The 64,623-nt window shown below is 42.5% G+C and overlaps 1 protein-coding gene across 1 annotated transcript; it reads left to right on the forward strand.

The window, feature by feature from the left end:
• Positions 1 to 22,199: 22,199 nt before the first annotated feature.
• LOC126124764 (prostaglandin reductase 1-like) lies at positions 22,200 to 59,267 on the forward strand. The gene is made up of 3 exons (XM_049915111.1): positions 22,200 to 22,521; positions 57,642 to 57,986; positions 58,508 to 59,267. Exons 1-3 carry the CDS (start codon positions 22,321 to 22,323, stop codon positions 58,958 to 58,960), a joined length of 999 nt encoding a protein of 332 aa, XP_049771068.1. The 5' UTR covers positions 22,200 to 22,320; the 3' UTR covers positions 58,961 to 59,267.
• Positions 59,268 to 64,623: the final 5,356 nt, after the last annotated feature.

Consider the following 64,623-nt stretch of genomic DNA (forward strand, 5'->3'; position numbering starts at 1 on the left):
TGGAATGTTGTCTACTCCTGGGGCCTTGTTTCGACTCAGGTCTTTCAGTGCTCTGTCAAACTCTTCACGCAGTATCGCATCTCCCATTTCATCTTCATCTACATCCCCTTCCATTTCTATAATATTGTCCTCAAGTACATCGCCCTTGTATAGACCCTCTACATACTCCTTCCACCTTTCTGCTTTCCCTTCTTTGCTTGAAACTGGTTTTCCGTCTGAGCTCTTGATATTCATACAAGTGGCTCTCTTTTCTCCAAAGATCTCTTTAATTTTCCTGTAGGCAGTATCTATCTTACCCCTAGTGAGATAAACCTCTACATCCTTACATTTGTCCTCTAGCCATGCCTGCTTAGCTATTTTGCACTTCCTGCCGATCTCATTTTTGAGACGTTTGTATTCCTGTTTGCTTGCTTCATTTACTGCATTTTTATATTTTCTCCTTTCATCAATTAAATTCAATATTTCTTCTGTTACCCAAGGGTTTCTACTAGCCCTCGTCTTTTCACCTATTTGATCCTCTGCTGCCTTCACTATTTCATCCCTCAAAGCTACCCATTCTTCTTCTACTGTATTTCCTTCCCCCATTTCTGTCAATTGTGCCCTTATGGTCTCCCTCAAACCCCGTACAACCTCTGGTTTAATCAGTTTATCCAGGTCCCATCTCCTTAAATTCCCACCTTTTTGCAGTTTCTTTAGTTTTAGTCTACAGTTCATAACCAATAGATTGTGGTCAGAGTCCACATCTGCCCCTGGAAATGTCCTACAATTTAAAACCTGGTTCCTAAATCTCTGTCTTACCATTATATAATCTATCTGAAACCTGTCAGTATCTCCAGGCTTCTTCCATGTATACAACCGTCAGAGTCCACATCTGCCCCTGGAAATGTCCTACAATTTAAAACCTGGTTCCTAAATCTCTGTCTTACCATTATATAATCTATCTGAAACCTGTCAGTATCTCCAGGCTTCTTCCATTTATACAACTTTCTTTTGTGATTCTTGAGCCAAGTGTTAGCTATGATTAAGTTATGCTCTGTGCAAAATGTTACAAGGCGGCTTCCTCTTTCATTTCTTCCCCCCAATCCATATTCACCTACTACGTTTCCTTCTCTCCCTTTTCCTACTATCGAATTCCAGTCACCCATGACTATTAAATTTTCGTCTCCTTTCACTACATGAATAATTTCTTTCATCTCATCATACATTTCTTCGATTTCTTCGTCATCTGCAGAGCTAGTTGGCATATAGTCTTGTACTACTGTGGTAGGCGTGGGCTTCGTGTCTATCTTGGCCACAATAATGCGTTCACTATGTTGTTTGTAGTAGCTTACTCGAACTCCTATTTTTTATTCATTATTAAACCTACTCCTGCATTACCCCTATTTGATTTTGTATTTATAACCCTGTATTCACCTGACCAAAAGTCTTGTTCCTCCTGCCACCGAACTTCGCTAATTCCCACTATATCTAACTTTAACCTATCCATTTCCCTTTTTAAATTTTCTAATCTACCTGCTCGATTAAGGAATCTGACATTCCACGCTCCGATCCGTAGAACGCCAGTTTTCTTTCTCCTGATAACGAAGTCCTCCAGAGTAATCCCCGCCTGGAGATCCGAATGGGGGACTATTTTACCTCCGGAATATTTTACCCAAGAGGACGCCATCATCATTTATCCATACAGTAAAGCTGCATGCCCTCAGGAAAAATTACGGCCGTAGTTTCCCCTTGCTTTCAGCCGTTGGCAGTACCAGCACAGCAAGGCCGTTTTGGTTAGTGTTACAAGGCCAGATCAGTCAATCATCCAGACTGTTGCCCCTGCAACTACTGAAAAGGCTGCTGCCCCTCTTCAGGAACCATACGTTTGTCCGGCCCTTCAACGGATACCCCTGTGTTGTGGTTGCACCTACGGTACGGCTATCTGTATCGCTGAGGCACGCAAGCCTCCCCACCAATGGCAAGGTCTATAGTGCATGGGTGGGTGGGGGGTCTGACACGATATAGGTACAATATTAATTACGAACGGTTCCTTAACACACATCAAGGTCGTTAACCATTGTCTTGGGCATAAATATTGGGCTCCATGAAATTCCAAGAGAAGAATAATTCGCTCTAAGGTAAGAATAATTCTGTTTCACAATTTATGTAATCGATAATACAAAATAAATTACAGGAAGCTACAACTCGCTAGCCCAAGTTAGGAATCCACATGATATGAAAGGAGGAACCTGCATTGGATGGGAATTCAAGTTTAGAGTCTTCTGGCAAAAAAGCATTGCATTTGATAGATTCTGATCATTGAACATATCTCCATACATACAGGGGCTCGTTTTGCTCACAACAATTTGCGCTATCGAATGGGATTACTCTTCTACAAAAAGCCTTTGCTTTCGTTAACACTCGGTCGACACCAAAAACCAGTTTCTGGAAAATGGTTCTGAAACCACAACAAAAACAATAAATAGCAAACAGAAATACTACTAACAAATAGCTGAGAGCAAAGCCCCTAGGACCATGACTCAAGTCACATGAATCTGATAATACTACGAAAATTTCTTTATAATCAGCTGCTCTCATGAGTTGAATACTTCTTGAACTGGGGCACACTAATTATTGAGCTGGGTGGAAGTCACTTAAGCTAAAAAATAGAATTGCTGAAGGCACATAGACTTGAACCAGAGAAAAGTCCGATTCCAAATCTAAGCCGGCCGAAGTAGCCGTGCGGTTCTAGGCGCTACAGTCTGGAGCCGAGCGACCGCTACGGTCGCAGGTTCGAATCCTGCCTTGGGCTTGGATGTGTGTGATGTCCTTAGGTTAGTTAGGTTTAATTAGTTCTAAGTTCTAGGCGACTGATGACCTCAGAAGTTAAGTCGCATAGTGCTCAGAGCCATTTGAACCATTTTGAACCAAATCTACGCAAAAAAGTATTTCTGATCACGTAATTGAAGTAAGCGAGTGATTCCTAATCAAAATTTGATCTTTACAAAGCAGCTTAAACTTACTTCGTAACTACGTTCCGGAGAACAGTGATTCTCACGGAATGGCTGTTGGCACAAGAATGTCTCAGAAAACTGTCAACAGTCACCTGTTTTGGAGTCGGGCATGCTTTTTAGAATGATGGGGTAGTTTCCATTGCTAGGACTAGCCAATTGCACGAACTAAAAAGGTTAGCAAGACGTTATAACGGAAAAGAATATGAAAGGCGGCCATAACAGTCCTCTTTCATTAATACTCAGCCTCTGACGCTATTCACGTCCCTTATGTATCCTGCTAACAACACTACACAGGAGCAACACTAATAAAATCTAGTGGCTGTTCTACCTGTCACAGAGAACTGCAAGTCTAATCATTTACATACCTGCCGATGGTGCGTACGTGTAGGAAGTTACACTGGCATTCGACCATGTCTCCTTTGTGACTCATTTTTTTGTCGGGTAGTGTAGATCGCCAACCTTCCGCTAACCCGAGAGACAAGGTTAAAACGCCACCACTCTGATACAAGTGATCCCTACCCAACAGTAATCCATAATCCTACTGTACTCCGAAATTTTGTTACGGCATCTTAGCCAAGCAACGCTACATCTGCAGAATCTCTGACTTGACCTCCACGCACATGTATTCTCATTGGTTTAGCCCCCAGCAGCAGCTAATAGGAACATCGTATCTGTGGCCATATTTGGCGAATTTAGGTTCCGGTAAGTTCCCGGCAAGTCACGAGAAGCACATTGAATATCATGTGCAGTCAAAGCATTCCCGAGTGCCACATTACACGCGTTTTTGGTAAAAATCCGTCCATCCGCCCTCTGGCTGTCGATAAAACGAATTTTAGAGGTCCCGTGTAATTTGAAACGTCTTTTGAAAACTCCACTAAAACTCTGTTCCGCCTGAATGAGTGTAGCGGTCGGAGGTCAGTAGCAGGCTTCGGTTAAAGCATAATTGCCCTTTTTACACGTTATATAATTAGCGTGGCATAGTCAGAAGATAATCCGGTTCAGTCTGAAGTCGTTGTTACAGCAGATAAATGATAAACATAGCGGCCAATGTGTGGAGGTCGCGAAATGTTTTGGCGCCAAGCCACGCATTTGAACTTGACCTCATCTGCGTATGGTAAACATACACGCAGCAGAAAACTGACGCAGTGGAACATCATCCGTTTTTCATTTTGCTAGAATCTTTACAGAATCAATTGAATCATGTTGCGGAGGCGGCTGCACTAGAAATTCTGATGGACTCCAAGTCATAAATGTTTTACAGGGAGACGAGCAGAGAATATCTCTATTTATAAGCGATTATCAGAAAGTTCCCATTTCAGGACGTTGCTGCAGCGTATATGCAACGTATCGCGACTCCGATGTTGTTGTATAAGCATCGACGTGTAGGCAAGGGATTAGTATAGCATTAGTGTCTTTCCGACGTGTGTGCTGTAAATGCGGGAACGTGAACTATGCCGACGTTACCACCAAATGCGTTCAAAAAGGACTGTTATTCTTTTCTTGACAGCCGAAGGACAAACATCGGTGGACGTCTATTGGAGAATGAATAATGTGTATGGGGCAGCATGTATGCCGAAAACTCCCAAATATCTTTACAACACTATCGAAACACATCTTCTCTCCACACGTGGGTAGTGATCTAAGAGGAAACCGATTATTATATGGCTATCAGCTTCAAGTTCATTACTTCCTCATCACCTCATGAGATAGGTGAACGGAAACTGTTTGTGTTCGTTGCAAGAGCGTACTTGCTCAAGAAATTTAAGTACATATGGATGAACCACACAAGATTATAGTATTTATTTTATTAGCCAAGGTTTCTTCACATTTACCTATCTTGCACTTATATTTGTTTTTCCACCTTCCCTGATATGTCAACCCTCTTCAGTTGAGCTACCTATTGTGGTATTCAGTATTGCAGTATTTTCGGCTTTCGAGAGCTTCAGATGCGTCTCATCATTCCTCGGTACTTCAGAACTCCACTTCTTCCCGCATTGCTTATATTGCTTCTTTGGAATGATTTTCTTAAGCTTCAGTCTACTCTTCATTATTACTAAATTGGGATTTGAATCTATATCTGCTTCTTACAATCCAGTGTCTGATTTCGGAATCTCTGCACGACCATGATGTAATCCAGCTGGAATCTGTTCAGATCTTTTCCAAGCGTACTTCCTCCTCTTGTGATTTTTGAACGATTTACTCACTGTTACTTGTCGCAATTTACTGCAGAAATCGATTAGTGATTCTCCTCTCTCTTTCCTACTAATAAGCCCATATTCCCCCGTAATTCTATTTTTTTTGTCTTTTCTCACTCCAATCACCCATGATTGTTAGCGTTTCATCTCCCTTTACATACTGAATTAGAAGTTCAATATCCTCTAGCTCTTCATCTTTTGCTTGTGACATTGTGTAGTATTCATCACTAGTTCGACGTAAATTTTATGTAATTTCTGCTCGATTACCACGATCATCAGAGACATTAAATCGCTGATACAGACCCGTATCCGAGAGCTTGTTTTACTACTTGACCTTGTTCACGCACTCTCTTGACTAGACTTTCTGGCAAGCAGTGCGTAATTTTGGCTGCTCTCGTAATTGCGCATATTATTCTATACAGGATGCGGTGCTTAAATCCGGACAAATGAAACTTTTGTTTAGAAGCAAATTTTTTAAAACGAGATGCAAATGAAACTGAAAATCCTTTTAGATATAAATAGTGGTATCTTTCAAGAGGAACACTACTCGATGTAACCCCCTTCAGCCGCAATGACCACTTCCAGTCTTGTCCTGAAGCGATCTCATACGCTCTTTAAATGAGCGCTGTCCATATTCGTTAATGCTACTTCGATAGCTATGCGCAGAGATGCAACTTTAGGATGGCTCGTCTTACTGCCAACTCTTTCAACTACGCTCTAAACATAGTAGTCGAGGGGGTTCAAATCCGGGCTATCCAGGGGCAAGAACTCCTTTGACTAGAGCATGTCAACATTATCCGAGACCAGTTTTAGACTAAATGGCTCGTATGAGGAGGTCCTTCTCTGCCATCCCACGCATTATTCGCTCGCTGACATACAATAACGACGCCAGCTCCCCGGCGAATGCCCCGGGTCCTCCGAAATCAGCGCCTGAGTCTTTTCGATGACTGCCGCAGTTCATGACACGCGTTTTCTCGAATCAGGTTTCCTCGCCGGGTTAGCGGAACCTTCCCCAGACTTCTCCGAAGCATTATACTTGGCCACAATATCGTAAACAGTTGTTCTCGACTACCCGAAGAATCGAACTATTTCAGTGAGCGAACGCCCAGCTCAAAGACTTCCAATAATCGCTGTATTCGGTTTTACTCCGCAGTTGTCCGTACATCTCGGCCATTTTGAGGTTCAACTGTTTACTAGATACCTATGGCATTCAAGAACGCCAATCGCGACCTCTGGCGGAACTACGACGTGGCGGGAAATTCAAATTCAAATTTGTCTGGATTTAAGCGCTACGCCCTGTATCGATGGATGGACTGCCGACACATGGCTTTTTTTTCTGCAGTTCATGACACGCGTTTTCTCGAATCAGGTTTCCTCGCCGGGTTAGCGGAACCTTCCCCAGACTTCTCCGAAGCATTATACTTGGCCACAATATCGTAAACAGTTGTTCTCGACTACCCGAAGAATCGAACTATTTCAGTGAGCGAACGCCCAGCGCAAAGACTTCCAATAATCGCTGTATTCGGTTTTACTCCGCAGTTGTCCGTACATCTCGGCCATTTTGAGGTTCAACTGTTTACTAGATACCTATGGCATTCAAGAACGCCAATCGCGACCTCTGGCGGAACTACGACGTGGCGGGAAATTCAAATTCAAATTTGTCTGGATTTAAGCGCTACGCCCTGTATCGTTGGATGGACTGCCGACTCATGGCTTTTTTTTCTGTAACCACAGCACGACGAAGAATAATGATTACGAAATAACGTACAACTTAAAAATTTGTCGCTCATTTATAACGCATAATGTATAACCTATTTTCACTAATCTATTTTCTGTTTAAGTGTTTTACTAAGAGAAATGAAACACGTGGTGCTGATGCCTCACGCGGCTGCGAGAGAGATAAAGTACAGTCATTCTCGCATTGCAGCGTAAACGAGTAAGCTATTTAATTAAACCAAAACAGTAGGATAAACACTGTTGGTGTCTTCAGTCCGAAGACGCTACTCCATCCTGTGCAAGCCTCTTCATCTCCATATAACTACAGCAACCTACATCCTATTGAATACGCTTACCGTATCCATCTCTTGGTCTCCCTCTACTATTTTTACCACCCACACTTCCCTCTGACACTAAACTGGTGGTTCCTTGATATCTCAGAATGTGTCCTGTCAACAGATCCCTGTCAGCTTGTGCCACATATTTATTTTCTCCCCAATTCTGTGCAGCTCCTCCTCGTTAGTTACGTGATCTACCCACCTAATCTTCAGCATTCTTCTGTGGGGCCATATTTCAAAGGCTTTTATTCTCCTCTTGTCTAAACTGTTTATCGTCCGTGTTTCACTTCTGTACATGGCTACACTCTAGGCAAACACCTTCAGAAAAGACTTCCTAACACTTAAGTCTGTATTCGATGGTAACAAATCTATCTTCTAATAAACATTTTTCTCGCCATTGCCAGTCTACATTTGATATCATCTCTACCTCGGCCGTCGTCAGTTATTTTACAGCCCAAATAGCAAAACTCATATACTACTTAAAGTGCCTCGTTTCCTATTCCAATGCCCTCACCATCACCTGATTTAATTCAACTACACTCCATTATCATTGTTTTGCTTTTGCTGATGTTCATTTTACATATACCTTTCAAGACGCTGTCCATTCCGTTCAACTGCTCTTCCAAGTGCTTTGCTGTCTCTGACAGAATTATAATGTCTTCGGCAAACCTCAAAGTCTTTATTTCTTCTCCTCTGGCTTTAATTCCTACTCCAGATTTTTCTTTGGTTTCCTTTACTTCTTTCTCACTGTACAGACTGAATGTCATTGAGGATAGGCTACAAACCAGTCTCTCCCAACGACTCTTATGACTGCCGTCTGGGTGCTGTATAAGTTGCAAATAGCCTTTCGCTCCGTGTATTTTACCCCTGCTACCTTCAGGATTTCAAAGACAGTATTCCAGTCAACATTATCAAAATCTTTCTCTAGGACTACAGACGCTATAAACCCAGGTTTGCCTTTCTTTAACCTACCTTCTAAGATACGTTGTAGGGTCAGTAGTGCCTTGCGTGTTCCTACATTTCTCCAACATTTAAACTGATTTTCCCCAAGATCGGCTTCTACCAGTTTTTCCATTCTTCTGTAAAGAATTGGTGGTAGTTTTTTGCAACGATGACTTATTAAACTGATAGTTCGGTGATTTTCACACCTGCCAGCAACTGCTTTCTTTGAAATTGCAGTTATTACATTCTTCTTGAAGTCTGAGAGTATTTCGCTCGTCTCAAACATCTTGCACACCAGATGGAAAGTTTTGTCATGACTCGGTTTCCCAAGGCTATCAGTAGTTCTGACGGAATGCCTTCTTCTCCCGGGATCTTGTTTCGATTTAGGTCTTTCACTGCTCTGTCAAATTCTTCTCGCAATATCATATGTCTCATCTCATCTAAATTCTCTTCCATTTTTATAATATTGCCTTCATGTTCATCTCCCTTGTATGGACCCTCTATATATTCCTTCCACCTGAAATGTCTGTGCATGGGATGGACAAAGGATAGGAGACGTGGAAGAGCGAACCCAGGCTGAGAACTTCATTTTCCCTTAAGAAATTACAAATTTATTTTAAAATATGCCAACAATCAGAATGATGGTTTAAACCAAAATCTCCTCCTGTACTTGATATACACTGAAGCGCCAAAGAAACTGGCATAGACACGCGTATTGAAATACAGAGATATGTAAACAGGCAGAATACGGTACTGCGGTCGGCAACGCCTACATAAGACAACAAGTATCTGGTGCAGTTGTTGGATCGGTTACTGCTGCTACAATTGCAGGTTATCAAGATTTAAATGAGTTTGAACATCGTGTTATAGTCGGCGCACGACCGGTGGGACACAGCATCTCCAAGGTTGCGATGAAGTGGGGATTTTCCGTAAGACCATTTCAAGAGTGTACCGTGAAGATCCGGAATCCGGTAAAACATGAGATCTCCGACATCGCTGCTGCCGCGAAAACATCCTGCAAGAGCGGGACCAACGACGACTGAAGAGAATCGTTCAACGTGACAGGAAACATCCCCCAGGCTGTGGCTAAGCCATGTCTCCGCAGTATCCTTTCTTTCAGGGGTGCTAGTTCTGCAAGGTTCGCAGGAGAGCTTCTGTAAAGTTTGGAAGGTAGGAGACGAGATACTGGCAGAAGTAAAGCTGTGAGTACCGGGCGTGAGTCGTGCTACGGTAGCTCAGATGGTAGAGCACTTGCCCGCGAAAGGCAAAGGTCCCGAGTTCGAGTCTCGGTCGGGTACACAGTTTTAATCTGCCAGGAAGTTTCATATCAGAGCACACTCCGCTGCAGAGTGAATGTCTCATTCTGGAAACATCCCCCATGCTGTGGCTAAGCCATGTCTCCGCAGTATCCTTTCTTTCAGGAGTGCTAGTTCTGCAAGATTCGCAGGAGAGCTTCTGTAAAGTTTGGAAGGTAGGAGACGAGATACTGGCAGAAGTAAAGCTGTGAGTACCGGGCGTGAGTCGTGCTTCGGTAGCTCAGATGGAGCCGGCACGGTTGCTCAGCGTGTTCGGTCAGGGAGCCGGTTGGCCTCTGTAATAAAAAACTGAGTGGAAGAATCAACCACCGTACTTGAACAGGATGTCTTGCGACGTCCACAACGACCAAACACAACGATCAATAACGAAAAAAAAAAAGAAAAAGAAAAAAGAAAATGGTAGAGCACTTGCCCGCGAAAGGCAAAGGTCCCGAGTTCGAGTCTCGGTCGGGCACACAGTTTTAATCTGCCAGGAAGTTTCATATTAGCGCACACTCCGCTACAGAGTGAAAATCTCATTCAGGAGTACAACCCTTCTGCAAATTGCTGCAGATTTCAATGCTGGGCCATCAACAAGTGTCAGCGTGCGAACCATTCAACGAAACATCATCGATATGGCCTTTCGGTGCAGAAGGCCCACTCGCGTAACCTTGATGACTCCACAACACAAAGCTTTACGCCTCGCCTGGGCCCGTCAACAACGACATTGGACTGTTGATGACTGGGAACAGGTTTCCTGGTCGGACGATTCTTGTTTCAAATTGTATCGAGCGGGCGGACATTTACGCGTATGGAGACTACCTCATGAATCCGTGGACCCTGCATGTCAGTAGCGGACGGTTCAAGCTGGTGGAGGCTCTATAATGGCGTCGGGCATATGTAGTTGGAGTGATATGCGACCCTGATGCCTCTAGATACGACTCTGGCAGGTGACTCGTACGTAAGCATCCTGTCTGATCATCTGAAGCTACTCATGTCCATTGTGTATATCGACGGCCTTGGACAATTCCAGCAAGAAAATGCGACACCCCACGTGCCCAGGATTGCTACAGAGTGGCTCCAGGAACTCTCGTCTGAGTTTAAACACTTCCTCTGGCCACCAAATTCCCCAGACATTAACATTATTGAGCATATCTGGGATGCCTTGCAACGTGCTGTTCAGAAGAGATCTCCACCTTCTTAAACTCTTACAGATTTATGGGCAGCTCTGCAGGATTCATGGTGTCAACTCCCTCCAGCACTACTGACATAAGTCGAGTCCACGGCACGTCGTGTTGCGCCATTTCTGCGCGCTCGCGGGGGTCCTACACGATATTAGGCAAGGGTATCAGATTCTGTGGCTCTTCAGTGTATAATAAGGGACAGAGCTTTTAAATAAACAGCCTTCAAGACAAGAGAAATATCAATTTAAACCACAAGCTTTACAGGGCTATTACAAATGATTGAAGCGATTTCATAAATTCACTGTAGCTCCATTCATTGACATATGGTCACGACACGCTACAGATACGTAGAAAAACTCATAAAGTTTTGTTCGGCTGAAGCCGCACTTCGGGTTTCTGCCGTCAGAGCGCTCGAGAGCGCAGTGAGACAAAATGGCGACAGGAGCCGAGAAAGCGTATGTCGCGCTTGAAATGCACTCACATCAGTCAGTCATAACAGTGCAACCACACTTCAGGACGAAGTTCATCAAATATCCACCAACTGCTAACTCCATTCGGCGATGGTATGCGCAGTTTAAAGCTTCTGGATGCCTCTGTAAGGGGAAATCAACGGGTCGGCCTGCAGTGAGCGAAGAAACGGTTGAACGCGTGCGGGCAAGTTTCACGCGTAGCCCGTGGAAAATTGGCTCATGCCACAACTGGAGACCGACAGCGCCGACTTCATCTTTCAACAGGATGGTGCCCCACCGCACTTCCATCATGATGTTCGGCATTTCTTAAACAGGAGATTGGAAAACCGATGGATCGCTCGTGGTAGAGATCATGATCAGCAATTCATGTCATGGTCTCCACGCTCTCCCGACTTAACCCCATGCGATTTCTTTCTGTGGGGTTATGTGAAAGATTGAGTGTTTAAACCTCCTCTACCAAGAAACGTGCCAGAACTGCGAGCTCGCATCAACGATGCTTTCGAACTCGTTGATGGGAACATGCTGCGCCGAGTGTGGGAGGAACTTGATTATCGGCTTGATGTCTGCCGAATCACTAAAGGGGCACATATCGAACATTTGTGAATGCCTAAAAAAACTTTTTGAGTTTTTGTATGTGTGTGCAAAGCATTGTGAAAATATATCAAATAATAAAGTTATTGTAGAGCTGTGAAATCGCTTCAATCATTTGTAATAACCCTGTACTTACACAAGGAAATTTGAAAGAGAGAAAGAATAACTGAAATAACTACTGTTCACCACAATAAGTACGCCGAAGTCACCCTTACCCCCAGCGCCACTCTTAAAACTCTGCAGACAGGTTAAAGTCACCCAAAATCTTAAACGGTCCTAAGGGCTTAAATAAATCCCACACAAGTATAACAACAGAATTAAATAAAGGTTCCTAAATTAAATTCCAAAACAACCAAGAACAAGGACCAATCCTACGAGAAAGAGGGCAAATTTACAATTTTAAGTCTGGTAATTTTGCAAAGAGTTACAAGAAGTGTGTAACCAAGTTAGGCCAGCTGACTATCAAGGGCAGTGAACTGCGGATGGAATTTAAACGTTCAAAAACTTAAATACAGTAAATGTTCGTAAATTGAAGTACAGAAAGTAGATTCTTAGGTTCGTTACGTTAGGTCACAACACAGGGCCAACTCGAAAAACCACCCATCAAACAGAATATCCGGAGAACTTAGCTTGTTTAGCAGCTTCAGCTGGAATCAAAACTCCAGCCAATGGCCAATGGATTTGCCGTCCGGGTACTTGCACAGGCGTGCCAATTATAGTGTCACGTCTTAGAAGCCGAGGCTGTCAACAAACAGCATACAGATTACGACGCTAAAAGTCAGAAGCTCCGGCAATATGATGTTCAGGTCTTTCAAGACGTAATAAAGCCCTTACAGTAACATAAGGTTCGCTAAGCAATTATTAACTCTAAGTTAAATGAATGTCGTTAAACCTTTTTTGCCAGTCGGAGTGGCCGAGCGGTTTTAGGCGCTTCAGTTTGGAACCGCGCAACCGCTACGGCGCAGGTTCGAATCCTGCCTCGGGCATGGATGTGTGTGATGTTCTTAGGTTAGTTAGGTTTAAGTAGTTCTAAGTTCTAGTGGACTGATGACCTCAGAAGTTATGTCCCATAGTGCTCAGAGCCATTTGAACCAAACCTTTTAATTATAGCAGAATACTTTAAAGGCAAATTTACCACGTCAGTCAGTGGCCCATCTAAGTAAACGTTCATGTAACCCGAGACTATCTCGAAGGAACTGAAAATGTGGAAATTTTTGGTTAGGTATTATGGGACCAAACTGCTGAGGTCATCGGTTCCTAAGCTTACACACTACCTAATCTACCTTAAACTAACTTACGCTAAGGACAACACACACACCCGTGCTCGAGGGAGGACTCGAACCTCCGACGGGGAGGGGGGGGGGGGAGCCACGGGGGGTTCTGACAGACCAGTTGCCCCTACGACACTTCTTATACACGCATAAATAGAAATAACTAAGCAAATCAGGCGACGTTAGACTGCAAATGGGTTACAGTAATTGCAAGAAAACCTCATATTTCAAACTCCACAGGCGAGGTTCACTGAGGGAATAAACACAATTCTCGCCATAATTTCTTTAGTATTCCATACGCCATCATTCAGAGCACTATTCCGTCCGCCAACATCCAAATTGCACATGGCGAAAACATTACAAAAGGCAAATTGCTGGCGCACTCTCTCTCCAAAACCCGGAAATCAGCCCCAGGGAATGCTATCGTACATACGGCTCCGAATACAGAACCGAGCGAGGTGGCGCAGTGGCTAGCACACTGGGCTCGCATTCGGGAGGACGACGGTCCAATCCCGCGTCCGGCCATCCTGATTTGGGTTTTCCGTGATTTCCCTAAATCGCTCCATGCAAATGCCAGGATGGTTCCTTTGAAAGGGCACGGCCGACATCCTTCCCCGTCCTTCCCTAATGCGATGAGACCGATGAACTCGCTGTCTGGTCTCCTCCCCCAAACAAGCCCCAAACCAACCCCCGAATACAGAAAGAGGCCCCAAGGGCCACCGTGTCAGCGGACTGGCCCCTCAGCCCGGACCTGCTGCTGCTGCCTCGTACCGACACCAACTCGAAAACCGCAGCACGGGTCTCTGCTTTTCCTCACTCGCAAGCGGCGACAGACCGAGAGAATCAGCGCGGCACTCGCCTCTCCTACCGGGGCGCCAGTCAGTCGCTGGCTTCAAAGAGAGCTCAACATCGCTACGGCTCACCACCTTCCAGCTTTGCCTTCTTTGCTTAGGACTGGTTGCCATGTGAGCTCTTGATATTCATACAACTTGATGCAATTTTGTCATATGATGACATGTTGGAGACTGTGGCTGTTTTTGAAGACAAATGTTGATGGTGTTAGGACAGCAACCAGCCTACTTCACAGCAGTCACTTCAAGCCAAATCAGTGTGCCACTGAAACCAAACCTAAATATGCCACTTTCATACCAAATAGCAAACTTATTTAAAAAGAAGAAAAATATCAGAATCAGCTTTTCCACAAATAATAAATTACAACAAAAAGTAATCCATGATGTAAACACCTCCAAGAGTCCCTACCGTAAATCAGGAATATACAAACTCAAATGTGATACATGCCCAAAATTCTACATTGGACACACAGGCAGAAGTTTTGAAATTAGATACAAAGGACATACTGACGCTCTAAGACTTGGTAACCTGAACAAATCAGCATTTGCAGCCCATATTGCTGAAAAAAACCATTCAGTGGGAAACACTGAGGACAACTTAAAGATTTTGCATCTAACAGAAAAAGGAGCCACTGTGAATATATTAGAAGAATTAGAAATACACACACACAAAAACAGCACCCCAGACTATACCCTTAACGAACAAACAGAGTTGGCTAACACCCCTTTCCTGAAAAATTTCCAAAAATTACTTTCCAGCCTCCAAAGCAAATAATATTAATACACCTATCTGCAGATCAAGTAGAAAATTCTTATGTTACTATAATTCTCATGCTGCCAAATGTAATAAAATAATATACTATTTTACCTATACAGTTCTAAATATATATAAAAAACTTTATAATTAAATTAGCAATAACAGATATATATATATATATATATATATATATATATATATATATATGTGTGTGTGTGTGTGTGTGTGTGTGTGTAAACTCTTTGTATGTACCAAAACATGTGGTGCGTGGTTGGAATGATCTCAGCGACAAAACTAAAGTGTACAGTGAGAACTATTACGTGTGCAACAACGAGGATGCAGTGGAAATGCATTTACATCGATTGGATGAACATTATGGAAACAATCACTCGAAACCGACGTTTCACGTAAGTCACATGCAACGAAAATCTGCAACGCAACCATCTGTGTGTGGCGTGTTTATAATTATGTTTTATTTATATTTTAGGACAATTAATCTATAAAAACACACCAAATGTTAGAAAGAAAGCGTGTAAACCGTCTGATGATGAACCGCAACGATTCGAAACCGGTAACGGTTTCCTTTCAATAAAGGAACTCAAAGTAAATTTGTGGCTGGTTGCTGTCCTAACACCATCAACATTTGTATTCATACAACTGCTTCTCTTTTCTCCAAAGGCCTTTTTAATCTTCCTGTAGGCAGGTATCTGTCTTTTCCCTAGTGAAATATGCTTCTAAATCCTTACATAATATGTCCTCTAGCCAGCCCCATCTAGCCACTTTGCACTTACCGTTAATCTCATTTTTTAGACATTTGTATTCCCTTCCGCCTGCTTCCATTACTTCATTTTTATATTTTCTGGATGAGGAGGAGGAGGAGGAGATTAGTGTTTAACGTCCCGCCGACAATGAGGTCATTAGAGATGGAGCATGAGCTCGGATTACTGAAGAACGGAGAAGGAAAGCGGCGTGCTCTTTCGAAGCAACCAATTTGTCTTAAGGAATTAAGGGAAATCACGGAAAATCAAGATCAGGATGACCGGACACGGGTTTGAAAAGTCGTCCTCCCGAATATGTTTTATATTTTCTTCTTTCATCAATTAAATTCAATAGCTCCTGTTGTCGTGTCCTGACATAAGTGAGAGAGGGAAAAAGAAGTTGCTGGTCAGTCTGCGCTCCGGGGCGGTACAAAGCAGAATGCAGGACAATTCACAGTGAAGGCATTTAATTGTTTTCTCCTATCTGAGCCAACGCTAGTACAGGCATTTACTAGAAATGCAGGTGGTGAGACTCGATAGGGAACTCGTAGTGGAGACAGTCGGACAAACAGGGTTTTGAAATAGTTGTTTATTCCCGGCGGGACTAACTAATACACTGGAGGCTAGTACTAGGGTTAGAAAAAGCATGAATAACACTGTTACAACAGAAGCCAGTGCAGAAGTCCCGGGAGTGGATGTGGATGCTAGCCACAGTAGCAAACACTAGCAGCATCTTAAGGCAACAACTTAGTTGCAAAACAAAACATACTGAATGTGACACTGTTCACAGAGGAACTCCAAGTGAGAGAGAGCAGACCTACGCGGAGCTGGACCGAGGCTGGAGTCGACGGACGCCGATTCGGCGCCCAGATCGTCTGACTGAGAACTCTACCAAAATGCGAAATCTGGGGGTTTTAAAGAGTCGCGTGGGGGCACTGTTTTTCCCACTTAAAGCCACCCATCCAATCCCGTTGGTCTCTTGCAGGCGCCTGCCAGTCACGGTTTAGTTAGGTCCCCTCTACTGCTCCTAAGGCGGGGATGTTAATGCAGTTGCACTAACTAAGTCCGTATTTGGTATCAACATTCTTCAGCTGAAAGCTAAACGTAACTGCTCTGCCAAATAAGGCTTGCAACATTATTGTTATATGTCATTTAGCCCCGCCCCTCTGGCTCCCCGGAGTAGGGACTGCTGGGTCAATAGGTTTTGACGTTTTCGCTCTATTTCTAACCCTTGTGAGTCTACTGACGCTGCTGTTCTCAGGGCTGGTATCAAGCTGGCTTTATACACTAGTACGCGCCTGTTGGTTACAAAGTTCTAGGGTGACAACCTACTACAGCGTCTAGACGACATATGAAGTTAAATGTTAATTCCTTGAAGAGTAACTAGCGCCCTGGGACGGCGTCTGGGGGCAACTGCAATTTCGCAAGGCTCTCCCCTTAATGTTTACTTCATGTAACAATATCTCTCCTAGTTTCGTCTGCCCTCAGCATCGTCTCTGCTTCCGCGCCTTGGAACACCTGTCCTCCTTTCTCACAGCTTCAAGATAACACTACAGTAGCAGGGAGTAATCAATATATTACACTCTGTCATCCAAGGATTCTACTAGCTCTTGTCTTTTTACCTTTTTGATCCAATGCTGCCTTCACTGTTTCATCTCTTACCCATTCGTCTTCTGCTGTATTTCTTTTCGCTGTTCTTGCCAACTGTTGCCTTATCCTCCCTCTGAAACTCTCAACAACCTCTGGTTCCTACCTTATTGCAATTTCTTCAGATCTGCTCTACAGTTCATAACCAATAAATTGTGGTGATAGCCCACATCTGCCCCTGGAAATGTCGTACAACTTAAAATCTGGTTCCGAAATCTCTGTCGTACCAGCATATGTAAAACCCATCTGAAATCTTCCGGTGTCTCCAGGTCTCTTCCATGTAAATATTAAACTTAAAACTATTAACGCCATAGGTGGCATCCTTATAGGTGTAAGTTTTCCATCGATTCTAATGATGACTATCATACTGCTGTTCACACTAACTCATTTTTTGCTGTAACTTCCTATTCGTGTCGAATCCTACTCCCGTTTTACCATTTTCTGCTACTGCCATAATTATCCTATACTTGTCTGACCAGAAATCCTTATTTTCTTCCCACTTCATTTCATTGATCCCCTATTGTTACTTGACTTAGCCTCTGGATTTTCCATTTCAGATTTTGTGGCTTTCCTACCACATTCACACTTCCGACATTCCACACACGCTGATTATTCAATCTTTTACTCGTGGTCACCTCCCCCTTGGCAGTCCTCTGTCAGATATCTGACGGAGGAACCAATATTGATTATTTTAACAAATGGAGAGATAAGACGACACATGTAACGAAGGGCCACATGTCCTGTGGATAAACGTTATGTATGCAATGATTCCCATTGCCTTCTTCAGCTTGACGTTGTTAATCACTGCTAGTTCATCCCCCCCCCCCTTTTAAGTGCAGTTTCTCACCACAAGGACTAGTGGGTGTCTATGCCCCTGCCCTCTGTGACAAGGCCTTTGGCAGAACGAAATCCACTTATACCGGAATTCTCCGGCCGCCGTTGCTGTTGATTGTCGTTCACATTTTAGCAGTGGTTTGGATCAAACCCGGAACTTAGGCCGTTTTTATCTCTAGTCAAAGACACCTAGACCACGGTGACCACTTCTAACTGGAAGCAATTATCGCTTTGGGTAGAAAAATAGGAAAATTTGACAGCTCAGGCCACCGAGAGCCGTCCAACGTTCTCTAAAAAGAAATGTTCATTTTGTTGAATTCGAGTAGGTGTTGATTCAGCATCAAGCCCCGTGTGATTGCTCGTAAAATTCATTATTAGAAGAATATAGTGTTCGAAGTACTTTTGAAGCAGCGATTACTCCTCGTCATTACACATAAATAATGTGCTCAAACGAAGGGGAGATATTAATTTCGAACCAGAGTTCAGTTCTGTCAGTGGATTATGTTGTATAAAGAACAAGTTGTTTGTGTCAATAAAAAATGAAATACACGCTTCTGAAAATTAGTTCCCGGTCGCAACCTTGGTATACTCGGTTAGTGTTCCCTACTACCGTGATAAATTTGATAGTACAGGGTTGGGTCTTCCTTTATAACCGTATCTTGGTTATAGATACGTATCGTCGGTTTTCCAATCAGAATAGCAAGATCTTGTAGTAAAGACATTTTTTGTGGATTACAACACTGAGGCAACGTGTGGATGCTGCAATGCGTGTGTTTCCAGACAACTTAACAGTACGCGATTTTGTTCCTGTACTTCTACAAAAATGCATTAAAATGAAAAGTCCACCAATTAGTAAGTCCTTAAATATTTTGCGCAAATGAATCGGTCATGTTAGAAACAGTGCAACTCCATAAATGCATATTTTTCAGGAAACATAAAAAACCGCTTTTAAAAGAAAGTTCAACCCATATCAAAAGTTGCTTTGTCCTTTTTAAAGAGTATACTTAGGTGAGCTATTTAACATGCAATTTATCACTGAAACGTGGTATTTTAATCAACTTTCAAAAGCTATGAAACATATAAAAACTGATTTATACAGTAAAACTTAGACTAATGTGTGACATTAATAATATATTGCATTTAACATTAACGTTAATTTGAGGCATCTAACATTTTTTAAAATTAGGTAACAAAAATAATCTCTTAATGTTATGAGTTGCCAAATGCAAATGCAAAACTGACTGTCGAAAATTTCTGATATTATTCAGGAATATACTCGAGATCTTTTTCAAGTCAGCAAGTTTAGCTTCAGTGATTGACAGCTGCCTGTTGTATGCCCTTGTTTGCAGTTAACACATTTCGCTTCCCAGTACCGTGCAAGATGGTTGTATGTTCCGCTAGTGTGTTGATGAATGGTGATGAACTACTGCCCCTGGATGCCGAGATGAGTACTTGAAATACCTTAATGTTGCTGTATGGAATGTTGCATGCTTGTCTCTTGAAAGATGTTCGCTTTCTAGCGAATTTACTATCACTTATATAGAAGAGGCCACCACTCCTTGAAGTTAATTACAAATGGCTCTGAGCACTATGGGACGTTGCTTCTGAGGACATCAGTCCCCTAGAACTTAGAACTACTTAAACCTAACTAACCTAAGGACATCACACACATCCATGCCCGCGACAGGATTCGAACCTGCGCGGTTCCAGACTGTAGCGCCTAGAGCCGCACGGCCACATCAGCCGGCACGTAATTACATCTTCAACGCCTACCACAGTAACCGTGTGCTTCCCGGGGAGTCTTGAATTTTAATATTATTTCACATACTTCTTTCGGAAGATAAATTAGATCGTGGTTTGACAAAAGCCTCTTCACAACTCCAAAATCCTGGTCACTGGAGAGAAAAGAACGTCCTTTCTGGGGAAAGATGTGGTGGATTTTATCAAAACGCTGTGTTTTTACAAGAGCCATTAAAAATCTTACTATAGCGTGATTTCTGTTTTGGCCACTACATTGTCTATGTTATGCAGAAGAAAGAAGCTACCTGATTTGGTCCTTCGTTACCCTGGGTTTCATCATAGCGGTAAAAATTACAGAACCAGATTTTGCATTATGATTTTCAAATACATTGAGGGTTAACTATCGAAGATAAAACAACTCCTTGCCCCGTAATATTAGGCAGTGAGATATCCTGAAAGTAGTCAGATTTTATAACAGCCACATCCTCCCATTCTCTGCACAGAGTCTTTGAAGCTTGAAGAGTACTGTAAAAATTTTACCTCTTCTTTCGTGGATCATTAATCCTGCTTCAGCAACCTTCTTTGCCTTCTCGTTATGGAATGGAGACTTCGGTTCCCGTTCCAGAACTTCGCATATACGTACAGCAGGTATCTATCTGAGGCCTCCTAAAACTGAGGTGAAAATGCTTTGAAATATTTAGCATAGTACTAATATGTAATGTCTACGTCAGGATATTTTTCCTGAAACATCTGAAACCTGATTTTCACGTTTAACCTTGCATCAAGGTAATTTTTCACCTTGGAGGAGTAAGGGATCCGTTTCCTTGGAAACGACGCAATATGTTGATGAATGAGCATCTTAATTTCGGCAGACTTTGAATTTTCTGTGGGGTTTCTTCCTCTTAAATCAACTGGATAATTACCGGCTACGAACAGTTCTCTTAGGCGGCGGAGTCTGCTGTCACCCATAAGACCATGGAAAGTTATAAACGCCTTCTGGTAGACCTCCTTCCTGAGTATGATGAAGTGCTTAAAAGTGTGACTACGCATGATGGATCAGACATTTTTAGATCGATGAGGTCTTTGCAATAAAGTTGGCACTCAGCGCGGTGGTTGATGGGAGCGACTGTAAATGGCAAGTGCTTTCGCTGTCGTTCCCATCAGCTACCGCGCCGGGTGCCAACTTTGTTTGCGCGTACAATAGACCCTGCAGCGCTACAGGCGATGAGACCTTGTAAGCATGTACGCTATTGTCTTTGTTCTTTAAAATATTAATTCTAATAAAGATATATGATGAAATATATCAACATTAACAAAACAAGCTTTCATAAAGTGGCATTTCTCACCTGTTTTCTTTCCGGAATTGTTTCTTTCCTGCATAGTTATGTATTCACTTTGTTGAACACGTGCTCTTTTAATTACCTCACTCTTATGTTCAGCTTCATTCCTCCCATCCGTCTTTCGTTTTGTGGAGTTTTCCTTTATCACAGAACTTTAAAACAAAACTGCTGTCAACCTGCACCCTTGCGATCACGTAACATAACCAAGACCAAGAATGTTCTATTCTGTCTAGAAGACAACCAACTGTTCAATAATGACAAACCTTATTACGAGAATAAACAGATTACACAGCACTGCCAACAGATTCAACATTGCAGTCACGTTAAGATTAGAAACAACTTAAATGGCTTTGAGCACTATGGGACTTAACTTCTTAGGTCATCAGTCCCCTAGAACTTAGAACTACTTAAACCTAACTAACCTAAGGACACCACACACATCCATGCCCGAGGCAGGATTCGAACCTGCGACCGTAGTGGTCACGCGGTTCCAGACTGAAGCGCCTAGAACCGCTCGGCCACAACGGCCGGCAGAAGCAACTTACCACACATAAAAAACAGACACAGGTAGCTGGAAATTATGTCGTTTCTATACATAACGCTGCGGCTACCCTTAAAGAACACATGGACGTAAATAACTCATTTTACATAAAATGTGAGTTAAGTTATTTCTAAAATGATCAATTCAGATGCGTTTTTCGTATTTTCTGCTGTTCCAAGTCGCTAACCTGTAAGTGAAGAAGGTCCATCTGTGCGACTAGATATGTCTCCCAAGCGCGTTGCGTTTCTTTCATTTGTGAAGCATCCTCAGTGGTCCGTGACGGGTATTTTGTTTCTTGCTGTGTGCAAAGACTGGATACACGATAAAATACTTTGAAACGCGTTAGTATATTGCAGTGTTTAGCCTTCCGCTGTTAGTTTACCACGTTTCAGTTCCGCTTCCGGTTTTGTGAAGTCCTTTTTTAATATCTGTTCCGCAGTGGAATTATTTTTAGTTACCCTGTACAGCCAAAGATGTACTGTTGCGGCCATTCGCGTGTCCGTTTCACTATATCCACGGCTCGTTTTCAGTAGTTTCATCGGCGTTCTATCGCAGTTTCTCGTTTGGCTCATTACATTGTCATTCTATACGAGGGCACTCTTTCTGTTGGTGAGGGTGACAGTGACCCCGAGAGGAGGGAGCGGTGAGGGGGGGGGGGGAAGGGGGAGGGGTGTCATACCCGGGCCCAGGCAAGACCTGCCTCAACAAGCCCCTTGCTGATATGCTGCGCGCCCGTCGCAGTGCCGGCGCAGTATGGCAACAGCGGCGCTTACCTCCGGATCCCCCCGCAGTCACTAGCGAGCGCCGGGCCGGCAGCAAGTGTTTGTGCGCGCTAGAGTGCGGACCCGACAACGGATATGGTCAACGCTCGCAAGTTCGTTCTGGCGCGCCACTTTGAGGGCGAGCCGCAGCTCGACGACTTCCGACTGGAGGAGGAGGAACTGCCGCCTCTGGAAGATGGCCAGATACTCTGTGAGGCCGTCTACCTCAGCGTGGACCCGTATCAGAGGGTGTTCAAGGAAATGCACAAGCTGGGTGAACCCATGATTGGGTCTCAGGTACGTACGACAACTGCAACTCAGACTGAATTTCCGTACAGTTCACTGGGCCAATAATATAAGGTGTCCCGGAAGGAATGATCAATATTCAGGGCTATGTCGAGAAAGATCATTCGAAGCAAGGAAATCCTAATGTCTGAGAACTTCCTTGTTTTGTTCCATACTACCTGCTCCCAAAATATGGAAAACAAAGAGATTGCAGTACTGTAAAAGAGATTTGTTTCACAGTATCAAAATGAAAAAGTGATTGTGGCTGTTAAGATATGCCTTTTAGAGCCCATGTTTAATAGATTTTTTTTGCTTCGAATGATCGTTTCTGTCGTATCCCCGGGGACACTATGTACAGCGTGGCTGCGGATTTTAGCGCGTCTTGTTTATAGAACTCTGTCATGGTTGTTGTTTGAGTACAGCAAATATTAGACAGCCATTCAGAGGCCCTCACACGTTCAATAATATTGTCTCTCAATATACCGACCATCTGAGGAAGCGTATTGGCGTATTGTAATATCCGAAATATTGACGAGCGCCATTGATGACCCTCAAAATATTCTCAGTATTGTCAATATATTCTGAACGTGCGAGGTCAAGTGTTTGCAGTTTGACAATGTTCTCCATTCAGATGTTGACAGATCTTCGTGAACCAGCCACAAGGCGTTAGTGTTCGCTGTTTATATTTCCGATTTGCCTTTGTGCATATCATACATCAGATTGTTTTTCGAGTAGTCTTTTAAAACAAAACCATTCTGATAGGCGAATGCAAAGGTAATCGTTGTATATTCCACTTAAGTATGGTCAACGGAGGATTCCCTCTGACACTGCCTACTTTATTAATTTGAAAATATAGTAAAGGTTCTTGAATCATATAGCAATTTGAAAAAACGTATCCAGTCCGAAAAATACGTCATATATCTGCAATGACTTGTAAGAGGTCTGTGAAATGAAATGCGTCAGTTTCACCACATCAACACAGAACTTAAGAAAATTGCTTAACGCTAATTGCCTGAACATATCCCAGCCAGGCATATGTAATTACTTCACAGGTTTCCACGGAATTTTACTAACTGTGTTTGCTTATATTACAGAACTAAACGTCGAGGATTCGATTGACCCGCCTGTCGCCAGAAATCTCAAAGTTGCTCTTTATCTATCGTCGAATACGACCGCTTCTCTCATCAACATATTTTACTTTTTTTTTTTTAATCTCGTATCAACATTACTAACTCATCGTATGATGCAGGGCTCTTCGGACAGTAATTTGTGAAATCTTTCGAGTACGTGGTTCCTATTTGTCAGTAAACTAACATGCGACCAATTTTTCCTATTTTTCAACCACTCCAACCCATTTCCTTCTCTTCGTTGCTTTCTGTTGCTTGCAAGCAATAGGTAAAATAATTACAGCGCACGCTTTCTTTTGGGTTTTCGGGACCTCAACCTTGTAAAACCACGTTGTCAGCTGATAATTTTTGTCAGTACTATTGATGGTGTATCGTTGCTTCAGTATATTGAAGGTATGAGAAACTAGTATTGCCAATAAAATAATTTTGTGCAGGCCCCTTTAGTCGTTCGGACAGTACCGGTTTTAAGGCCCAAGCGACACAAGTCCGGCTTGGGGCGCCAAGCTGAGATGGTCGTCAGTGGCGCCAAAGTGCAAGATTTATATACAGAGCGTATCACAATTAAACTGCTAACTGCAGAAAGAGAACAAGTCCAATTTCACAAATTTTTCAGAAGAGATAAAAAACTGCTTTATTAAAAACAGTAAACCAAAATTATTGTATATTTCTCTAAAAGTATGTGGTTCTGTGGAAATTAGTTTATGTAATTTTTATCCAGTTCTGTTTTATCAACGACTTTATCCTTTTTTGCAGCTGGAAATGTTCTCTTTTTGCAATAAACAACGAGGTGTATTATTTTTGCTGACACTAAATTCTTGATGCTCAGGGCAAAATAAATCTTTTTTGTTTTGGAACACATTTGCCATAAGAATTATTAATATGGCAAGGATTTTTTTCTGTAATTTTGGCTACGGAGTATTGTAATCTGTAAATCCATCTGTTTTCGTGAGAACAACACTAAATTTTTCTGCGAGGAATGCAATACGTGATCTATCATCTCATTAACAGCGTAATATCGTTCCTTTTTTCTGCTAATAACAAAATCCGCAAATTGTGTACAGCAGGAAGGAAGGGAACGCGTGCAGGACGTGTTTTCTTTCTGCAGCAAGCGGTGAATCATACCTGTTGATAGACCGCTTTATCGATTGCGAACAAGTTCCGTATCTGCAGTAAACGATGCAACTACCCAATTGGTCTTCTTCAATGATGCAATGAAACTAATTTTGAAAAATTTTGGACGTGGTTCCGTTTTGCAGTTAAGGTTACAATTAGTAGCGCAAACTTACAAGAATGAAAATGCACGAGGACAAGGGCTCAGGGCGGGGGGCAGGCTTACCACGTAGATACGATCCGGTGTTGTAGAACCTGTGTTATTTCGAATTACTGTGCACTGTGCCTTCTGACATTCATGCATGTCCGAAGGAACAGAAACGGCTGCGACTACAACCGTTAAGAAACACATCAAATGTATTCGCAGTTGCAAATATGAACAACCATCAGTTGCATAATGGAATGACGGAAGTTTGGATTTCCCCCTCATCGCGAACGATTGCCTTACCGTTGTGCAATCCGAGCACGACTCACGGCAAGAACCAAACTTTATTATGTCGTCCACCATTTTGTCTGTACATATATGCATATATATACGTAATGGATGTAAGAATACAGGTTGTAGACATAATGGTTGATGACATGTGGAAGTTTGGGTTCTAGCCGTGCATCTGCTCGGATAGACAGCGATAAGACGGAAGTTTGGATTTGAGTCCTCTCCGGCACAAATTTTCATTGTTGTCATTCCATTATGTAGCTGATGGCTGTTCGTACAAGTACACATTTTTAGGTCTAACTCGAACATATTACCATATTCTTGTAGGTCCAACTCAGGAAAAAGTTTTGAAATGCATTGAAACATTCTACTGAAACATTAACTTCATTTATGCCGATACAGTTGTATTTTTCACTAGAAATGATTATTTTCCAAAATGGCGTGTGGTATGAAAATGTAGTATCTCCAACAACACACTCCAGATCACTGTTCTTCCCATCATTGGCTTCAAAGTTTTGGAGAAGCAGTAGCATTATAACGCCCATATGTTTAGCTGTTTTCACGTGTTTTTTAATATCATCCTTTCATTTATTTGTAACAGGAAATTCTGCGGTACATAGTGTGCAGTAGACACATTCATGGTTACCTAATTACACAATTTCATTAATTTGTATTCCTCTTGCATGTTAACGTTAAACTCACACTTTCTTTTGCGCATTGATAAAAGATAGACAAAAACTGAATAGAGATGAAATGATTAAAAACGTGTAAACGATTACTTCATACAAGAAAACACAATAAGAACACTGCTCCTGTTTTGTTGCCTCTAAATTATCAAGAGAAAAGTTGCGTAGAAATCGGTGGCCACGCCTCCCTATGGACGTCAGCGCTCTTTCCGTGGTCGGCCGGGAGAAGGTCTACCTAAGACAATGTTTAGAAATTCGATACAGGTATTAAGATTAAAAAAATCGAAAAAAGCTACCCCGCCAAACACAAAATATTTAAATCTTGATCATCTTTGCCGCCCCAGACACCTGGACTTTCCAGTCTAACCCCGGACGTAAGGTAAGTCTAGCCGGCGGGGAGGGGGCTCGAATGACAAGTCGTTTCTGTGGAAAGATGTCTCGAAAAGGCCCTGCGTTCATAGGGATGTTTACAAGGTGAACAACTTTGCTTCCGCCGTTTTTTCCCAAACATTTGAGGCTTTAATGAACCAAATTGGTTACACATGTATCATTCAAAGTATTGTCCATCGCCGGCTATTACTTTCTCCCATCTTTTGGGTAGTGTACGAATCCCTCGTCGAAAAAATTGTTCATCTTCAGAAGCGATCCACGTATTCATCCAATTTGTGACTTCGTCATGAGATCGGAAGTGTTGGTCAGCCAGGCCCTGCGCCATTGATCTAAACAGGTGATAATCAGAGGGAGCAATGTCTGGAGAATATGGCGGGCGGGGTAGGACTTCCCATTTTAACATTTCCAAGTACGTTTTGACCTCTTTTGCAACTTGGGATCGAGCGTTGTCGTGCTGCAAAATCACTTTATCGGGCCTCTCGCTATATTGCGGCCGTTTGTCTTTTACTGCTCTGCTCAAACGCATTAATTGCGTTCGAGAACGAGCACCTGTGATTTTTTTCACTTGATTTTAACACCTCATAATACACGACGCCGAGCTGGTCCCACCAGATGCAGAGCATGATCTTGAAGCCGTGAATATTCGGTTTGGTCATCGACTTGGAAGCATGGCCGGGATATCTCCATGATTTTTTGCGTTTAGCGTTATCGTAATGAACCCATTTTTCGTCCCCGGTCACAATGCGATGCAGAAATCCTTTTTCGCTTTTGCCTCTGAAGCAACTGTTCACAAACACACAAACGCCGTTCAACGTCCCTTGGTTTCAGCTCACATGGGACCCAAGTTCCTTCTTTCTGAATCATGCCCATAGCCATGAGACGTTTTGAAAGGGCTTGCTGTGTCACTCCCAGTAATCGTGCCAATTCTTCTCGAGTTTGACGCGAGTCTTCACTCGGCAATGTCTCCAATTCTGCATCTCCGAAAACATTTTCTCTTCCACCACTATGCCGGTCTACGACGTTAAAATCACCGTTCTTGAAGCGTTGAAACCACTCACGACACGTTCTTTGACTAATAGCGTCCTTACCATACGTACTTGGGAGCATTAGATGAGACTCAGCCGCTGTTTTCTTCATATTGAAACAAAACAGTAACACCTATCGCAAATGACGAGAATTAGACTCGTAAACTGACATTTTCAATCAAGAACAACTTTATGATGCAGACACCAATCGACCAATGTTTGAATGAGGTTATGTTGACCGAGGTCCAAGCTAACTGCCTGACGTCTGCGATCTGTGTTTCTTTCGATCGCTACTTACCGTTGTCGCCACCTATTGGTAAACGGCGGAAGCAAAGTTGTACACCTTGTATATATACTGTCTTTTCTATATATATTTGTACAAAGGTTTTTTTGAGCTTTGGAACGTCTAGAAAAGCAGTGACATTGTAAACGGAAATTTATTGAAGGAGAATGCATGCCATTCAAAAGTGGTGTGAACTAAATTTCAGCTTAGTAAGTGGTAGCAGCTATTTACATTTTCGTGCAGCTTTGCTTTGTTTTTTTCTAATCGGTTATTAAAACTGCCATCCTACCTGATTTCTCAGAACTGTGAGAATGTACGAAACTTAACTTAGTAGAAAAGACATTATTCGCTGCACGCAACCGCGCATTTACATTCGATTGATGATTGTAAATGGCACACTGTGTAAGTAACTGTCCATACTGAAACTCCATCACAAAAAGCAGTTACACAGATACAACACGCAACTGAATATTCATAGGTAAAAACTATTGCACAGTACCCTGTACTACAGTCGACTTAAACGACTAAAAGTCTGCAGACACAGTGAGCAGGTCCTTTTTCTTCTTCTTTTTCTTTGTTCCAGCCTGCATTGGAACGTGATGGCGCGTTTTTTTCATCGTAAGTAACCGAAACATCTTATCTTTAATAATTTGTTTACGTCACTTAAAATCATGAAGCAGAAATACAATTAAAAAGACGTTGTCTCACGTCTTGTTTCGGTAGTAGGGCACCACGACCCCAAGGAAATTTCATCAGTTGGGAAAACAAATAGCGAAAGCTACTTTAAAATGTATCTTAATGTAAACTAGCCGCCTGAAGATCACCCTGTCGGTTCGAAACCGGTAACGGCGATATTTAAATAAATAAATAAATAGCATCGTAAAAAATGAATTTTTGCTGTTGTCTTCCATGTAAAAGTCATCATATACAGTGAGCAGACTGGAGATCATCTATTTGATTTTTTCAATTATTTAAATTGTTGGAAGTTAATGACAGTTGAAGTACGTATTTTGATATTTAGCAGTTACTACATCGTAGCATTTCTGTTTAAAATACTCGTAGCTCGTCGATATCAATTTCATTCGTTGGTTTACCATGTTCCTCAGTAAGGTTAAATGACACTACTATCAAAAAAAAAAAAAAAAAGAAAGAACTGTAAACAGTGCTCCAGAAATCACGTGCAGAATATTCACCCCCATGCGTCCAACGTGTAGCATTATAGAGCTTTGAAACTAATTGCAAATGTTGTTGTTGTTGTTGTGGTCTTCAGTCCTTAGACTGGTTTGATGCAGCTCTCCATGCTACTCTATCCTGTGCAAGCTTCTTCATCTCCCAGTACCTACTGCAACCTACATCCTTCTGAATCTGCTTAGTGTCTTCATCTCTTGGTCTCCCTCTACGATTTTTACCCTCCACGCTGCCCTCCAATACTAAATTGGTGATCCCTCGATGCCTCAGAACATGTCCTACCAACCAATCCCTTCTTCTAGTCAAGTTGTGCCACAAACTCCTCCCCAATCCTATTCAATACCTTCTCATTAGTTATATGATCTACCCATCTAATCTTCAACATTCTTCTCTAGCACCACATTTCGAAAGCTTCTATTCTCTTCTTATCCAAACTAGTTATCGTCCATGTTTCACTTCCATACATGGCTACACTCCATACAAATACTTTCAGAAACGACTTCCTGACACTTAAATCTATACTCGATGTTAACAAATTTTTCTTCTTCAGAAACGCTTTCCTTGCCATTGTCAGTCTACATTTTATATCCTCCCCACTTCGACCATCATCAGTTATTTTGCTCCCCAAATAGCAAAACTCCTTTACTACTTTAAGTGTCTCATTTCCTAATCTAATTCCCTCAGCATCCCCCGACTTAATTCGACTACATTCCATTATCCTCGTTTTGCTTTTGTTGAGGTTCATCTTGTACCCTCCTTTCATGACACTGTCCATTCCATTCAACTGCTCTTCCAAGTCCTTTGCTGTCTCTGACAGAATTACAATGTCATTGGCGAACCTCAAAGTTTTTATTTCTTCTCCATGGATTTTAATACCTACTCCGAATTTTTCTGTTTCCTTCACTGCTTGCTCAACATACAGATTGAATAACATCGGGGACAGACTACAACCCTGTCTCACTCCCTTCCCAACCACTGCTTCTCTTTCATGCCCCTCGACTCTTATAAATGCCATCTGGTTTCTGTACAAATTGTAAATAGCCTTTCGCTCCCTGTATTTTACCCCTGCTACATTCAGAATTTGAAAGAGAGTATTCCAGTCAACGTTGTCAAAAGCTTTCTCTAAGTCTACAAATGCTAAAAACGTAGGTTTGCCTTTCCTTAATCTAGCTTCTAAGATAAGTCGTAGGGCCAGTATTGCCTCACGTGTTCCAATATTTCTACGGAATCCAAACTGATCTTCCCCGAGGTCAGCTTCTACCAGTTTTTCTATTCGTCTGTAGAGAATCGCGTTAGTATTTTGCAGCCGTGACTTATTAAACTGATAGTTCGGTAATTTTCAAATCTGTCAGCACCTTCTTTCTTTGGGATTGGAATTATTATATTCTTCTTGAAGTCTGAGGTTATTCGCCTTTCTCATACATCTTGCTCACCAGATGGTAGAGTTTTGTCAGGACTGGCTCTCCCAAGGCCGTCAATAGTTCTAATGGACTGTTGTCTACTCCCGGGGCTTTGTTTCTACTCAGGTCTTTCAGTGCTCTGTCAAACTCTTCGCGCAGTATCATATCTCCCATTTCATCTTCATCCTCTTCCATTTCCATAATATTGTCCTCAAGTACATTGCCCTTGTATAGACCCTCTATATACTGCCTCCACCTTTCTGCTTTCCCTTCTTTGCTTAGAACTGGGTTTCCATCTGAGCTCTAGATATTCATACAAGTGGTTCTCTTTTCTCCAAAGGTCTCTTTAATTTTCCTGTAGGCAGTATCTATCTTACCCCTCGTGTGATAAGCCTCTACATCCTTACATTTGTCCTCTAGCCATCCCTGCTTAGCCATTTTGCACTTCCTGTCGATCTCATTTTTGAGACGTTTGTATTCCTTTTTGCCTGCTTCATTTACTGTGTTTTTATATTTTCTCCTTTCATCAATTAAATTCATTATCTCTTCTGTTACCCAAGGAGTTCTAGCAGCCCTTGTCTTTTTACCTACTTTATCCTCTGCTGCGTTCACTACTTCATCCCTCAAAGCTACCCATTCTTCTTCTACTGTATTTCTTTCCCCCATTCCTGTCAATTGTTCCCTTATGCTCTCCTTGAAACTCTGTACAACCTCTGGTTCTTTCAGTTTATCTAGGTCCCATCTTCTTAAATTGCCACCTTTTTGCAGTTTCCTCAATTTTAATCTACAGATTGTGGTCAGAGTCCACATCTGCTCCTGGAAATGTCTTACAATTTAAAAGCTGGTTCCTAAATCTCTGTCTTACCATTATGTAATCTATCTGAAACCTGTCAGTATCTCCAGGCTTCTTCCATGTATACAACCTTCTTTTATGATTCTTGAACCTAGTGTTAGCTATGATTAAGTTGTGCTCTGTGCAAAATTCTACCAGGCGGGTTCCTCTTTCATTTCTTCCCCCCAATCCATATTCACCTACTACGTTTCCTTCTCTCCCTTTTCCTACTTTCGAATTCCAGTCACCCATGTCTATTAAATTTTCGTCTCCCTTCACTACCTGAATAATTTCTTTTATTTCATCATACATTTCTTCAATTTCTTCGTCATCTGCAGAGCTAGTTGGTATATAAACTTGTACTACTGTAGTAGGCGTGGGCTTCGTGTCTATCTTTGCCACAATAATGCGTTAACTATGCTGTTTGTAGTACCTTACCCGCACTCATATTTTTTTATTCATTATTAAACCGAATCCTGCATTACCCCTATTTGCTTTTGTATTTATAGCCCTGTATTCGCCTGACTAAAAGTCTTGTTCCTCCTACCACCGAACTTCACTAATTCCCACTATATCTAACTTCAACCTATCCATTTCCCTTTTTAAATTTTCTATCCTACCTGCCCGATTAAGGTAAGGGATCTGACATTCCACGCTCCGATCCGCAGAACGCGTTTTCTTTCTCCTGATAACGACGTCATCCTGAGTAGTCCCCGCCCAGAGATCCGAATGGGGGACTATTTTACCTCCGGAATATTTTACCCAAGAGGACGCCATCATTTAAACATACAGTAAAGCTGCATGCCCTCGGGAAAAATTACGGCTGTAGTTTCCCCTTGCTTTCAGCCGTTCGCAGTACCAGCACAGCAAGGCCATTTTGGCTAGTGTTACAAGGCCAGATCAGTCAATCATCCAGACTGTTGCCCCTGCAATTACTGAAAAGGCTGCTGCCCCTCTTCAGGGAACACACGTTTGTCTGGCCTCTCAACAGATACCCCTCCATTGTGGCTGCACCTACGGTACGGGTATCTGTATCGCTGAGGCATGCAAGCCTCCCCACCAACGGCAAGGTCCTTGGTTCTTGGGGGGGGGGGGGGGAGGGGTTGCAAATATTATTGAAATGAAATGAAAATAACTTTCGGGTACCGCTTGCAGCTGTGGTAGAAACGTTATTTTCTTCTAGAAGAAACACTATAAAATAGACATTCTGTCTGTTGCTATTATTAAAGCTTCGATAAGTAACCTATAACTGGCTTACGTCAAACCAGACGTCGCCGGCCACGTCCCACGAATACGTTAAACGACTGCTCCGCGGCGTCATTCTCACACTTGTGGCCTGTTAACGGATGGCACACGCGCCGGGCAGGTATGAGTGCCGGCAACTGGGACAGCTCGTTGATCTGCTGCAGCTCAGATTCTATATCCTTGCAGCCTGTTCCCATGAGAAAATCGGTAGGTCATGGACGGATAACGGTCCCCTCATGAATGTGTGTGTTTAACACCAAAGGGGCCAGCGAGGGGCAGAGCAAGCTGCCTCCTCCTCCATCCCCTACCCCCTATCCCCGAGGCCCGTACCGTGGCCATGGTGAGATTAGCCCAGCCAAGGATACAGGCACAGAATGGGACCAAAAACCGACAGAGGAACAAAGAGAGAGAGAGAGAGAGAGAGAGACGATTTAAGAACTACTGGTAGCCGAGAGGGGTAAGTGCATTCTCCTGCTCCACGTATACCTGACTTCCACCGGCGAGAAGCAGCCCTTGTTTCGGCACGAAAATGGAAACGCACGCTATTGTCATAGTGTCTTTCCTTCGAATCAGCATAGGAGAGAAATGACTACTACCGAACAAACGACACATGGGACTTGTCAGTAGTGAACTGCGCCTACATAGCTAGCTCATGTTAGATAATGGAGTTTTTTCTTCTATATTCGTGGCAGTATTTGTAGATCTCAAATGGCTCTGAGCACTATGGGACTTAACATCTGAGGAGTCCCCTAGAGTTAGAGCTACTTAAACCTAAGGACATCACACACAGCCATGTCCGAGGCAAGATTCGAACCTGCGACCGTAGCAGTCGCGCGGCTCCGGACTGAAGCGCCTAGAACCGCTTGGCCACCACGGCCGGCTGTAGATCTCAAATGTTGGCGAGTGGGAGCTGACGCAAATATGCTACTTGCTGAAGGCTTACGATTTTTTCTGCTTTCTGCCAACTAAAGATTGCAGTGAAATTGTTTAAGCTGGAATGCTTGAAAGAGCTTGATCATGGAGACATGTATCTGATAGAATAATAACTAAAATGGGAAACAAACCTCACATGTAAGACAACATTTCATCTCACTTTAATTTTTTGTCGGGAACGTCTTAAATGACAACTGTGTCTTATTTAGAAGAATATGCAGCAGATTTTAGTGCCAGATGTAGCAGAAATATCGATATAGCTGAGCTAGTTAACGCAATGGCGGCTTTCAAATTGCAGCAGAGACAACTGTTGATGAACTAATACAGGTTCCCATTTGGAAATTTAAAAATTCAAAGTATAGGTTACGAGATGCCTCACCAACCACCGAAATAGCTTAGATAATATTTACGATAATTCCAATGGCTTTCGTATCTTATCAACGCAGTTTTACAAAATTTAATGTGATTTAAAAACAACTCCAAGTAAAACATAGATGAAGCAAACTGTCAGATTCTGGTATCTTGTCGATAGAATACGGCACAGTTAATAATTTTTTCGGTGACATAATCAATGAGTTTGCTTCTCTTAGGAGAAGGGCATGGAATAATAAACATAGTGTTTGGAAAATGTGTTCTCAAGACTTACTTCTAACCCTTTTTCTTTTGTTTCCAATTAATAATTTGTGCACTATTAATAATGTGTGAACAGGAAATAAAATCTGTTATTTATTTTACATCATACTAAAGTCAATGTACAATAGCTGCCATAAACAATAAGAATAATTTTGTTTTACTTTGAGTTGTTTTAGAAAGTTGTTATTTACTTACTACAATGGTACATTTAATTGGTTGTGTGCAGTATGACTCATCTATACGGGGTGGTCCACTGATCGTGACCGGGCCAAATATCTCACGAAATAAGCGTCAAACGAAAAAACTACAAAGAACGACACTTGTCTAGCTTGAAGGGGGAAACCAGATGGCGCTATGGTTGGCCCGCTAGATGGCGCTGCCGTAGGTCAAACGGATATCAACTGCGTTTTTTTTAATAGGAACCCCCACTTTTTATTACATATTCGTGTAGTACGTAAAGAAATATGAATGTTTTAGCTGCACCACTTTTTTCGCTTTGTGATAGATGGTGCTGTAATAATCACAAACATATGGCTCACAATTTTAGACGAACAGTTGGTAACAGGTATTTTTTTTAAATTAAAATACAGAACGTAGGTACGTTTGAACATTTTATTTCGGTCGTTCCCATGTGATACATGTACCTTTGTGAACTTAACATTTCTGAGAACGCAAGCTGTTACAGCGTGATTACCTGTAAATACCACTTTAATGCAATAAATGCTCAAAAAGATGTTCGTCAACCTCCATGCATTTGGCAATACGTGTAAGGGCATTCCTCTCAACAGCGAGTAGTTCGCCTTCCGTAATGTTCGCACATGCATTGACAATGCGCTGACGAATGTTATCAGGCGTTGTTGGTGGATCACGATGGCAAATATCCTTCAACATTCCCTACAGAAAGAAATCCGGGGACGTCAGATCCGGTGCAAGTGCGGGCCATTGCATGGTGCTTCGACGACCAATCCACCTGTCATGAAATATGCTATTCAATACCGCTTCAACAGCACGCGACCTATGTGCCGGACATCCATCATGTTGGGAGTACATCGCCATTCTGTCATGCAGTGAAACATCTTGTAGTAACATCGGTAGAACATTACGTAGGAAATCAGCATACATTGCACCATTTAGATTGCCATCGATAAAATGGGGGCCAGTTACCCTTCCTCCCATAATGCCGCACCATACATTAACCTTCCAAGGTCGCTGATGTTCCACTTGTCGCAGCCATCGTGGATTTTCCGTTGTTCAATAGTGCATATTATGCCGGTATACGTTATCGCTGTTGGTGAGTGACGCTTCGTCGCTAAATAGAACGCGTGCAAAAAATCTGTCCTCGTCCCGAATTTCTCTTGTGCCCAGTGGCGGGACTGTATACGATGTTCAAAGTCGTCGCCATGCAATTCCTGGTGCATTAAAATATGGTAAGGGTGCAATCGATGTTGATGTAGCATTGTCAACACCGACGTTTTAGAGATTCCCAATTCTCGCGCGATTTGTCTGCTACTGATGTGCGGATTAGCCGCGACAGCATCTAAAACACCTACTTGGGCATCATCATTTGTTGCAGGTAGTGATTGACGTTTTACATGTGGCTGAACACTTCCTGTTTCGTGAAATAACGTAACTATCCAGCGAACGGTCCGGACACTTTGATGATGTCGTCCAGGCTACCGAGCAGCATACATAGCACACGCCCGTTGGGCATTTTGATCACAATAGCCATACATCAACGCAATATGCAATTGGTAAACGGTCCATTTTAACACGGGTAATGTATCACGAAGCAAATACCGTCCGCACTGGTGGAATGTTACGTGATACCACGTACTTATACGTTTGTGACTATTACAGCGCCGTCTATCACAAAGCGAAAAAAGTGGTCCAACTAAAACATTCATATTTCTTTACGGACTACACGAATATGTAGTAAAAAATGGGGGCTCCTATTTAAAAAAAAAACAGTTGATATCCGTTTGCCCTATGGCAGCGCCATCTAGTGGGTCAACCATAGCGCCATCTGTTTTCCCCCTTCAAGCTAGACGAGTTTCGTTCTTTGTAGTTTTTTCGTTTGATGTTTATTTCATGAGATATTTGGCTCGGTCACTATCAATGGACCACCCTGCCTGCATATGTAGATGTTAAAAGGTTGGACGACAGAAACTAACGGCCTGAGATTCTTAAAGGCTCTAAACTGCAGGGACTAAACGTGTCTTTATAAATTCTGCTTCAGTGAAACTGGGCAATGTTCTGCCATCTGAAAAGCAAAATGCTAACTTGCTCCAATTGCAAATGCCTACGCCGGCCGGTGTGGCCGTGCGGTTAAAGGCGCTTCAGTCTGGAACCGCGTGACCGCTACGGTCGCAGGTTCGAGTCCTGCCTCGGGCATGGATGTGTGTGATGTCCTTAGGTTAGTTAGGTTTAATTAGTTCTAAGTTGTAGGCGACTGATGACCTCAGAAGTTAAGTCGCATAGTGCTCAGAGCCATTTGAACCATTTTTTTTGCAAATGCCTTTGAGTGCTTGTCCTGAAAAGAAAAACGTATTTCCATAGTGAAAATGTTGCCAAAAATTATTCAGACGTCAATTTCTCTGCGCCAACATGATGAAAACCACATCGCACAACACTGCTTTCTTTAGTTGTTGCACTTCCGCTTTTCACTCTTTGTCTTCCAAGTGTGCGAAATCGTGTGCACGGAAGGTACTGAGACGTCCGTCTAAATTGAATTTTTTTCGTTGTGATCGTTGCGCCATAAGTATAACCCGTTTCCAAGGAGGAATGGTCAATATTCAGGGATATGACAAGAACCATTATTCGAAGCAAAAGCTTTAAAATTCATCTGAAGAGTTATGATTCCTTGATCATATTCGATACTGTGAGACAAATCCCTTCTACAACAAGCTCTTCGCTTTCCATATTTTGAAAGGTGGTAATGTGAACTCAAACAGGAAAAAATGTCTGGTAAACAGGGCCTATAAAGTGCATGCCTTAAGAACTATCTGCACGTCTTCAGTAGAGAGGATAAGTTTCACAGTAGCGTAGATGAACAAGCGCTCATAGTTCTTAAGGTGTGCACTTTCGAACCCGTGTATAAAATGGAACACAACGTACACACTCCCGTCTAAAAACTGCCAAGAACCTAAAGCTTAGTCATTCCTCTGAAGTAGGACTTTTGATATTTTTAAAATATCGGGAATCCGAATAATTATCGACGTACCGGCCTATAAAAATATCGGCTGCACACTGCAAATATAGTGCTGGTTTTAGAGGTGTGTATTTAAGTATTGATTTATTATTAGATATTCCGTACATCAGCCTAGTTATCCACCTTAAAACAGGCTTTCAAAGGAAAAATATGCATGTTCACACTTTGCGATAACCACTTTGCTAACAATGGTAACTGCATGTAAGTGGCACAATAAGAGATATCCGATGATTGCGTCGTTCGGTTTCGTCAGATATTGGAGTTGTCCAGAACACTTCTTATCGACTTCCCTGTTTTTTCATTTCTGCGAACGCAGCTATCTACCAGCTGTAGTGTTAAAATTGCGTGGTGAAGTTAAACATTACAGTGTTCCAGCATTCGGACAACTGCACACATCAACAAAGGTTTTGCATCACTTCGGTTCCGAGAATTCCGGAACCTGTACAGAAAATTGGAACAGAGATCGACATAAACAGCATTTTCGCCTTTTTTTATTGCTCATGAAAACCACACATTGCCTGTTGTACCACCATGCAGCGAGACCTACAGAGGTGGTGGTCCAGATTGCTGTACACACCGGTACCTCTGTTACCCAGTAACACGTCCTCTTGCATTGATGCATGCCTATATTCGTTGTGGCACTAAGTTCATTAAGGCACTGTTGGTCTAGATTGTCCCACTCCTCAATGGCGATTCGGCGTAAATCCCTGAGAGTGGTTGGTGGGTCACGTCGTCCATAAACATCCCTTTTCAGTCTCTCCCAGGCATGTTCGATAGGGTTCATGTCTGGAGAACAAGCTGGTCACTCTAGTCAAGCAATAGCGTTATCCCGAAAGAAGTCATTCACAAGATGAGCATGATGGGGACGCGAATTGTCGCCCATGAAGACGAATGCCTCGCCAATATGCTGCCGATATGGTGGGACACTATCGGTCGGAGGATAGCTTTCACGTATCGCACAGCCGTTAAGGCACCTTCCATGACCACCAGCGACGTACGTCGGCCCCACATAACGCCACCCCAAAACATCAGGGAACCCCCACCTTACTGCACTCGCTGGACAGTGTGTCTAAGGCGTTCAGCCTGACAGTGTTGCCTCCAAACACGTCTCTGGCGATTGTCTGGTTGAAGGCATAAGCGACACTCATCGGTGAAGAGAACGTGATGCCAATCCTGAGCGGTCCATGCGGTACGTTGTTGGGCCCATCTTTACCGCATTGCATAGTGTCGTGGTTGCAAAGATGGACCTCGCCATGGGCGTCGGGAGTGAAGTTGTGCATCGGGCAACCAATTGCGCAGAGTTTGAGTCTTAACATGACGTCCTGTGGTCGTGCGAAAAGCATTATTCAGTATGGTGGCGTTGTTGTCTGGTTTCCTCAGAGCTATAATCCGTAGATAGCGGTCATCCACTACAGTAGTAGCCCTTTGGCGGCCTGAGCTAGGCATGTCATCGACAGTTCCTGTCTCTTTTTGTATCTCCTCCATGTCCAAACAACATCGCTTTGGTTCACGCAGAGACGCCTGGACACTTCCCTTATCGAGATCCCTTCCCTGGCACAAAGTAACAATGCAAACACTATCGAACCGTGGTATTGACCGTCTAGTCATGGTTCTACTACAGGTAACACGAGCCGTGTACCTCTTTCCTGGTGGAATGACTGGAACTGATAGGCTGTCGGACACCCACCGTCTTATAGGCGCTGCTCATGCATGGTTGTTTACATCTTTGGTCGGGTTTTGTGACATCTCTGATTAGTCAAAGGGATTGTGTCTGTGACACAATATCCACAATCTAACGTCTATCTTCAGGAGTTCTGGGAACCGGGGTGATGCAAAACGTTTTTTGATGTGTTTACTTTGTGCCACCTATACTTGCTTCACACAGTCAAACAGAAAGATTGGGTGTGATTCAGCTCAAAAAGTAGTAAGACTCCTTCATTAGATTAGATTAATACTAGTTCCATGGATCATGAATACAATATTTCGTAATGATGTGGAACGAGTCAAATTTTCCAGTACATGACATAATGAAGTTAATTTAACAACATAATTAAGTTAATATAACAACTTTTTTATTTTTTGTGTTTTTTTAATTTTTTTTTTCTTTTTTTAAAATTTATATCTAAAAATTCCTCTATGGAGTAGAGGGAGTTGTCATCCAGAAATTCTTTTAATTTCTTCTTAAATACTTGTTGGTTATCTGTCAGACTTTTGATACTATTTGGTAAGTGACCAAAGACTTTAGTGGCAGTATAATTCACCCCTTTCTGTGCCAAAGTTAGATTTAATCTTGAATAGTGAAGATCATCCTTTCTCCTCGTCTTGTAGTTATGCACACTGCTATTACTTTTGAATTGGGTTCGGTTGTTAATAACAAATTTCATAAGAGAGTATATATACTGAGAAGCTACTGTGAATATCCCTAGATCATTAAATAAATGTCTGCAGGATGATCTTGAGTGGACTCCAGCTACTATTCTGATTACACGCTTTTGTGCAATAAATACTTTATTCCTCAGTGATGAATTACCCCAAAATATGATGCCATATGCAAGCAATGAGTGAAAACAGGCGTAGTAAGCTAATTTACTAAGATGTTTATCACCAAAATTTGCAATGACCCTTATTGCATAAGTAGCTGAACTCAAACGTTTCAGCAGATCATCAATGTGTTTCTTCCAATTTAATCTCTCATCAATGGACACTTTTACACAGTGAAAGTAATACCGTGTTCTACTACAATACCAGAAAAACAATTTCATATATTTACGGAAATTTGCGAAAAAATTTATTATAAAATAAAAAGTCGGCACTCGATATGGCCATTTCGATACCGATGCATCGTTGGATGAAATCTTGCCGATATGTATCGATGTTTTCTGGGGAAGATATCGATATTTTTTCAACAGTCCTACTCTGAGGACAGCGCCCAGGTTGCACTTCTCCTGCGCTACATACTGGTGTCGGACCATCCCATTCTACCACGAACGCGGCGAGCGAGTCCGATTGTTGGTGCTCGCCTAGCCACCTCCTGAACAGGCCTGCTTTATTACATTTATATCCTCTATTGTACTCCTGACGACTCACTACCACAATCGTTGGCCACCGTCTTCTCGTACCTGTACTTAGGTACAGAAAAGTGACCCCTTGGTAGGGGACGTAGCCTCAGGAAGGGAAGGAGTGCACATCACCATTGACAGATGGGCTCTTGCCTTCTGCCAGTGAACACGAGGAAGTAGTGTAATGGTGGCGCCACTTCTGCATTGTCACATTACGTCTTACACGGGTATTATCGTGCAATCAGATGATTCCGTTCGACAGCCTGAGAGCAAGCAGCAAAGCCGGCAATGAAAACATCTGACACCCCCTCCTCCCCTGCCGCCAAAGATATCGAAACTGTTCATACAAGTTGCGGTAAGTTCATAATGACATGCTTCTTTGACTGCAAGGGCCCTCTGCTCGTAGAGTTTCTCAAATATGGAACCACAATCAGTGCCTCGTGCTATGAAGACACTTTCCAGAAACTGTGATGTACCTTAAAAGTCAAAACTTCCAGGAATGCTGTTGACAGTAGCATCGTGTTGCACGAAAACAGCTGCCCTGACACTGCGTCAGATGAAGGGTTGTTTCAGCAATTTGGTTGTGAAACATTGGAACATCCTGTGCAGCCTGAACCTTTCACTGTGTGATTTTCACATCTTTAGCGACCTTACTGAGGTCATGAGTAGACGTCAATTTCAGTCAGTGAAGGAAGTGCAAGAGTAAGTATGGTTGGTAGTGGATCAAGGGCGGCATCAGCACAGTGTTAGTGCTGGTTGCCTACACCTGGGGCAGGTATGCACTCAGGTGCAAACCTATTGTTCTTCTTTGACTGACAGGTACTTAACCTATTGTTCTGCTAAAAGGATCCTTCCTTTTGATTGACAAGTCCTTAACCTATTGTTCCCTGTCCCCTCCCCCCCCCCCCCCTTCCCTCAGGAAACGTCCAACCCACCCCGTCCCCCTCGCTGCTACAGGTTCACTTTCAGGTCTGAGTTATTAGAATAGCTTCTCACACTCTTATCAATTTGATTGACTATTTAATTAAATTGATCAATTAATTAACCTCTCCCCATCTGGTAAACCACCCACACCCCTCCTGGAAATTGGCAGGAAAAAGACTCAGCTGATTGGTCATTTAGAGGGAATTCAATTGCAGTGTATGGAATATTGTTTAAACAATTTAGACAATGTATAGAATATTGTTTAGTTATTTATGGCAGTGTATGGTATATACTTTATTTAGTTAAAGAATTTGTCCAGAAATCGATTGCTGTGTATGAAATATTGTTTCAACAATTTAGACAATGGGTGGAAAATTGTGTTTTTAAACAATTTATAGGATTTAAGGCAGTGTATGAAATATAGTTTATTTATTTATTAAAAGAATTTTCGATCACTACTCCCGCCGCCCCATCGCTGCCCCCCTCCCCTCTCTGCCTCCCCTCCTTTACCTGGAAATTGGCGGCTCTGAGGTGGAGAGGAAGTATCTCATGAAGGGGAAATTCAAGGGTATATTGTTTTTTTTTTTATAAAAAAATCAGTTTTTCGGGGCTTGGATTTCTCTTGCTCAACATTCTCTGGCATCGGGAAAGATGCAGGTCTTATGAGAAGTAATTACATCGACTGTATTTCTTTTTTTATTTCAATTGTGCAAGGAATGACATCATGAAACACACATCGCACATAATTACACACAGTTAAAAATCTTTCAATTGTGAAGCATGCACCACCCACTGTCCCCTGTCCACTAGACTGCACAGGATGCTACTGTACACGGTCCAAGGAGTCAGGATGCACCGGTGGCGCCCCCCCTCCCAAAGTGACGACATGGCCGTCAGCTGCAGAAGCCACACACAGGTGGCAGTTCGGGTCCTGCAAGGATGAGGCAGCAGCATCCCTTTCATACATGACACCTGAGAAATACCTGTTGAAATACATGTTCACCTAGGCATCTTCGCTGGCTCAATACCTCTCTACCTGTGGATACTGATGTCACAGGTCGCACTGTAGGAATCTGTTCCAATGCTTCCCAGAATAGCACACAGTGCTTTGTTCCTAGCCATCATAATGGGACATGCAAGTTGCGTCTAGCGTTTACCTACCCATTGTGGCTGATGCACCACTGCGAAATGTTCTCAATGTTATACTGATGTCACATGGCCATGTAAATAACAGCCAAGTCCCCCTCTTAACGTGCTATAGAAATCTGTTGCAATGCTTCCCAGATTAGTACAGGGTGCATTCTCCCTAGCGATCTGAACGGGACAATCCGTTCATTACTTATCGGTCCAATTTTGGAATTTGTAAATTGTCACAGAAATAGTAAACGGTCTCTTTTGTAGGAGCTTTCGTGATGTCTCAGCTTGTCCACATGGAAATTCTTATCATAACAGGACCTGTTTACGAAAATAGCCTCAGAACATTTACCGGTATGCATCTTAGCAGGCACTCACACCATACTTGTGGCAGCAGGATTGATGTGACCATGCCTCAACTACTGATCAGTGAAATTTGCTCAAGTCACAGAACTCTGAACCCAGTGGAAGTGCAGTGCTGGCTCTACAATAATAGTGTGTTATTTGAATGTGTTGACCCAAGAGTTTCCTCTCGAATTTCCCTTAACTTCCTTCCTACACTTGGCTGAGATGCTCTCTCCCTGTTCCTACAGCCAATTGCAGGGCATGGTGCAAACGACCCTCCACTGGCAATATTATAATTGTAACTTTTGTTTCCACCAGATCTGTAAAATCTGGGCCAGCCAGCTCACAGGCTAGCGTAAGTGGAAAGAGTTCTGAAACTTTGTTCTCATGTCCCAAGTGTGTCAGAACAGGCGAGTAAGAAGTAAATGGGAAATTTGGGCTGTGGTTCCCAAGAATGTTTTGAAACATGTTATCGCATCTTCCAGAAACCCACTTCCCCGGACAGCGGAAACATTTCCTGCCTAATGGAAAGTCCAGCCATAGAGCTGTGTTACTCACAGGGAGTACCATACCCCGGTGGCCTCAGAGCTGGCTGATCATTATAAGAGGACTAATGTTGACCACCACAGAGAGTATTTTCCATCATCAGCATAGAGCTTGGCACTTAAGGACTTCCCAAGATGATTGCCCCAAAGCAGAGTTAAGGTGTAAATAATATGAAGGTAATGACAGCAGCACCATGGACTACCAACACGGTGACCACTGTTGATGTTTCCATTGACGAGGTATCACAGAGTGGTGCGGCAACAGTGCTGCACCTGAAGATAACACTGGATACAGGAATGGCACCAAGTCATCTTTTGAGAAAAGTCTCAGATCTGTATACAGCATCATGGCAGATGGATCAGTGTGAGAAGATTCTGACGAGAGAGGGCATTGTTAGATTCTGTACATATGAGCCCACATGTCATGTGACTGTGTAGAGTGGCACTGTGCACACAACATGATCAACTCTGGTTTGCATAGCCAGTAGTCTGAGCAGCATGGGCGCTAATGACCATTGAACTTGTGCGCCCTAAAACAAAAAAGAAAAAAAAAAGTGAGCAGCAGCAGGTAAGTTTTTGACAACTTCCAACAAGATAACACAGAGTGGCATGTTTCTGAGGCTGTTCTGACCTACCTCAACACAGAGGCTTTTCAACTGTTGCACAGACCAAAATTTTCTCCAGATCTCACAAACACTGAACACACCTGGTCATGTGTTGTCAACAGACTTGTATGCCACCACTTTGTCATCCAATGAGACTGAAGACTCGTATAGAGTTGAAGCAGCACGGAATTATGTAACTGTAGCTGTCATCCAAACTCTCTTCAGTACAGTGCCCAACTGGGCAGTGCCTCTGTTGTTGCCGGAGATGGTAGCTCTATGTACTAAATCACCTACAAGTTTACTCATATTCTGTTCAAAAGCAATAAGTAAATTACGCCAAAATAAAGACACTGAGAGCAAATAACTTGGCTTTAACTGTGTTAGGTATATGCGATGATTTTTATCAATAGATGATGCTGAGGCCTGTAATTTAATAGAACACACATGGGGTCGCAAATGTTGGGAAGTACCCCAAAAGTGGATGACAAATGTTGGACATGCGACGTCACCACATGACGTACTTCACCGCACATAAAGTGGTTAGGCCTATAAGTCTTCGCACCTGACCTTGTCAACCCGTGTATTCTTGTCAGTGTAGCTCCGGGCCTACCTGTACTACTACAGCGCATGGGGCTCAGGGTTTGAGTCTTGTGTCTGGCAGGTAGAATTTTTTTCATTGTGTGAGACAATTGTGTGTTCACATTTAGGTAAGATTTATAATGTCTCCAAAGCAAAAAGAAGGGACATAAGTGAAGAAACACAAAATAAGAACAACTTTTCCTTGGTTATAGTGAGGACAATAATTTTGTAACTTCTTCATTAGCAACAGATCACTTTCACAAAAAGTGTTCATAATCTGCACAGTTTTCTCCAATGCAAGTGCATTTCATCACTCGACCATCCCGTCAGGCACAAGCTCGGTTGCTCCCAGTGCCATGAGATACGTCACTTGGTGCATTCACATGTTCAACGTTTCTCATCTATTTCTGGGGTATTTCCCAACATTTGCAGCTCCAGTCTTACATTAAATTACTTGTCTCAATGTCATCTACATTGTTTTGTAGGTTTTTAAACATTAACAAGAATCACCCGGAAGATGTACCATCTTTTGGTAACGTGAAAATTTCTACCGGACTGGGATTCAAAACCGGATTTCCTGCTCGTAGTGACTGGTCGCCTTAACCATGAGGCTATCCGTGCATGCCTTCCAGGCCGACCAAAACTTCCACATGTCATATGTCTACATCCCTATACCATCCCCCCAGGGGGTTCACAACTCTTTTGTGGACACGTGCGTAGCGAGCACGGGACCCCGAGCTAATGTGGCCCTCCTTCCTTTCCGGGCTGCATACCTTCCCTTTCCTCATCCTTCCCCCTCCCCCATCTTCGCCCCCCCTCACCTCTGGCTCTTTCCTTCCCTTTCTCCCCCTCTGGGAGTATGGTTTGTGCCTACGTCCGGAGACGGACGCTCTAAACTGTTACAAATTCCTTGCTTTCTATACTTGCAAGTCTTCGTCCTTCCTCTGTCCTTCTCTTTTCCTTCCCGCTTCTCTCTGCACTTTTCTCCGCTGCGGCGTTTGAGACCCCTCTTCTTCCCTTTCCCTTTCTCTTTTTTCCTCCCTGTGCATGTCTGAAGGCCGACCCACGCACTTCCTTGTGTAGCCGGTGACGGGGTAACGCGTAATTCCCCGCCCCGGGTAGACAGGTAGGACACGTACGTACCCCCTGGTAACGGCCAGGCCCAGGGAGGGGTGATTACCTGAGCTGATACCTTCCGAAAGTGCCGATTGGTCCCTCCGTCCGTTTGTCGGGAGGTGTGACCTGAGGTGTGAACAATCACCTAAGGCGGGAGTGCCCTCAGTGAAGGCCCCCACAAGGGAGGAGCGCGCCATTGGAGACGCTGGTAATCATGGGGGATTCTTCCGCAATGGTTTCCTCACCTTCCACTACGTCTGCTCACAAACGTAAGTTCACTGAGTCTCAGCCACAGACAGTTCTTCCATCGTTGCCACAGTTCCTTGTTGTTTCTCGGTCTGACGAAGGTCACGACTTCTCCACGGTCAACCCTTTCATTATTCAGAAAGGTGTCGACGCAATTGCAGGTCCTGTAAAGTCTTGTTCCAGATTAAGGAATGGCACCCTGTTGTTAGAAACAGTCAGTGCCCTCCAGGCACAAAAATTGCTGCGTACTTCTCTGCTCCACACCTTCCCTGTCCGGGTGGAACCGCACCGTACCTTAAATTCCTCGCGTGGGGTCGTTTATACACGCTCCCTCGATGGATTATCTGACGAAGAAATTCAGCACTACCTGTCTGACCAGGGCGTAATGGCTGTTCATAGAGTTATGAAAAGGGTTGACACGAACATCATTCCAACCCGCACTGTCTTCTTGACATTTGACAAAGTTCAACTCCCATCGAAAATCAAAGCAGGCTATGAGATAATTTCCGTTCGCCCTTATGTCCCAAACCCTACGCGTTGCTATCGGTGTCAGCGGTTCAATCACACCAGCCAGTCCTGTTCCAATCTGGCCAAATGTGTTACATGTGGCAAGGATGTCCACCTCCATCCCCTCGCTGCATCAACTGTATGGGTGACCACGCTGCTTCCTCTCGAGATTGCCCCATTTTTAAGGACGAAAAGCTCATCCAGGAAATAAGAGTGAAGGAAAAGGTGTCGACCTTTGCTGCTCGAAAATTATTCGCCAGTCGCCAGCCCACCGTGCCTCAGACAGGAAAATACAGCACTGTCCTTGCTTCTCCTCGGCCAACAAAGGAGGCGGCCACGCAGACTTGCGACCTCACCTTTAGTGCCACGGTCGTCAGATCGGCCAGCGCAAAGATCGCCCGTTCAACCTCACCACTTTCTCCTGCCCACTCTATGGCTCACCCTTCATCGGGTTCTGCTAAATCTCGAGCCCCAAAGTCCGACACCAAGCCTTCCAAAAAAGAGCATACTCGTGAAGAGTTTTTACGTACCGCAACTTCCCAACCATTGATTCCTCCTTCATCTAAACATCATACTTCTAAGAAGGCTACAAAGAAACCCAGTTCCTCTCCTTCTCCGCCAAGGCGTGTCCCATCTACAGCACCACCTGGCGGAAATCGCCCTCGGCCGTCTTCTGTGTCGCCGAGGCGCACTGTTGGTGGCCGGTCAACTGGCCGATCGCTGGTGGCAAGAGCTACTCCTGACCAACCTATGGATCAGGATCTTCTGCCTTCGGCTGACTGCCATTCCATGCTGTCGGTCGCTAGCTCTGAGCAGTCTTTGAGTTGACAGCAACTTTGGTCACATTCCTCCATTTTCTGTTCACCCCATGTCCATTATCCACTGGAATATCCGCGGCATTCGAGCCAATAGGGATGAATTGTCGATCCTCTTACGATCCTACTCGCCGGTCATCTTCTGTCTTCAGGAAACGAAGCTGCGTCCCCATGACCGCTTTGTTCTCCCTCATTTTCAGTCCATCCGATATGATCTCCCCTCTGTTGAAGGCTCTCCAGCCCATGGAGGACTCATGATTCTTCTCCATGATACTCTCCATTATCACCCAATCCCCTTAAACACTTCCTTCCAAGCTGTCGCCGTCCGTCTTTCCCTTTCCGGATACACGTTCTCTCTTTGTACTGTATACATTCCATCGTCCACACCAATGGCACGAGCTGATCTCCTTCATCTTCTTGGTCAGCTTCCACCCCCCTATTTGCTGGTTGGGGACTTCAATGCCCACCACCCGCTTTGGGGATCTCCACATCCTTGTCCACGTGGCTCCCTATTGCTAGACGTCTTCCACCAAGTGGATCTAGTTTGCCTCAACACTGGGGTCCCCACATTTTTGTCTGCCTCCACGACAAATTTATCTCATTTGGACCTTGCGGTCGGTACTATTCCGCCAGCTCGGCGCTTCGAATGGGTCGCCCTTGATGACACACACTCGAGTGACCACTTTCCATGTGTCCTTAGACTGCAGCCTCAACTGCCATATATGCGCCCGCGACGCTGGAAGTTTGCCCAAGCCGACTGGACACTTTTTTCGTCTCTAGCGACTTTCGATGACCGTCGCTTTCCCAGCGTCGACGATGAGGTCACACATATTACCGACGTTATTCTTACAGCTGCGGAACGTTCAATACCACGCACCTCCGAATTGCCCCGGCGCCCCCCAGTTCCTTGGTGGAACGAGGCATGCCGTGACGCACTACGTGAGCGGCGACGTGCTCTTCGCATTTTCCGTCACCATCCTACTTTGGCCAACTGTATCCGCTATAAGCAGCTCCGTGCGCGTCATTCGCGATAGCAAGAAGGCAAGCTGGAAATTCTTTATTAGCTCATTTAACACCTTCACTCCCTCCTCGGAAGTTTGGAGGCGGCTTCGACGGTTCTCAGGCGCGCCTAGTTTCTCCCCAGTCTCTGGGCTCACTGTTGCGCATGATACATTAGTGGACCCTGTCGCAATTTCTAACTCATTGGGTCAGCACTTTGCTGAGATTTCGAGCTCTTCCAATTACCCGCCAGCGTTTCTCCCAAAGAAACGACCAGCGGAAGCGCGACCTCTTGCTTTCTCCTCTCCAAATCGCGAAAGCTACAATACTGTTTTCTCCATGCGGGAACTCCAACATGCACTCTCTTCTTCTCGCTCCTCCGCCCCAGGACCGGATTGTATCCACGTCCAAATGTTGCTGCATTTATCAACCCATAGTCTGCGTTACCTCCTTCGCCTTTATAATCGAATTTGGACCGACAGTACTTTTCCTCGACGATGGCAGGAAGCTGTCGTCGTTCCTGTTCCGAAACCTGGAAAGGACAAACTCTCCCCTCTAGCTATCGCCCCATTTCTCTCACGAGTAGTGTCTGTAAGGTTTTGGAGCGTATGGTGAATTACCGTTTAGCTTGGTGGCTGGAATCCCGCAGTCTTTTAACACCTGCCCAATGCGGATTCCGAAAGCATCGTTCTGCAGTTGACCATCTAGTTGCTCTCTCCACTTATATCATGAATAATTTTCTCCGGAAACGCCAAACAGTAGCAATATTTTTTGATCTGGAGAGAGCATACGATACCTGTTGGAGGACAGGTATCCTCCGCACACTGTTCTCTTGGGGCTTTCGAGGTCAGCTGCCCCTTTTTCTTCGCGAATTTATGGCAGAGCGCACATTTAGGGTGCGGGTGAACACTACTCTCTCCCGTACTTTCTCCCAAGAAAACGGGGTACCCCAGGGCTCCGTGCTGAGTGTTGTACTGTTTGCCATTGCCATCAATCCAATTATGGATTGTCTCCTTCCTGATGTCTCGGGCTCCCTCTTTGTGGACAATTTTGCGATCTACTACAGCTCTCAACGGACCAGCCTTCTTGAACGACGTCTTCAAGGATGTCTCGATTGCCTCCACTCTTGGAGCATTGAAACCGGCTTCCGTTTTTCTCCCAGTAAGACCGTTTGTGTTAATTTTTGGCGACGTAAGGTGTTTCTTCCACCCTCCTTACATCTAGGACCTGTCAACCTTCCGTTTTCAGACGTCGCTAAATTCTTGGGTCTTATGTTTGACAGAAAACTATGCTGGTCCTCCCACATTTCGTATCTTTCGGCTCGCTGTCTGCGATCCCTCAACACCCTCCGTGTCCTGAATGGTACCTCCTGGGGAGCGGACCGAGTGGTCCTTCTCCGCCTCTATCGCGCCTTAGTGCGCTCGAAATTGGACTATGGAAGCATAGTCTACTCCTCTGCTCGGCCGTCTATTCTTCGGCGTCTCGACTCTATCCACCACCGTGGATTATGTTTAGTGTCTGGAGCTTTTTACACCAGTCCTGTGGAAAGCCTTTATGCTGAGACTGCTGAACCTCCGCTGTCCAATCGGCGAGCAGTCCTTCTGAGCCGTTATGCCAGCCATCTGTCTTCCATGCCTGCTAATCCAGCCCATGACATATTTTTTGACGCCTCCTTTGATGTAGGGTATGCAGGCCGCCCCTCCTCCCTACTACCACCGGGAGTCCGCTTCCGTCAACTGCCCCATTCTCTTTCCTTCCGCTTTCCTAAAACCTTCTTGACAACTTGGGGTACAGCACCGCCTTGGCTCCGTCCCCGGATCTGCCTGCTCCATGACCTTTGTCGATTTCCCAAGGATGGTACCCCTTCACTTGTTTATCGTCGGGCATTTGCTGCTCTATGTGCACAAATGACGGAAGCCACATTTATTTACACCGATGGCTTGAAAACATCGTTAGGTGTAGGGAGTGCCTATGTTGTTGGCGACACCCCAAATCACTTTCGGCTTCCCGACCAGTGTTCGGTCTATACTGCAGAGCTTTATGCTGTTCTCCGGGCTGTCCACTACATCCGCCGCCATCAGCAGATACAGTATGTTATCTGCTCCGATTCTCTCAGCTCTCTCCTCAGTCTCCAAGCTCTTTACCCTGTGCACCCTCTGGTCCACCGGATTCAGGACTGTCTGCGCTTGCTCCACCTGGGGGGCGTCTCGGTGGCATTCCTCTGGCTCCCGGGACACGTTGGTATCTGCGGAAATGAGGCGGCCGATATTGCAGTCAAGGCTGCAGTCTCTCTTCTTCGGCCAGCTATTCCATCGATTCCCGTCGCCGATCTACGGAGCGTTTTATGTCGTCGTGTTGTTCATTTATGGCACGCGCACTGGTCGACACTTCCCAAAAATAAATTGCGGAACGTGAAAACTCTTCCTTGCGCTTGGACCTCTTCCTCCCGAATGCATCGTCAGGAGGAGGTAATTTTAACTAGACTCCGGATAGGGCACTGTCTTTTTAGCCATAGACATCTTTTAAGCGGCGATCCTCCCCCACTCTGTCCCCACTGCTCTCAGTTGTGGACGGTAAGACACCTTTTAATTGAGTGCCCCTATTTTACTCCGTTACGCGCCCGTCTACAGCTGTCGCCTGATATATCGTGAATTTTAGCAGATGACACGCGATTGGCCGATCGCGTTCTTGAGTTCATTCGTGCCAGTGAAATGACGTCAGTCATTTGATTTTTTTTTTGGGATACCCAACCCCTTTCTGTAGTGGATTTTTAAGCCTTCCTTCTGCTTTTAGTTTCTCCAATTTTATGACTTTCGTTCCCACTGCTGCTGGTTTCTATTTTAGATTTTTTACTGTTTCTTAAGTCCTGGACCGGGCGCTAATGACCAAAGCAGTTTTGTGACCTAAAACGACAAAAAAATCCCTATACCATACCCTCCTACATTTATCACTAAATGCTCATAGCTATATCCTGTATTTCCACACCAATGAGAATGGCAATGAGGAATCGAGACCTATGATTTTACCATCTTTTGCCCACCACAGAATGTAAATACTTGCTAACTTGATGAAGTAAGAGACAATATTATAGAGATGCAGACAGTGTGACAAATGTAAGTTTGGGTCGGTCCGGGGGGCATGCACGGATAGTCTAATGGTTCCCGGCTTGATAGCTCAGCGTGTTCGGTCAGAAAGCGTGTTCAGTCAGAGAGGGTTGGCTGTCCTCTGTAATAAAAAAAACTGAGAAAAAGGATCAACGATGAACTTGAAGGGGTGTCATGTGACATCCACTCTGACCAAATGCAATGAACAATATTGAGGAAAAAAGCGATAAGCAGGAAATCTAGGTTCAAATCCTGGCCCGACACAAATTTTCACATGTCACCAGTACATAGAACACCTATCCCCAACACAGCTGCAACAAGTTCTTCACATTTAGTGCATTTATTTAGAAGTAATTTTGGACAGATGTCTATCATTAACATCCAGACATGCAAGTAAACAGTAAGTAAAATTTCGTTATTTGCTGTTGTTCCTTATTGACAAACTGTATTAATACGGCATGATCTTGTATTTCTTGCTTAATGACGGTTACATATCAAACCATCTATTATACCATAGAAGTAAATAGGGCATTAATGTGTTACTAATACAAGATGTGAACAACGAACTTCAGTTTTGGAGTGTGAACATCAGAGCAACAGATGCACTAGCATCTCAACTGGGGTGCTCATGCCAAAGAGTACATCAGACAAGTCAATAGTAGGATGGGCCTCACCAAAAGAAATCAGGCACATAGGAACATTAAGATTAGTTTAGCAACAAATCTTGTCAATAGTTCAATTTTGACAGTTGCAAATCGTACATTGTTCCTAAATCCACGTGTTAAATTCTTTACAGTTTTGTAATTCTTGTGTGTTTGCAATGTACTCTGTGCTCAAGTTGTAAAATTTTAGTTGCTAGAACGCACCTCTCCCCCGCTCAGCTATAAAAATCACAAGTTTCGATTTTTGAAAAGCCATTTCTTACAAAACAATGTTCTGAAATTCAGGTTTTTAAAACATAATTTCTTGTAATAAAAACAATAAAATCACAGTATTAAATATTAACAATGTGCTACCACCTGTACATGATGTTTTAGCAGTAATCTCTGTCTTGCATATTACTGTGTTTCCACCTTTAAGCTGTCAATGTTTTCAAATCATGTCTGGTGCAGTTCCCAACAACAGTCTTTCATTCTCATCCCATCCCGTAAGTCTTCCCTGACCCACAGTTCTGGGTGGTTTATCTGAAATCTACCCCTTTTCCTAGACCTCTCCAGTCCTTTTCCTTCTTTCCTTCACCACTCTTCCTTCTCCTTTTATGATATTCATTATCACAGTATCTAGAGAATGTCACACACACACCATTCTTCAGTACATCTGTATCTCACTTCTTTCCACATTGATTCTTACCAGTGACTCAAACTTTGATTTACTCTTCACGATTACTAAATTGTGATCTGAATCTATATCTTCCACAATCTGATTTTGAAATTTCTGTCTGACACTGATGTAATTCAACTGAAATCTTCTCACAGCTCCAGGCTTTATCCAAGTATACCTCCTCTTCTTGTGATTTTTCAACAGTTTTTTTTCCAACTATCAAGTGCATATTCTCTCTCAACTCTTTCTTCCATTCCTTCCCCTACCATCACATTCCAATCCTCCAAGGTTACGACTAAAGACCAGATGATATGCATCATAAAAATCTTAAAATATGCATGAAAAGTGTCAAAATATGCAAGATCAAAAAATAAAATAACATGGTAGTTACTGCATTTCATTGCATCTCAAAGACGAACCTGTGCATATCAATTATGAGGAAGAGGGCCAGCCACATGAAAAATCGGTACATTTAGAATGCTGATATCATTTTCTGAATGCTCTCTGGTAGGTTGTAAGTAACAAGTGGATGTGATGTGAGTGAGTCACAACAAAACAATCAATATGCACAGGACCAACTTCGAGATATATTGCTTGCAGAGGGGCAGGCTCAAAAACTCCGAAATATTTTATTCAAAAAACAACATAAAATCAGAATTTATTTGAACAGCATTAACTTTTAATTAATTCTACTGGACCAAAACATCATTAGCAATTTATTTTACATTTTTCCACTATCATAAACATAAATGACCAAGTACTGTTCCAAATGATCGGTACTAAGATTGTGTCTTCGATCACTCAGAACATTTTTATAATCAAAAAAGGACCATTCTGAATCAACTGAAGTAACTGGGCAGTATATGAATTTGGGTGCTATGTTGGCACTTATTGTTTCTGGTAAGAGTTCACCTGTCCCATTAATTAAACTATCAATTTATCACAAGGGTTCAAAACCCGGGTTATTGTTTAAAATGTTCTCAAACTTTTCTTTAAGTTTTCTTGGGAATACCTCTGGCAATGATACTATATTATCTAGTTAAACTAGAATAATTTTATTCATTAACTGAATAGATTCATTCAATGCCAATTCTTGAGTTTCAATCTTTTCAATATCTGCAGGTATATAGGAAAAATGAGTGCTAATCACAGCAACGTCTTTTTTAATACCAGGATCATTAAAAGCTTCCTTGCACTGGTGAACTGCCAAAGCCTCTGCACTATCGAAGTAATTTACTACCCCACTAATGGGCTCGAAATGTTCATTTTAAAACAACACAGCTTTGACCCACGTACCCCAACGAGTTATCACTGGTTTGGGAGGTAAAGGGACATCTGGTAGTTTTCCTTTGTAGGTCTTGATGTAAGCAGGAAGGAGCCTTTAGAATCACTTTCTTAGTGGATGAAATCAGTTTATTTACATTCACAAATGTGGAACATACTTCTTCAGCAAGGCGATGTACTCCGTGAGCAAACCACATCACATGAATCAAATTGGGATAAAATATTCCGACAGCTTTTCCTGCTTTGGTCATATAGGGAGCAGCATCTGAAATAAACACAAACACCCATTCATCTGCAGAAGATTCTGGAAATATTTTTCTAACACCCTCATTCACAAATATGGTGATCGTAGAATGATTTACTTTTTCAAGTTCTTTGCAGATCGCTAAATAGAAAGGCAGCGGCTCTTCTTTTAAAGCACCAACAATCAAATTTGCAATGTAACAGCCATGAGCGTCTGTAGTTTCAACTAAAATCCAGATAATGCTGTCCTTGAGTTCATTACATATTTCTTCCAGAACATTTACATAAATTGTCAGTATGTAATGTTTACGCAATGTAGATTCAGCTAGTATATTTTGATATAAGCAATGTTTGTGCATGAAGTCTTTGAGGATAAGGTTTGTAAGTCTGTGAAGAGGAATACTGCTTGCAATGAATGCTTCATGTAGATTCATGTTAAAACGACTTTTTTGTTTACCTTTGGACAAATCATTGCTCCTGCAACTTGCTGCTGTCAGAAATTGTTGTGGTCTTTCTTCTGCATTCCTTCGACATGAAGACTTGTCTTGACATGCTGGTATATTTGAAACTTTTGCACAAAACGTTTTTCTCGCAAACTTGACAATACAAAACAATTCCGTCATATGTAAATGTTCCAGGATGGTCAGCTATCCACGAAACGATGTTTCTTTTTCTGGGCGGCTTAGAGGACGACACGTTGCACACTACATGTAGTAAACACATTCAACTGTGTATAAGTAAATAGAAAACTAAACTGAAACAATGGACGTGCGACTAAAAGCTTGCGTAGTTTAATTCAATTGTTGCTGACACGTAAGGTATGACAGTGGAGGGGATTAACCGGGGGCTCGGGCGCAGGAGCATTGACTCTGTCTGCCTTTTCCTGTTTCTCTTGTGTAACGATTTTGCTAGGCAGTGGCCTCTCTGTTAGCGATTGCACACAGTTCTAGGTCGTGGTCCATCTGAGAGACATAAAAACTAGATCGACCTAGAAAACGCCTGTCTAAATTTTTAAAATATTGTAAACATAGAGCGAAAATATGCATTGTCACTAGTTTTCAGTTAAAATACGCAATAACTGGTGAAGAGGAGCCAAATATGCAAATGCATATGCAACGTGCAAATGCATATAATCCGGTCTCGAGTTGTGACATTATCATTTCCTTTTAAATAGTGAATTGCTCATTTAATAGTATCATCAACTTAATGTCTCTTCATCCTCTGCTTGCGATGTCAGCATGTATACCTGAACCCTTGTTGTTGACATTTGTTTGCTGTTGATTGTGATGGAAATAATTCTATCACTGAATTCTCCACAGTAACTTTCTTTCTGATCTAGCTTCCTATTCATGACAAATCCCACTCTGCTTACACTATTTTCTGCTGCTGACTGATTTGTATCATCATTCTATTTAACTTCACTGATCCCCGTTCCCTCCTCCTCCTATATCTAACTTGAGTCTTTACATTTCCTATTTAGGTTTTCTATCTTTCCTACCAGAATCTTCTGTCATCTCACATTCAGACTCCTAGAATGATACCCTTTTGATGGTTATTCAATGTTTTTTCTCATGGTCATCTCACCCTTGGCAGTCCCGTCCTGGACATATGAATGGGGAACAAGCCAGGAATCTTTTGCCAATGGAGAGATTGATCATGACACTTTTATTACAGACCACAGGTTCACTGGATAAATCTTATGTGTCTTTAATGCTGTAGTTTCCATTTTCAATCTGTTCATCACTGCTGATTCTTCTGCCTTTCAGGAGCAGTTTTCCCACCTCAGTATGAGAGGAAGTCTTGAATTTTTAATTATCACGATTTTAAAAAAAAGAAAGAAAAGAAATGGCCCTGTGACTATGAGATTTGGTGGTGTGGTATTAGTTCTGTACATTATCTCCTTTCAATGTAACTAATTTTTCACTACAATGGACGACTTGGCAGATATTTTCATTGTAGAAATCTGTATTTTGGCTATTCAAGAAACATTTGACCTAAAAAATCACTTAGTTGTTAATTCTGCACGTTGTAATGTTCGCCTGCTTTGTTTCTTCATTTGTTGTCTTTGGTGTCGATGTACAGTGTTGCTACACTGGCTGAAAAATGGGTGTTGGAAGATCAACACTGACTACTTTAAATGATGTAGCCGACAGGTGCACATTTGCATTTCACAGTTCTTTACTTTAACTGTTCACAACCCCCCCTCCCCCCCCCCCACCCATAATACACAATTATCAATTATATGGCCAGTGCACTATTCTTTAACTTTTGATGCGTCTCATTAATAGGTTGCAAGCAAATGTCAACATACGGCAACAATAGCTCACTGTTGAACGTCTACGATCAGTAAAAACCTAACCACACAGTTCTTGCCACATAATATGGTAAGTATTGAACAGACACTGTCACTGTCTTAGCACATGGCTTATTACACTTATTTCACAATTAAGTGGATGCATTATTGTTGATCTAACCAACACGGGTTCCTCATCTGAAACTCGACCATGGACTGACTGTCTCAGAACCAAAAATCGGGCCCTTATATATCATCACAATATAGGTGCTCAAACTACACATTGTTTGATATTTAATTTACACAAATTACAATTAAAACTTAACTCATTAAATTAACTGAATACATTGAAAATTTGTGTCTTTACAGTGGTCTCCTCTAGTACAAGAGTTAGGCCTAACTATTTGTTTAAATGATGAAATTAACAGATATCGTTATGCAAACAATACTTTTGATAGAATTGTTAATTACTTTGGAATTAATTAGGGGCTGGCTTTGCTACCATATTTTTGAATAGAGCCAAATAGATCGTTTAAGAATACTACCAGTTGTTTCTCCAAATGTTTATAATTAGTACAGAATTTATATTTGTTTATTAGACAACAACAGAATTTAAGTTATGAAACAATTATTGATTTCACCCTATAACAAAAGATATTAACTAGGAATAGTCAAAAAATTAGAAAATCAGTTACATACATAAAACTAAGCACAAAATTAGATCGGGTGGTATATTCTTTAAAACTGACAGCCAACCTTTCTCATTTATGAAATTGCAGATTATGCTCATGTATGTTAATGGTAATTAGTCAGACATGAAAAATGAATTTTATGGAGGCAAATGGCAAAACAAGAGGGGAAGTGAAAACATCCCAGCTTGCTTCATCACAACATGCCAGCCAAGCAGTGGTTTCTTCGTGTCACTGGGTGTCATGTCCAGAGAATATGCGGTGAGAGAAAATATTTAATAAGCTAAAGAAGATGCACATGTGCCTGTATCCCTCCACTACTATGATCTACAGCTAGATGAGGTTCTGTCCCCTTCCCAATTTTAGGTAACTAACAAGTCTGTCTTTATTCCCTCTGTAGAACATGAAAATTTTCTTCAGCTGCTTTCAGAATTTGGCTTTTTCTTCGTGCAGTAGTAGCCATTACATTCCACACAATTTCTTGTACATTTATAATCTAAATAACTATCTTGGTTATCCACACACAAAGTTTACAAAGTCATTTTTATATGAATAAAGTGTAATTCATAAGACTATCTCAAAATAGAAATACTGACTCAATTCTACAACCTTCTCCCAGAGAATTAAGTGTTAATACTTCCTATCCCTTCTTTTTTGGGCAGGGGGCAGTGGAGCTCCTTGACCTCCGGAGGCCTGAAAAATTACTCCAGTAGCCCCAACTAGTTATGCCCTATGCTGCAGCAGCTGTTGGGTCTGCAAATTTCTCTGTGCACAATTGTTTACACATATTTTGTATGTACAAATTGATGTATTTTTTCTGGATTTGCAGGTGGCACGCGTTGTGGAGAGCCGCTCACCCGACTTCCCAGTCGGGAAGTACGTCGTCGGTTACTGGGGCTGGCGTGATCGCACAGTGGCCGACACAAAGAACCATAACGACTTGTGGGCACCCATTTTAGCACCTGATGTTGGCGACTTGCCCTTGTCACTGTGCCTGGGGGTCTTAGGCATGCCAGGCAATTCTGCGTATTTTGGATTTCTTGAACTCTGCCATCCCAAGACAGGAGAGGTGGCTGTGGTCAGTGGGGCAGCTGGTGCTGTTGGCTCCATTGTAGGTCAAATTGCTCGTATAAAAGGCTGCAGGGTCATTGGCTTTGCTGGGTCTGATGAAAAGGTAGGTTACATATCATCTGGCCATCTGGAGTCTCTCTCTCTCTCTCTCTCTCTCTCTCTCTCTCTCTCTCTCTCTCACACACACACACACAGAGAGAGAGAGAGAGAGAGAGAGAGAGAGAGAGAGAGAGAGAGATCACACAGTTGACATAACGATAGTCCCCTTGTGATTAAAATGTGTTAAACCTCCTGGGTACAAAAAATCTGTATTACATTTTACATTGTACATGCTGCATATTACTTCTTTTTTACCACAAATTAGTTGTACGCTCATTAGCTCCATATGAGGAGAACACAGGTCAAAGCTGCCCTCCATACATTCATTCATATTTGTAGTACTTTAGAAACTTAATATTAATATAGATCCCATGTTATTTAAACATTTTGTTCAAAGCACAGATCTACCATTAAAACTCTTCTAGTGTTTAATGACTGTACAGGATACTTTGCAATAAATCTTTTTACCTGTCAGAACCATATGTTTCCGAAAGTCACCACAATAAATTTGTTTTCTGTTCACAGGTAAAATGGCTCAAGGATGAACTGGGTTTTCATCATGCATACAACTACAAGTCCATAGATGTTGCAACAGCATTAAAAGAGGCTGCACCTGAAGGTGTGGATGTATACTTTGACAATGTAGGAGGGAAGCTGAGCAGTGATGTAATATATAATATGAGAACAGGAGGAAGAATTTCAGTCTGTGGCTCTATATCTAGTTACAATTCCACAGAAATACCAACTGCACCCATCTTACAGCCAGCCATGATTTTCAAAGAGCTGAAAATGGAGGGATTTTTAGTTAAACGTTGGTTGGACCGATGGGATGAGGGAATTAAACAAAATATACAGTGGATTAAAGAAGGAAAATTGAAATACAGAGAGACTGTCACAGAAGGATTTGAAAATATGCCAAAAGCATTTATTGGTATGCTTAAGGGAGAAAATGTTGGAAAAGCAGTCATCAAAGTTTAATCTACTCAGTTGTGGATTTGCAGTCAAATAGAATTCTTTGATACGAGGATTTTAATGGGGTTGATGAGCAATGAAAGGTAAATTGGAATCGCTTTAGTTGACTGCCTGCATCCACATCACATCACATCACATCACATCACAGCTATGAAGAAGTGTTTGGTTGTGTTGTGTTAGTAATATAATAAAATATTGTCATAAAACTGTAACATATTTGCTAACATTACTGTCTTTACCATCAATGCAAAACATGAGACAATCTTTCATTACTTTGTAAACATGTTTCTTATAATAAAAATACTAAAAATAAGCTGTAATTGGATAAAACACTTTTTGCTATAAATCTGAAACCAAATGTTTGGATAACTTTCACTGTATGCAAGACAGAAAGCAAATGATAACTGAGAAACTGCTGAGATTGTTGTCCCAAGATAGTAGGTGTAAATGATAAATAAAACAAGAAATATTTTGAAACCAAACTTCGCAACCTTCAATTGATTTGAAACTCATTGATTCTATCAACCAAGAATCATGACTTCTGACCTACAATCCCATTTCCATTATAACACAAACTAGAACAACCTTGAACATCTTTTACTAAAATACACAGTCTATTAAGAGCAAACTACCTGTAGTATAATTAGAAGTCCTTTCCAAAGGCGAAGACACTACATACATAATGTGTTCTACAGAGCACTGGATCTAAACTGATAACCTGCTACTACTTAAATTTATGAATTACAAAATTGGAAGCAGTTTCTGTAGATCAAACAGAAGTAGTGGAGGCTGGCTACTGCTTGTCAGGGAAGTGGTAGATTCAAATACAGTAAGAAAAACTGATCCCTGATATGGTGAGAAACATTTTGAACATTGTACAATAGACATCACACAAACTAATATAAATATTCTCTGAATTTATTCTTGAATTTATTGACCTTTCAGTGTCTTTAACCAGATAAGAACATGAGTTACGTTTTTATATGAACAGGGGGAAAACGTATTTCAGAGTGATGGCTTTAATGCTACTTTCTTTCAGAATATCTTCTAATATGATTAAAGTATCGAGCCTTTGACTTCCAGTATGCAAAAGCAGTAATGGCCCCCACAAGGGTACAATGAATTCTAGTAGTAGCACTGATACTATATTGATGATTCTGACTCTGTTCCCATATCAAAATTACAGAACTTGTCTAACGGACTTTGAGACCAAACTGAGATACTATTTAAAATCAACTTGCCTGACAAGAGTACAGTCTCTTCCACTATAACTAAATTTGTCTTTTAAAGATATGTAAATGAGCCAAATAGTATCCAAATCTTCAAAAACATTCAGATGTGTCAGAGTGTCAGATGTGGCATACAGTATACAAAGAGGTTAATGCGGTCCAAACAAATTCAGCCTTCCTTGGTGCAGCACTCAAGGATTTCAATGTTGCCTTTGCACTAAAGGATGTGACATTAAAAACACACATGGAGGACTAAATCATGGTTGGGTAAAAAAGGCATCAGAATATCATGTAAGACTAAGAAGAGATTTTATGAGCAAAGCATTATAACTAGTGATTCAAATTTTCACAACTACTTAAACCTGTCAAGAAGATCCATTAAAATAATTTATAAGGCTAATCAACTGCACAATTCATAAAATAAGGGAAAGGCAAACCTACACATGAGAAGTTGCCTTTCCCTTATTTTACATATTGCTCTCTCCCAGAATTTTCATTATTGTTATCAACTGCACAATAACAAACCTGTAAGTGAATCCACCAATAAAAGTAGGGCCTTTTGGGACATTGTCAAGGGGATACTGAAAATCAGTAAAATTTGGAATATATATGCTAGAACAATAATCTAGTTGCAGACACAATAGAAAGCATGATACATTTAATTTACACTTCACCAACATTGCTAATTGTGTATTACCTTGGTGCACATTTCCTTCTAAAGCAGTCGTAACATAAAGTGTAACATTAGTAAATCACTATTTTTAGCACCTGTATCCAAATGTGAAGGTCTGAAAATTATTGGCCAATGGAACAGGCATAGGCTTTTGGCACTTTATACTAGCATTTTCCTTGAAGCTTTCAAGAAGACTAAGACAGTTCCTTTGTTCAAAAAATGAGGCTAGGCATGATGTCAACAACTATCAGAAAATCTCCATTCTATCAGCTTCTCTAGATTATTTTGAAAGGTCATATAAATAAATCTAACAACTTTTCTTGGAAGCAACAGCTTATCATCTGAACATTAATTTAGCTTTCATAAAAACAGATCAATAAGTGAAGAAATTTTCACTTTCACAGGCCGCATTATAAATGTGTTTAATGAGAAACTCTTCTTTTGGTCTCTTTATAGGTCTCACAAAGGCATTTGATCTTTTTGAGCCAATCCTTGATGTTTCATAAGGTGGAAGCTTATGCAATTAGGGGTGCCTTCAGTGAATGGTTTCACTCATGTATCTCCAACAGTAAACAGCTGGTCAAACTTGCAACTTAACAAGGACAGAAAGTTCATTCAGAGGCAGCATTAATAACCTTAATTATCCCACAGGACTCCACCCTATGCCTCTCCTCTTCATTTTGTACATCAAGGATCTACTAAAAAATTTACCTTTCACAGCTTCTGTCCTATTTGCTGATGATATGAAACTGTCTTTCCAGATCACCTCATTGTAACTTGTTAGAGCTGACATAACTGGCAGCAGTGAAAGATTCCTCTACTGTGTATGTATGTGGCAGTAACCAAAAGAAACCAAACTTATTTTTTGACTTACTTATTCACATTTTGAGCAAAAACCTTCAATCCCTTCAAAGTACTCTCCACTTGCACTAATATACTTGTTTAGTCTTTTATTCTATTTTTCAAAACAGTGTTTCTGTTCATCTTAAGTGATGCTTGAAAGCACATTTGTCGTCGTTTTTTTTTCTGCACCTCAGCAAAATTCTTTCCTGTCATGTCTGTTTTCATTCCAGGAAACAAACAAAAAGTTGCACGGGGCAAGATCGGGTGAGTATGGGGAGAGTGGAGGGTTGTGAGGAACAGTGACCACAGCAATTTTTGGTCAAGAAGTGCCATACAGACAAGGCTTTTTGAGTAGGGGTATCATCATGATGGAAATACCAGTCACTCGACTGCCACAAATCAGGCTACTTCCACCACACACTGTTTGCAATCTTTTCAAAGCTTCAAAGTAGAAAGCCTGGCTAACTGTCTGATCCTGTTGAAGAAACTTTGAATGAATGACTCCTCTTACACTGAAAACACAAATCAGAATTTTTAGCATTTTATTTCACCTAATGAGCTTTCTTGGGGCAAGGCAAACTTGAAGCCTTCTACTGGCTTGATTGTCACTTTGATTTAGGATCATAAGCATCACACCACATATTGTCACCTGTAATAATTTTTGAAACAATTTTTGCAGGACTCGTCTTTCAAAGCACAGCATGCTCCCATGCAACCAGGTTTTTGTACAGCAGTCATCACTTGTGCCTCGAATTTGGCAACCACACTTTTCATTCCCCAATCTTCTGTCACAATATGCTGCACTGAACTCCAAGTCACTCTCAACAGCCCTAAAATGTCTTCAGTGGTCCACTGTCAGTCTTTGTTGATTACACTGAGCAAGGTGGTGCAGTGGTTACCACACTGGACTCACATTTGGGAGGACAATGGTTCAAACCCGCGTCCAGCCATCCTGATTTAGGTTTATTGTGATTTCCCTAAATCGCTTCTGGTAAATTCCAGGATGGTTCCTGTGAAAGGGCACAGCCAACTTCCTCCCCAATCTTTCCCTAATCTGACGGTACCAATGAAATGAAATGATCGTATGGCATTGTTGGCCGGGAGGCCCCATGAGGGAAGTTCGGCCGCCGTATTGCAAGTCCTTTTTAGTTGACGCCACTTCGGCGACTTGCGAGTCAATGATGATGAAGAACACACAACACCCAGTCATCACGAGGCAGAGAAAATCTCCGACCCCGCCGGGAATTGAACCCGGGACCCCGTGCGCGGGAAGCGAGAACGCTACCGCAAGACCATGAGCTGTGGACATGGTACCAATGACCTCAATGTTTGGTCACATCCCTTGAACCAACCAACAGCTGATTACATGAATGTTTTCAACATTTTCGTGTGTTTGTGCCATGGAAGGACAACTGAAATTTCACCATTTTTTTGAAACGGGAAAATGACTCACACTTGAGTTTCCCCCACAGCATCATCCTTGTATGCTGTTTTTAACATTTTAAGAGCTTCTGTTCCACTTTTTCTGAGAAAAAAAAAGCAGAATTTCACTGCTGCATGCTGTTCATGAAAATCAGCCACTGCAGAAAAGACAATCACGTAAAACAGTTGTCACTATAAATTCTGCCAAAACTTGTCCTGGCTTGCTTCAGCGGCAGCATTTGGCTTACTGATTCTGGAATGTTCAGCCTATGTGCCCATAGTGACAAAATACAGTACTACACAAGCTGTGCCAACCAAAAAATTTGTTCAGTTTCTTTCGGGTACCCTCTTGTGTCAATAAACTACTGCTAAATAAGAGCAATGGACTCTTAAGAGGATCCGATTTTGCATGGGGCAATGCAATCCACTGAAGAACTCATATCTTTTCATAATGAAGGAACAGAGCAGGTAAATTAAGTAAAGTTTCTGTGACTACAAGTAGATAGCTCTAAACAGTGAAATGTGCACAAAGATAAGCTATTTAAAAGCATGTGAAGCTCTTGATATACTTTCCTCTGGTCCACTCAAAAATGGTTCAAATGGCTCTGAGCACTATGGGACTTAACATCTATGGTCATCAGTCCCCTAGAACTTAGAACTACTTAAACCTAACTAACCTAAGGACAGCACACAACACCCAGTCATCACGAGGCAGACAAAATTCCTGACCCCGCCAGGAATCAAACACGGGAACCCGGGCGTGGGAAGTAGTCCACTCAACTGTATCTTAATGATATACCATTCTGGGACTCCTTCCATACAAGAACTTGTATGACGTGGGAAAGAATCTTAAAGACAATGGGAAAAGTAACTTTACACACTGCTACAAGACAAATATTCAAGGCATTGAAAACTATATCTGTTCTGTGTATCTATAATCTTGAAACACACTTTCAGAAAATAAGAATCTGCACCTCTTCCAACTGAAAAACAATACTGATTGACATCACGTTGATAACATCAGCCTAATAAGCCATAATTCACAGCAGTTTGAAATATTATGCAGACAGTATATCATGGTAGTCGGCCGCAACCATAAACAAATGAGAACTTAGACTGCCCAAAGCCCTGCTTCCCTCTTGAAGGGCTGCCATCCTACATCCGCGTTCTGTGCCCCCACAAAAGCAGAACTGACATAACGGTCATAGGGATCGTCGACTTCTTTGGTGTGGTGACAGTCACATTCAAATCCATTAATGCCTTTTCATTCACTTCAAAATAAAGAGGGGAAAAAAAGCAATCCACAACAGAATGTAAATTGGAGTACACAAATCATCTGGTAGGGGCTACAGTGCAATTGTTTGTTGCAGTTGGCAGTGGTAGTTCAAGCTCAACCTCTACTGGTATCTTACGCGACTACAGTTCAAAACACTCGCTATTTAAAACCGCCACAATATAGTGCATGCATAACATACGGGGAACTTGCTTTATAATAAATTGTC

Source organism: Schistocerca cancellata, unplaced genomic scaffold, assembly GCF_023864275.1.
Source record: "Schistocerca cancellata isolate TAMUIC-IGC-003103 unplaced genomic scaffold, iqSchCanc2.1 HiC_scaffold_426, whole genome shotgun sequence".
In the NCBI taxonomy this organism is placed as follows: Eukaryota; Metazoa; Arthropoda; class Insecta; order Orthoptera; family Acrididae; genus Schistocerca; species Schistocerca cancellata.

Excerpts from the sequence above, each read along its gene's own strand:
- LOC126124764 (XM_049915111.1), top strand. The coding sequence starts at position 22,321 with ATGGTCAACGCTCGCAAGTTCGTTCTGGCGCGCCACTTTGAGGGCGAG. Across the intron at positions 22,522-57,641 it reads AACCCATGATTGGGTCTCAG|GTGGCACGCGTTGTGGAGAG; the intron begins GTACGTACGACA and ends CTGGATTTGCAG. Across the intron at positions 57,987-58,507 it reads TTGCTGGGTCTGATGAAAAG|GTAAAATGGCTCAAGGATGA; the intron begins GTAGGTTACATA and ends TTCTGTTCACAG.